Consider the following 72,089-nt stretch of genomic DNA (forward strand, 5'->3'; position numbering starts at 1 on the left):
CAGTCATCAGACTAGGCTTTGCAAATCCAGCTAATGGAGTAGTTGTTGGTTTGAACACAACTTGAGCTTTGTCAGAGGTTGTATCTTTCTTTGCATCCTTATTAACTTGAGCTATGTCAGAGGTTAATCTTTCTTTTTGAGGTTCTGCAACATGAGCTTTGTGAGAGATTGCAGCTTCTGTTTTCTTTTCCTTTACAACTTGATCTTTGTCAGAGGTTGTAAACTTCTTCTTATCCCAGCCTTTCTCAAGGTGTTCATCTACTTTGCTTTTTCCCTTGGATGTGAACTCATCTTCAGAGTATACCTTTTTGATTGGTAAACTCTGATCAGCAACAGTAGCCTCCTTGATTAATATCCCCTTTTCTTTTGGCTTGATAGTTGAATCTGCAGACTTTTGGATCTTTCCAGAGTTTATGGCTTCAATATGTTCCTTTTTCAGCTCAGCTTCTTCTGCAGCAATCAACTCCAAATCTAATTTGGCTTCTGGATTTTCTTGTTCAAAAACCAATCTAGCAAGCTCTTCATCAGTCATGGGTTTATCTGATCCAGTCACTGGTCTTTGCTTAGATCCAGATGTGATGTTATGAGTTGGAGCAGACTTTGTGCTTTGCTTAGATTGTTTTTGACTGTCAGAGTTTGAAACTCTTCCACCAGTCCCTGCTTGAAATCTCTTGTGCTTTGTGAAGTCATCTACATCATCATCATCATCCTTTTTCTTTCTTTTCAGAGTTTGAGTAGTAGATTTGCATTTGACTTTAGCTACTCTCTCCCCCTTTTTGACATCACCCTCATCAGGAATCAGAATTGATGTGATCAGAGAAAGTGAAGATTGGATGGCTTCAAGCTGCTTGGACATCTTTTCTTGAGTTGATTCAATCATGGTAATTCTTTTGTCCAGAGATTCATTTGCAGTCACCAGCTTCTGTACATTTTCTTTCAGAGGTAGCATGGTCCTTTTCTTTTCCATGTCATTTGTCTCCTTGATATTGGCTACCTCTGTTCTTAGACCATCTATTGATTTAGATGTCTGGGCATGAGCAGGATGAAATGTCTTCAGATAGAGAATTGTGCCTTTGAGGCTTGACATAACATCAGAGTTTGAAATTTTATTCTCTGCCATAGATAGAAAATCTTCAGCTTTTGCTGGCTCCAGAGAATGTTGGTGGCTCAACCAGAGTTTATCCCAGACTTCATTTGGTGGATCAACCTGAAGATCCCTGGGAAGTGGCTCAGAGTCTGTGTTCAGAGTTTGTAGCCTGGCATTGTACTGGCTAGTAGACTCCCATTTGTGTTGTTGATGTGACAAATGAGCTTCATTATCATTGTCATCATTGTCATCATCTGAACTGTCATCATCCTCATCATTAGGTTGTGTAGATTTCTCAGCATCTTGAACAGGATCAGGAACAGACTTTGCTTTATCTGACTCAGCAACAGAGTTTGGCTTAATAGATTCTGCACCAGTCATTGCAAGGGACTGTAGTGCCTCCAATATTGCAACCTTGTCAGAATCTTCAACTACAGTGTCTGACCTGTAGTTTTCAGGAGCTGTATCATGAACAATGGCATCCTCAGGAATCTTCATTGGGGATTGAGGAATTGGAGTTGGGGTTCCATGATCAGATATGGGAGTTTTGGGATCAGACACTGTTGTTTCAGTTTCAGCTGTGGTTTGCTCCTTGCAAACAATTTCTTCATCTACTTCAGATGAAGTTGAAGATGCTGTAGGAGATGTCAGAGGAACAGCTTGGATAGGAAGCACCATCAGAGCTTGAGAATTTTCAGCAACTGGAGTTGATGGTGTTTGCTCTTCCTCAACTGTGAAGTCTGTTATTTCAGTGATTGGAACTTTTGCCCTCGCAGGCTTTTGAGCCCTTCTTTTGAATCTGGCTGGCTTTTGTTGAGGACTGGTTTGTACAGGTTCAGAGATTGTTGCAGGAGTAGGTTCCAAGTCATCATATTCATATGCTGCAACAAGCCTCCTTCTTTTCTGCTTTGGAGGAGAAGCAGCTTCAGAGTGGACTGGAGTCTCAGAGTTTGCTTGAGGCTCAGAGTTTAAATGAGCCTCAGAGTTTACTGGCTCATCAGCGTTTGTCGGCACATCAGAGTTTGATTTCAGAACATGTGTAGCAACAGAGGTTCTAGTTCTTGTGGCAGTGGAGGGGGCTGCATCAGACTTTGCAGCCCTCTTGGACTTGGATGCAGATGTTCTGGGTTGTTTGGGGATTGTAGAAGAGACTGGAGGTTGAGGCTGTTGTGGTTGTTGTACTGGAGGCATATCCATCCTAGCTCTAACTTGAGCTGGAATTAAAAGAGGTCTCTGAATTGGATACTTCTCATCCTTGGAGATGAGGTCCTTAAACACTCTTTTATGAAGCCTGAATGGCTTGATCTCATCATCAACATCAAAATCTACCTCACCAACAGTAGCATTAAACAATAATTGACAGAATCTTGAGAAATATATGACTTGACTATTCTCATGCATTCTTTCACCAATATTTCTAAGAACTAATCTACCAAAATCAAAATTAGTAGAGTAGATCAGAGAATACCCAATCTGCAGCATGTCCATTGGTATGGCATCCCAATTTGTAGACTTCTTTTGAAAAGCCCTGGTGATGCAGTCGAAGAAGAAACTCCATTCTCTTCTGAGCCCTGGGCGCTTCAGTTGCCCCAATTTTTCGAGTGATTCACTGTAGCCCAAGTCAGTCATCATTGTTCTCAGATTTGCATCTCCATTAGTGATATAGGCAGTGTCAAGCTCTGGCAGGTTAAATGCTGTTCTGACTGTGGCTGGAGTAACAAAATATTCCTCCCCTTCATATGAAAACACAATCGATGGTGATCCATCTTCACCACCATTGTCATATTTTCCCGTGCGCCAGAAATTGATGATCTGGCTTCCTGAGAGTCTGGCAGGAGCGGTGAGAGCGGTAGCAATGGCACTTTGCGCCAGAAATTTCTGCATGGGATGATAATCCCTTGGAGCATCGGCAGTGTTTAGAATAGCGGCATGGTTATTGGTAAGAAATTCAACACCTGCAAAGATGAATGCTGTAGTGGCCATTAGAACAGAGTTTATGAAAGAAGGTGTTTGAGGAAGTGTGTGAGAGAAGATTTGGAATTCCAGAGAGACGAGAGTAAGAGTTTGTGAAGAGAGTGTGTGTAAGGATTAAGTGTATAAGTGAATGATAAGCAATAAAATCTGATGTGTTAAACCCTTCAGATTTTGTGTAGCTGTACACGCATGGCTCTTTGTTCACTTGGACACCTGTCAGATTTTAACTTGTAGATGAGCGTTAGTGGCATGGAGAAAAGAAAGTAATCATTATAAGCGCAGTAAAACAGTGCAGTTATAAATGCTGATTACACGTTCTCCTATTAAAATGTTTTTCATGTAAACCCACTAACAATACACCCGTTTGAAATACTCCCTTCATATTCTCTGAAAATTTGAACTCCTGAAATGTATAAGAGTTTAGAAAATCAAGATCAAATCCCTCAAATTTTAAACTCTGAGATTTACATTAAATAGAATAAATTCTAAATACCTCAGAATAAAGACATGATTTTTAGAAAATTCATCAAAAAAAATCAGAGTTTGTCATAAAATCCATAGCTCAATAATATGCTTGTGAAATAATGTGTGTGATTTATCATATGAGGTCAGAGACTGAAGAATTTCACAATTTCGTAATTATAAGGTAGACAAGAATAATTTATTTAAACTCTCAGGACATAGACAATAGGCATACTCTGATGGATAAATATATAAAATAAACTAACCCCCTTTTTTTTTTTTTTTTTCTTCAAGGACGCTTTTCAGTGTAAATGAATCACGACCTTTAAATATTTTTTGCAACAGTATTTCTCCAGTAATCAGAGATTGTGACTGGTCACCATAGATGATAAAATCTTGGCAATTACTTAATACCAGTAAGTGTTTGGGTCTTCCCAGTCACTGTCATATAGACATCTAAGATCTCAAAGGATTACTATGCTTATTTGCAGGGGTATGTGTATAACATCAGAGTTTATAATCACTGTCTAATTTATTGAGAGAAAATACAAATTAGTCAGTCTCACTTATAATTAAGATATGTGAAGTAATAGAGTCTCAATGATATCAATATGCATATAGTGTAGACTAGTAGCACAAAATTGAGATCAGGATTAAAGAACTGAACTGAGATTCATGATTACTAATTCAGATCAAGCTTCATAATATCTTCACAGGTTTTGGTCTCAGAGAAATAAAAATGAGATCATTAATCAAGATTCAGAGTTTACAAAGATCAGAGAATATCGTCAGAGAATGACGATCAGAGAATATCATCAGAGTATATCATGGCAAATTTGTGAGCAATACATATGGTAATTTGACAGTTGAAATTTGAAAGATCTGACCAGTATGTTTACTCAGTTCCTGATATCATTCCTAGCTCATTCACCAGCCTAGTAAAGGTTGCTTCACTTAGTGGTTTGGTGAATATATCTGCTAGTTGCTGTTCAGTAGGAATAAAGTTAAGTTCAATGGTTCCTTCCTCCACATGCTCCCTTATAAAATGATATCTTATACTGATGTGCTTTGTCAGAGAATGTTGAACTGGGTTTCCTGTCATAGCAATAGCACTTTGGTTATCACAATAAATAGGAATTTTAGAAAAGGATAACCCATAGTCCAACAGTTGATTCTTCATCCAAAGAATCTGAGCACAGCAGCTGCCTGTAGCTATATACTCTGACTCTGCTGTTGATGTTGAAATGGACTTCTGCTTCTTACTGTACCAAGAAACTAGTCTTCCACCTAGAAATTGACAACTCCCACTTGTGCTTTTTCTGTCAATTTTGCAACCTGCAAAATCTGCATCAGAGTATCCAATTAGACTAAAATCTGATTCTCTAGGATACCATAATCCCAATGATGTGGTTCCCTTGAGATATCTGAATATCCTCTTTACTGCAATCAGATGAGGCTCTCTTGGATCTGCCTGAAATCTTGCACATAGACATGTGGCATACATGATGTCTGGTCTACTTGCAGTCAGATAAAGCAAAGATCCAATCATTCCTCTATAGTTTGTGATATCCACTGATGCACCAGTATCTTTGTCTAGTTTTGTTGTTGTTGCCATAGGAGTAGTTGCAGCTGAACTGTCTTGCATACCAAATTTCTTCAAAAGATTTCTGGTATACTTGGCTTGATTTATAAAGATCCCATCTTCAGTCTGTTTAACTTGTAAACCCAGAAAATAACTGAGTTCCCCCATCATGCTCATTTGGTACCTGGACTGCATGAGCTTGGCAAATCTTTGACAGAGTTTAGCATTAGTGGAGCCAAAAATAATGTCATCAACATAGATTTGAACTAAAAGCAGATCATTACCATGATTCAAATAAAACAAGGTTTTATCTATGGTACCTCTAGTAAATCCATTCTCAAGAAGAAATTGAGCCAGAGTTTCATACCATGCCCTTGGAGCCTGCTTTAGTCCATAAAGTGCCTTGTCCAATCTATAGACATAGTCTGGATGCTTTGGATCCACAAAGCCTGGAGGTTGTTCAACATATACCTCTTCATCCAGTTTCCCATTTAGAAAAGCACTTTTGACATCCATCTGAAATACCTTGAATTTCTTGTGAGCAGCATAGGCCAGAAAGATTCTGATTGCCTCCAATCTTGCAACTGGAGCAAATGTCTCATCATAATCAATACCTTCCTGTTGTGAATACCCTTTTGCCACAAGCCTTGCTTTATTCCTTGTAATGACACCCTCACTGTCAGTTTTGTTTCTGAACACCCATTTTGTACCAACTATAAATCTGTCTTTAGGTCTTGGTACTAGGGTCCATACTTTGTTTCTCTCAAACTCATTTAGCTCCTCTTGCATTGCTTGAATCCAGTCAGCATCTTGAAGAGCTTCCTCCACTTTCTTTGGTTCAGTTTGTGACAGAAAGCAATGATGTAAACACTCATTTGCTGTAGCTGTCCTTGTTTGCACACCTGCTTCTGGATTGCCAATTATTAAATCAGGTGTGTGAGATTTTGTCCACTTCCTAGCATGTGGAAGTTGACCATTTTCATCATTGGATCCTCCCCCTTGATCCATGCTCTCCTGATTCTGTTGATCATTCTCTTTTGTCATCAAATGACACATGTATGGATTCCATGATCACCTTCGTTCTCAGATTATAGACTCTGAAGGCCTTTGTTATCAGAGGATAACCTACAAAAATACCTTCATCAGCTTTTAAATCAAACTTGGTAAGCTGTTCTGGATGAGTCTTCAATACAAAGCATTTGCACCCAAATATATGAAAATACTTCAGATTTGGCTTCTTTTTCTTCACCATCTCATATGGGGTCTTGCCATGCTTATTAATTAAGGTTGCATTTTGAGTGAAACAGGCTGTTTGAACAGCTTCTGCCTAGAAATAAGTAGGCAATTTAGCCTCATCAAGCATAGTTCTGGCAGCTTCTATAAGAGTCCTGTTTTTCCTTTCAACTACACCATTTTGCTGTGGTGTACCAGGTGCAGAGAATTGTTGCACTACACCTCTTTCTTTGCAGAACTCTTCCATTGTTGAATTTCTGAACTCAGTTCCATTATCACTTCTAATGATCTTCACTTTGTCTTCAGATCCATGATCCAGTTGTTTCACATGATCCATCAGATGCAAGGCTGTTTCATCTTTTGAGTGAAGAAAATATATCCAAGTGTATCTGGTATACTCATCAACAATGACAAGAGCATATTTCTTCCTTGCAATGGATGGTACATTGACTGGTCCAAATAGATCAACATGTAGAAGATGATATGGTTTGTTTATTGAGAATTCAGTCTTACTCTTGAAAGATGTCTTTCTCTGCTTGGCTTTTTGACATGAATCACATAATCCATCAGATGTAAGTAGTGATTCAGGGAGTCCTCTCACAAGCTTTTTCTTTATAAGCTCATTTATGGAGTTGAAATTCAGGTGTGAGAGCTTCTTGTGCCATTTCCAACTTTCTTCTGCAGAGATCCTTGTAGACAAGCAAAATGCTTTTCCTTCAGAGTTTGTAGGCAAGTGGATTTCATAAATATTCCCATGTCTGTGAGCAGTCACTGCCACTTTGCATGTTGACTTGTTTACTATCTCACTGTGTTCTTCATAGAAATCAACATGATATCCTCTGTCACAGATCTGACTGACAGAGAGTAGATTGTGTTTCAGCCCTTGAACAAGAGCTACATTTGATATGATGACATTTCCAAGATTGATGTTGCCATATCCCAGAGTCCTTCCTATGTTGCCATCTCCATAAGAAACACTTGGGCCAGCCTTCTCCACAAACTCTGATAGCAGGGCCTTATTTCCAGTCATGTGTCCTGAACATCCACTGTCCAAGACTAGAATGTTCTTCCTGTTGCCCTGCAATCACAAAGACCACTAATTGTTAGTTTTAAGGACCCAGACTTGCTTGGATCCCTTGGCCTTATTAAGTTTGTTAGCTTTTGCAGCGGTATTATTATCAGAGTTTGAGCTAACAGACTTTGCAACAGAGTTTGTACTAGAAACAGAGTTTGTACTTGTAGAGTTTTTATTAACCTTTAAAGAAGGTTTCAATTGATAATAATCATAATACAAACTATGATATTCTTTGCAAGTATAAATAGAATGCCATAAACTACCACAATGAAAACATGGATCTTGTGGTTTATATCTAATACTACTTTTTCTAACTCCAGACTTTGTAGGTAAAGAGTTAATGTCCTTGTTCTTCCTGCAAAAATTAGCAAGATGATTAGTATTACCACAGTTATGGCATGTCTTCCTAGGTGCATTTGGAACAGGCATGTAGTTATTACTCTTGACTATACCAATCTTGCCATTTCTATTTTTCCTAGGCTCCTTGTTTTTGTCATCAGACTTTACTTCTTTAAGCTTATGTTTAAGCTGTTTCTGAGTCATCAGTCCTATGTTAACCTGTTTGGGCTTATCAGATTTTAAATTGTTGTTAATCTCTGATTTTGGTCTACTCTGTTTAGACTTAGAGGATTCAACAACAAATTTGATAGGTTTAACCTTAGGTTTTTGAGTTTTAACAAACTCTGTTTTTGATGACTCAGCTTCAGAGTTATCAGTGTAACCTAGTCCCTTCTTCCAGTTTCCACTACCTAAGATATCCTGAGTGGTTTTGCCTGAATTAGTCCATGTCTTAATGATCTCCCTTTCCTTAGCAAGTTCTGATTGAAGAGATGCATACCTCTTTGATAATTCATCTTTGACAATGACAGCATCATCTCTTTCTTTTTGAACTTCCAACATCTGAACTAATTCTTTTTCTAGAAAATTATTCCTTTTCTTTACACTCAGAGTTTCAGATTTTAATCTTTCATTTTCTAAAGTCTGATCTCTAAAGCTGATATGTAAAGTTTTAAGAAACAATCTTAACTCAGTTATATCTTCAGTATCAAAGGCAAGAGTAGAATGAGGTACCTTAGCAGGAGATTCAGAGTTGTTGTCAGTGTTTGCCATCAGAGCATAATTGACTTCTTCTTCTGAATCAGATGTATCTGTCCAGTTTCCTTTCTTGGTGATAAAGGCTTTTTCTTTTTCCTTCTTGGCTTTCTTGCATTCAGATGCAAAGTGTCCCTTTTCACCACAGTTGAAACAGGTATACTTGTCAGCTTTTCCAGCTTTCCCTTCTTTGCCCTCATTCTTCTTGAAGTTCTTCTTGTCATAAACTCTGTCAGAGTTTCTGTCTTTCCTTGAAAAACTTTTGCCTTTGTTGAACTTTCTGTAGGCCAACTTCTTGAAGCTTTTCACCATCAATGCTGCTAACTGCATCATCTCATCATCACTTTCTTCAGAGTCTGAGGGAACATCAGAGTTTGAGTCATCAGAGTTTGATGACTCCATGTCAGACTTTGTGACATGAGCTTTTCCCTTGCTCTTAGCAGCTTCCTCTTGAACTTTCAGAGCAACAGACTTTGATTTTCCTCCATGTCGTTTGCTCCTTTGCTCCATCTCAAGTTCATGAGTCTTCAGTCTTCCATAAACATCATCAAGAGACATTTCTCCAAGATCAAGATTGTCTCTTATTGTAGTGACTTTCAAATCCCATTTTTCAGGAAGAGCTAGAAGGAATTTGAGGTTTGAGTCTTCAAGATCATATTCATTGTCCACCAGAGATAAGTCATTTAACAGTTTGACAAATCTGTCATACAGATCTGTCAGGGACTCACCAGATTTTGAGTCAAAGTGCTCATACTCCTGTGTAAGGATTGTTTTTCTGTTTTTCTTAATGGCCTGAGTTCCTTGACATCTGGTTTCCAGAGCATCCCAGATTTGTTTAGCAGTTTTGCACCCAATCACCCTATTAGACATTGCATTATCAAGGGCACTATGCAACAGATGCTTCACCTTTGCATCTTTACTGATAGATGAGATGTCCTCTGGAGTATAATCTTTCTTTTCTTTTGGAACCATCTTTTGAGGTTCATCTGCAATCCCAACAGAGAGCTTGGTGGGCATATGTGGTCCATCATAAATCCTGTCAAGGTATTCTGGATCAACAGAGTCTAAGAATATGATCATTCTTTCTTTCCAGACTGGATATTCAGATGCCTTAAGGATTGGAACTCTAAAGGATGAAGCTTGTGATTTTTCAGTCATGATTGTGTTTAAGATCTCACTGTAGTAATCTTAATAGAGCTGGCTCTGATACCACTTGTTAGGTCCTATAAACTCACTATATAATATGATATAGTGATCACAATCTGTAACACAGTAAGACAATATGAGAAATTGAAATCAATAAACTCTTATATTCACAAAGCTTTGATGGTTACAAAAACTCTCTCAGTGATTTATATTGTATCACTAAGAGCTGCTAGGGTTCTAAACAATGTACTCGATAACTCAACTCTTTTAGAGTAACCCTAATCTGTGTTTATATATACACAGTTACAAAATCAATCTCTGATTTGATATCCTATAAATCAGCTATGAATTCTATCAATCAAAGATTGCTCCAGTTTTCTGTTTAGTTTCCATAGTCAGCAAATCACTCCTCCGCTTCTATCCTTCCTTGAAGTATATCCGCTTCTGAGCTCTTTCCACGTGCAAACTCTGACGAGTCTTGACTATGTAAACTCTGATCAGACTTTATCAAACTCTGTCAGACTTTACTAAACTCTGATCAGCTTCCCGATTAAACTCTGATGATTCCTGTTCTAAAACAGACTTTAAGAATATTAGTAATCATCAATTATATCTAACAATCTCCCCCAACTTGTGCATAAATATGTTATGTGCAAGTTAACAGATAATTGATGATGTCAAAACAGTTAAGTCAAATGCAACAGAGTTTAACTATATAACAGAAAACTTTTAAAACTTACAGAAACTTTACTCCCTAACTTCATAGACACCATGAGCAGTCTTTAAGTATCCTCTGAGGAGTTCTTTTTCTGCTTCTTCAAGAGCTGCTACCATCTGTCTCTTTACATCTCTTAGTTCTGGATTTGAAACTCCAGTTTGATAAATTGCAGCTCTGAGATCATAGATCTTGTTCTTCTTCATTAGGTCCTTATTCAGCATAATGTGGCCTTTGTCATATTCTTCATTGAAACTCAGAGCACTGACTCCAGCTAATGTCTCTATTTTGGCTGAATTTTTCTTCATCTCAACCAGCTGTCCTTGACTGTTGAAGTATTTTGGAGTAAAAGGTCCAGCATTTTTATTTCCTGTAATCCCCATCTTTCTTCTGATTTGATCTTTAAGCAGGTTGGAGATGTGTTGACATGATTTGTTTTTCACTTGAAATATGTGTGATACATATCTCAATTCCTCCCAGTGTTTAGCATAGAGATCTGCTTCAAGTACTGCAAGAACTATATTTAATTTTAGAGAAATATATTGATTATTTAATTTTAATTATATTTTTAATAAATTAAGTATAATTTTAAAATACTGCAAGAACTAAAAGATATAAAAAAGGTTGTGTGTATGTTAACGCTAGTTTCAGAAAACAGTCCAACACTCTTAATGCTAGTTTTGAAAAGGAGTCCAACACTTTTAATTCCTCATCACTCAATCGGCCCCGCAAGGACAGTTGTAAGACGGTTTTAAGTTGGATCAGCGCGGGATCTCAAGACAACAACTAAAATTCAGAAGCATATTTATGTGTTTTATATATGTATAGATGGAGAATTGGTAGTGATATAAAGATATGGATCAAATTTAGAGAATGTTTTTGTTATACAATGAAAAATTATGTAACATGCCTATTTATGTGTTTTATGTATGTATATGTTCAGAATTGTAGTATAGATTGACTGTTTGTGTGTGCTTGAATTGAGTATATATAGAAGGATTAAGCAGTAAAAAATTACAACAGTTACAATCAGCTTGTTTGCAAACTATGTAGCCATGGTTGCGAAGTTGCAACCATTATTTAAATACATCAATATTAGTTGTAATTACTAATTGACAAGTTATAAATTAATGTTAATGTTATATTTGGTTGTAGAAAATGGTAAACATGTTTTTATACTACAACGCGGTGGATAATGGGATGAAAACAAAAATTATATCAATTTTAAGGTATATGGGTTGTTTATTCCCAACCATTGTAACTATAATAACTTGGTCGCAACGATATACATCGAACTTTAGAAACTATTCTACTTAAGAATAAAATAAAGTATTAAGCAAGAGATGGATCCCTTCTTTCAAAATAGTTGATGATAGTCAATTCATGTTCTATATGTAGCTGAAGAAAAAGATATCTAATTACACAAAGTTTTTTTTTTGCTTGATAAATGAAATGAAAAGTTCTAACTCTTTTGCCACGACACGCTACTTGTTGTGTTTTCAGCCTACACAATCAAAATATGGTGCATCAAATGTCGTTTATAAGTAGTCTGTTGGCACTATTTCAAAAATATGACAACATTTATCTTGCTACTTAAATATTCTTGCTTTAACTATTTTTATCAATTACAATTATTGCTGCAAAAGTTGCCAACATGTTTGTTGTAGTTGCAACCATGGTTGCAACCTTTGTCATTCTAATGGAACAACAATAAATATAACACTTCTGTTTAAACTTGTTATGCTGACAACAAATCTATTATCAATTTGGTGACCAAAAATTGTAAATCCGAAAGGTGATTCATGATATTGCTTCAATAAAATATCACAAATACATGTTCTCCGCATATCTTTATACGATATATATTTTGTTGTAAAACAGGTTTCAGAAAACCTACTTGTCCAAATATAATTGATGTTTTGTAGAAAATAAATAATAATCCTTATGATTATTGTTCATCATATCATATTACACAAAACCAACAACGATTGTTGCTCATATAGAATTAGCATATTAATTCAGTTGGCAATAAAGACACATAAAAAGTACCAGAATATCAAAGCGAGGAAAATATACCCATAAAGACAGGATCATAATAGGAAGACCAAAAAAGAGAAGGTACAAAGTTGCCTGAAAGACGAATATGCCAACTCAACAAGTCAATTGTGGGGATACGGTTAATGCAGACATTATAGAAGAACTTGTAGAAACCCATCATCTAAATAAATAATTTAGTTATTTACAAATTAAGATGTAAACTGTAAATTGCTAAGTTGATTAAGTTTGAAGTAGTAATGGAATTGATATGTCATGTGTTTTTAAATTTCCAAGTTCTTTTTATTACGAGGAAAATTACTGGCCGAGGGATGATAAAAATTCTCAAAAAACATTCTATAATGCAAAAAATGCAGCAACAATGATTGCAATAAAGTCGGCATTGAGAGTCACCACGACAGTCAATCATTCCAAAACGAGTGCAGTCTAGTATAGTAGTGTGAAGAATGTGAAGAATACATACCAAAAAAATCTGATCATTACATAAACGATAATACTATACACTCCAGCTTTATGGTATTTCTGTCAATACCTTTCCAGAGAAAAGAACATGGACTTACTTAACATATATATATGATACACATGAAAAAATTGAATTTATCTGGGAAGGTCAAAGCCAGTGCAAAGGCATATTGCAAGGCCGAGTACATTCCTCTGGCTCTTTTTATATAAAAGGCTGTGGGTTTAAAATCCATAACTGGCTGCTTGACGAAACCATTTTCATGGTAAGATGCAAAGACTAATTATAAGATAGTTTTGCAACAGCTAATTTCTCATGTCTTCATCATTGCTCTACTCCCTAAAATCCCCTCCTCTCCTCTAATGTCATTGCAGGGATAAAAAATATAGGTGTGTGTATATATAAGAATCACAAACTGAATTACAATACCAACAATTGTTTGGTATCGTAATTGCACAAATTTTTATAATGCTAGGTCATTTTCAGAAAAGCCACCCCGGATATATCATAATCCTTATTCTATTATTTTATTTCATTGATATTTATTTAATTTATAATTGCTTTCCAAATGTATTTTATGTGTGTATACGAAATGAAATAAACTAATAGATTGCAACATTAATAAAGTCGTGCCTATAAGTAAAAGTGTATATCAGGAAAAACATCAGGAATAAATATTTGAAAATGATTTATTTGAAATGGATAGTTTATCAGAGTACATGGCTAGCCGATCTCTTTACTGCAGAACAACACTACACATATATAATAGAATTAAAACATCAGACTTGTGTAGAAAGGGCAAGAACAAGTGTAACAATACTTGAGGCTTTCATCTGAGCGTCAATCCGTCCTCCCATAACATTACCTGCAGCATGTGCAAATTGAACATGAAAACAACTAATAATGTCTCTAGAAGCAGCATTCAAACAACTGTAAGTCCCAGAAAACGAAATCATCTGGAAGCTTGTAGAAACACATGGCGGACGGATTGCACCTCGTGGATACGCAACAACAACATCAGAAATGAGTCCCTGTAAGCACAGTTACAGAAACCCCGAAATGCAATGCAAATTGCACCACACAACTTATGACATCAAATCCATTAGGGGTTTCAAGAAAGACTGTTTCCATTACAGAATGTTTGTTGATGGCATTCATTGACACACCGTTGGTGGTTAAAGACCCATGAGAATTGAACGAATATTGAGGAGCTCCTCCATGCCTCCCTGGAGCTTGAGAGGAGGATCTACCCAAGTTTTTTGAATTACTCATCACTATGAAAATGTTATTGCTGTGAACTAAACAATGAAAGAGAAAAGTATATATAGGGTGTTGTATTAGGAGGCGAGCAATTTATAGATGTTCATGATAAGCCTCCTTGGTAGCATATATGAGCTGTAATTTATGATTTTCATTGTTAATATGAGTTTAAAAAGATAATAAGGTATATGAGATTTCACCGTTATTGAATAAAACAGCCGTGTTCATGGAATTTATAGCTAGGGACAGTCTTTTGCACATTTTCTTTTCATACATATAATCTTTCCAATCATTGATAGAAGAGATATATATGTGGAATTCATAATAAACAATTTATGAATTTTTATAAAATATAAGATTTTGATTCTATGCAAAATCACGCCGGGTATTCAATTGAGATTTTAATGGATGGTTTTTAATATATTTAATTTAATAGATTGTATGTGATTTTGATTTTATGGGGATTCTTCATAAAATGTCATAGAGTTGATATAGATTCTTTAGGATTCGCTTCTTTTAATATATTTAATTTAATAGATTGTATGCGATTTTGATTTTATGGGGATTCTTGATAAAATGTCATAGAGTTGATATAGATTCTTTAGGATTCGCTTCAAAATCTTATTTATTTTGGTAGAATTTAAAAAAACTAAAATACACTTACCAATCCCACAAAATCCATAATTTCATGAAATCCAAAAAAATGAATTAACATTCAGATTTTAATAGATTTTAAACAATCTCAATTGAATACCATAGGATATTTAAGTATAATTTGAAATCCCAATTGAATACCATCAGATTTTGTAGAATAATTTATAATCTCAATTGAATATCTAAGATTTTAAATGAATGGAAAAAATACTTTAAAATCTCAATCGAATACACCCCCTTAAAGTATAATACTCATCCAAAAATATTCAAGTATACTCTATCAAAATCTCGTAGATTATGTTTGAAAAAGAAAAATAATAATGAGGAAAATCATATATTTGATACCCACCCAAAGAATTCAAGTATACTCTATCAAAATCTCAGAGATTATACTCGATAAAGGAAAAATAAATATGGAGATGTAACAACCCTAAATTTTCAAACACAAAATATTATTTAATAACTTTAATTGTACAAAAAATTACTATTTACTAATAGGCGCGTGTAATGGTTAAATTAAGATTATTACCCTTTGATTAAAGTTATATTGACACAATAAAGATTTAATTATTTATTTTAGATAGCGTGACGAGGAAATAATACGTGCACGTGATAATATTTTTTTTTATTGATGAGATTACAAGATACTCAATAATATATATATTGAGTGTAGCTAACTGGATTATTTCTAAATTAATAATGGTAGCAACAAATCTAAATATTTAGATAGTCGCACGCATAAATTATTTGCTTTATTTTCTCGATAGAGCCACTATAGATTGTCATTAAAATTATTTACTAGCTACAACTATTAAGTAGTAAAAATAAAAAGTTAAGAGTGAGTAAATAAATAATAGACATTGGAAAGGAAAGAATTTTGTTAGATAACCATATAATCATAAAAGAATTTTTATTTTCCTTTGCTAATGCTAGTTTCAAGGAGTGCTTAATACATAACAATTCCACATCATTTTGCAGGACCTAATTTTGTACATGTATTAGTGGGGAGATCAGCACAATATTGGGTACACAAAATGATTTGACATTAACATTAATAAAGATTGTTCGTGTTTACTCAACTATCACTCAACAACTACGTTCTACTATATTTTAAATAGCAACATGGCACATCACTCTGTGAAACAGTTTTGTGCTAATAACATTACTCTTTAATATTTTGAACGATAAGAAGATAACAGTGTGATTTCGCTATGTATTATAATAATAAAATATAGTTAATCACTAAAGGAAAAATGAATCACAATATTGATTAAAGGTTTGAGCCGTTAACTTTTTTTTTTAATTTTTTGCGAAACATGGATATTTCATCAAGAAAATAAAAATACACCACAGGCCATAGCCCTAACCAGCCATCATACAAGCATAACATGTGAAACGGGCATGCCTTCTTAACAGAAGCTAACACTGGAAATTACCTAGAAAAACAAACAACATTAATTGTCATATTATTTTAACGGTAGATATCGTAGTCTCTAAGGACTCCAAAGTTTTTGATCTCTATTGAGCCTAACTATATATATATATATATATATATATATATATATATATATATATATATATATATATATATATATATATATATATATAGGCCATTGCTCAAAACAGAACACTGTTAAAAAAAGAACAACACAGTATACTTTAGAATCAAATATAGAATCTCATCCAAAACTTGAATTAAATTCAAAATTTAAGCTGAACAACGTTTTATTATGAATGATAATAGTATCCACCATGTTTAATAATAAATATTTATTAAAAATAACATGATTCTATGTAAAATAATCGTGCAAAAAATATATTTATATGATTCTATTCTAGATTCTGTTCTAGATTCTATAATATTTCATATCAATATCAATAATATGGATGAGTTTGGATGTTAGATTTCATATATTAAGTTTAATTAGTGTTAGCTATGTAGTTATAACCTTAACAAATAATTATTTGTAAAAAATAAGTGTTATGACAGTGTTCTGTGTTCTTTTTTTTTTAAAGTGTTCTGTGGAGTGCAACCCTATATATATATATATATATATATATATATATATATATATATATATATATATATATATATATATATATATATATAGGGTGTGGTTCATTGAGAAACCAATATTATTGAGTAACCTAGGAACTAAATCTCAGTGGTGCACGTGTCTGTAACATAACTGCTTGTTCTCACCCAATGTGTTCAGAACACACGCATCACTATTAATTTATTAGCAAAAGAACAAAACTGATTATATGTACTAATGTACATAACATGATTTACATTAATTTAATAATAAATTTCTTTTAGTATGTTACGTATAATAGAATTTAATTTGCCAAATACATTTTTGCTATAAAAAATATTACTATTAATAAATTTATATTACATACTAAATACTCTAAAACATATAAATTTTCTAATTTTCTATATTATACAATTTCATCATAATTTTTAACTTTTTGTATATTATAATTTTTATTTTGCGTTCTACAATTTTCTTTTTGTGTTCTGAAATTCTAAGGTTATGTATTTTTCGGTGTTTTATATATAAGTTATTCTTTGTGTATTTTTTTTAATGTAATGTGTTTTTTGGTACAATTTTATATTTTTTCTTATGATCTATAATTTTGTTTTTTATTTTATAATTATATATTATTTAAAATTTTTGGTGTTCTATTTTTTTGGTGTTATGTGTTCTTCCCTCATCGATCTGTGTTGTGTTCTCTAATATGTGATGATATAAGAATTTAGTTTTGTCTAATTTATTTCTATTACAAAACATTATTATCATAAATTATTTTGAATATTATATTTCAATTTTTTGTATCATACTATTTCTTGAAAAATTTAACTTTATTTTAACCTTTTAATAATCTATAACATTTATTGTGCTTTTGATAATTTTTGTTTTGTGTTCTGTAATTTTTTGTGTTCTGTAGCATTCAAAAGATTTTGTGTTCTGTATTTCTTGTCATTCTTTAAATTTTTTATGTTATGTATTTCTTTTTGCGTTTTATATATATTTTGTGATTCTATTATTGTTATTTGTAATTATAATCTTTTCTGTGTTTTATAATTTCAGTTTGAGTATTTTTAGTTAGTTTACATTTTGAAATTATTGTGTTCTGTATTTGTTTTGTTGTATGTTCTTTTTTTTTAACATATTTATATCTCTTCTTATTTAAAATATATATTTTTTTTGTTCTGTATTTTCTTGTACATAATTACTTTTACATAACATATAATAAATTTTATTTTATTTACAAATCATAAATGTGTTATGTGTTTTTAAACCCATCAATTTTTTAATAGTTTTCACTTTTGTAATAAACATATTTTTGTATTATATTTATAACTAATTTATATACAGCTATAACTACAGAACATAAAATACTATTACAGAACATAGATACAACTAAACACCTCATACACGTTCTTCCTAATTGCTAGGGTTTGGATGCTTGTACGTGTGTCTCCTATATTTATGCCGTGTCTCTTTTCAATTTTTAATCTTGACCATCTTTTTCTTTCATATCAATGCAAATCAATGGCTCTTGATAAAAGTTACTAAGTTACTATTTCTGCAGGATCTTCAAGCAGAAGCCCCCTATATATATATATATATATATATATATATATATATATATAAAACTCAAAATCTGGTGGTGTATTCCGTTGAGATTTTAATGTATTGTTTTTAATATATGTATTAATGGATTGCATGTGATTTTGATTTTATGCACATTGTTGATAAAATGTTATAGAATAGAGTTGATATAGATACTTAGGATTCAAGCACAATACTTCAAAATCTCATTGATTTTTTGGTGGTATTTTAAAAAACTTAAAATACACAAAGCAATCCCCACAAAATCCATAATTTTATGAAATCCAAAAAATCCATTACCATTCAGATTTTAATAGATTTCAATTCCAATTGAACACCATGGGATTTTTAAGCTTAATTTGAAATCCTAATTGAATAACCACCAGATTTTGTAGAATAATTTAAAATCTCAATTGAATATCCTAAGATTTTAAAACATTTTAAATAATCTCAATTGAATACTCTCGAATTTCATTAATGAAAAGAAATCCTTTAAAATCTCAATTGAATACATACTCAAGTATAATGAATTTTAATGCATGTAATGTTAAAAATGTACAATCAGTCAGCCTTCTTTCAAGATTTATGCACACTTCTCCCGAAAGACAATAATGAGGAACCCAAGTCCAAGGATACAAGCTCACCATCTGCAGCTCACCATCTGCAGCTCCCCGGGGAGACATGGAGGAGCTCCTCAATATTCATTCAATTCTGATGGGTCTTTAACGACCAACGGTGCGTCAATGAATGTCATCAGTTACAGTTACAGTAACCCAGAAATGCTGTGCAAGTTGCACCACACAACTTCTGACATCAAATCCATTAGGGATATCAAGAATGACTGGTTTGCTGATGCCATTCACTGACTCACTGTTGGTCGTTAAAGACCCATGAGGATTGAACGAATAATGAGGAGCTCCTCCATGCCTCCCTGGAGCTGTAGGTATTGGGCTTGTTAACCCTTGTTGGTCTGGTAAGCTTTCAGCCTCAGACTTAGGTTCCTCATGATTTTCTCCCAAGCTGGGAAGTGTCCATGAGGATCCACCGATTTTTTTTGAATTACTCATCATTGCAAAAATGTTATTATTGTGAACTAAACAAAGAAAGAGATAAGTATATATAGGATGTTGCACTAGGAGGCGAGCAATTTATAGATGTTCACGATAAACATCTCTGACAGCATATATGAGCTGTAATTTGTGATTTTTATTGTTTATATGAGTTTAAAAAGATAATAAGGAAACAGCCGAGTTCATGGAATTTATAGACGGGGAAAATCTTTTGCATATTTTTTTCACACAAATAATCATTTCACCTGATTGATAAAATATATATGCTTGCGCTCAAATGAGAACCCACTTTATGAGAACTGAGAACTAATCTCAGCCACACATTTTTTAAGCCTCAATTAAATCACAACCACACATTATCAATTTTTATTTTATGCTTCATATACTTCATATCTTTCATCCCCCCTATGCTCAATCCCCCCCCCCCCCCGCGACTAAACACCACCACCACCACTCATCAGTCGCGGCCACTCCGCCCACCATCTCCGGTAAGGACAGATCTCTTTCGTGCCCTCTCTCTTTCTCCCTCTCCCCTATATAAATCTGTTTGTTTATGTATACAGGCAAATGAGAGCATTCAAGCGCCGGATGAAACTCAACGACATCAACTACAACGACGCACTCCAATTCAACCAACCACACGAAAACGGCGCCTTTTCCAAGATATTATCCGATTTACACATAGGTGACCTGGTGGCTACTATTCCTAAACAGAGTTGCCTAACTATGAAAACCTCAGGTGCTAGGCACTTGTTCGAAGATTCTGGTCTTGACGGTTATTTCGGCCTTTCCGTAGCCTTAATGTATGAAAAGAGCTTGGGCAATCATTAATTTCAATCAATATGAATGTTCTCCGACGAACTTCGTTGACCGAAGTCAGATCTGAAACTACTAGCTCAGTCTGATGTTTTCCATGTTTTTGTTAAATTTATGGTGATTCTTCCTGAATTTTGGTGATTCTATATACAATGATGTTAAATTTTTTCAATATTTTTAGTTTTAATTTGGTGATTCCATGGTGGTTGTAGTTTAAATTTCAGTGATTTTATCTTATATTCGGTGGTGGTTGTAATAATGTGGCGGTGATGTGGTTCTAATTTCGATGATATGGTTGATTTTAGTGGCGATTGTGTTTTTGGTGATTGCAAAAATTAGTGGTCACTTAGTGATTTCAGTCATTAATTTCAATCGATTTGAATATTCTCTGATGAACTTCGTTGATCGAAGTCACATCTGAAACTACTAGCTCTGTCTGATTTTTTTAGAATTTTTGTTAATTTTTTGGTGATTCTGCTTGAATTTTGATGATTTTGTATACGATGATGTTAAACTTTTATAATATTTTTAGTTTTAATTTGGTGATTTCTTGGTGGTTGTAGTTTAAATTTAAGTCATTTTATTTTAGATTCGGCGGTGGTTGTAATAACGTGGTGGTAATGTGGTTCTAATTGCGATGATACTAATTTTGGTGATTCTGATAATAATTTGGTGAATCTGATGGTGGTTGTATGGTAGTGGCAGTGGTGGTAAGATGCAATCAGGTAAAGAAAAAAGTACTACGGTGGTGACGGATGGATATATCTTTATTTTTGTATTAAAATAAATTTAGTGATTCTGCTTTAATTTTGGTGATTATGACAGAGTTCTCAGTTCTCATTAATTATAAGAGAGTTCTCACTGGATATGTCGATGTTTATAAATGTATTTATTTGGGTGATCTTGATTAATGTGTTTGTTCAGGGAGACATGTCAACTATCTTCTTCGATTTCAAGGCAATTAAGATCTTTGTGGTGACGAATGGAGCTGGGCAACTTGAGATGGCATGTCCACACTTGGCACAGGAGCAGCAGGGCCAAGGACAACAAGGCGGTGGTGAGGGCCAATGACAACAAGGCCACGGAGGCTCCAACAAGAAAAAAAATTCATCTAGAGGAGAGGATTATCAGAGTGATGGAAGTGATGAAGATTAAGTTGAAATACTTTATTATTTTTCTCAATTTTTTGAATGAAGGCTCTGTAATATCATTAAGAAATTATAGTGTGGTTTTCTAAGACTCTGTAAAGATAATATTTAATGATAATGTCAAGATTTAGTCATTATTTTTAGTTTAGCAATATTTTTAATTTTAGTGATTTGTGTACATTTTTTAGTGTTTTGTGTTTATATATTTTGGTGCTTTGTATAAAAACTAGAAACCAGTTTTCCTACCACTATTTATAACTACGGGTATCACTAATTTATACTGCACCAATCACTGTTTTTATACAGTATGTAAACAACGATTTTTATTATCAAAATTGAGAAAATCTACTTATCTAAATTATTGATAATCGATTATAGATGATTAATTTCATCCGTAGGAAGGTTCTTGGTGGTAGGAAACCGCAAGAGAAGTTGTATGATGATGGTAAGTAGTCGTTAGTTTTGTAAGTTATGACGAAAAGTGTATGTGACTATTGGTGATGATAGACAATGGTGGCAAGTCATAGAAACGTTTAGTAATGGTGGTAAGAGGTCCATGGTCATATACGTTAAATATATGTGTATATATATATTTATATTGACGAGATATGCTATATATAAATTCATGTTCTATATGTAGCTGAAGAAAAAGGTATCTAATTAATTACACAAAGTTTTTTTTTTTGCTTGATAAATGAAATGAAAAGCTCTAACTCTTTTGCCACCACACGCTATTTGTTGTGTTTTCAGCCTACACAATCAAAATATGGTGCATCAAATGTCGTTCATAAGTAGTCTGTTGGCACTATTTCAAAAATATGACAACATTTACTTAAATATTCTTGCTTTAACTATTTTTATCAATTACAATTATTGCTGCAAAAGTTGCAAACATGTTTGTTGTAGTTGCAACAACGGTTGCAACCTTTGTCATTCTAATGGAACATCAATAAATATAACACTTTTGTTTAAACTAATGTTAAATCAACTGCTCAATCCATCAAATGACTCGGTGTTCAAAATTTTTGTAATGCTGACAACAAATCTTTTATCAACTTGGTGACCAAAAATTGTAAATCCGAAAGGTGATTCATGATATTGCTTCAATAAAATATCACAAATACATGTTCTCCGCATATCTTTATACGATATATATTTTGTTGTAAAACAGGTTTCAGAAAACCTACTTGTCCAAATATAATTGCTGTTTTGTAGAAAATAAATAATAATCCTTATGATTATTGTTCATCATATTACACAAAACCAACAACGATTGTTGCTTATATAGAATTAGCATATTAATTCAGTTGACAATAAACACACATAAAAAGTACCAGAATATCAAAGCGAGGAAAATATATCCCCAAAGACAGGATCATAATAGGAAGACCAAAAAAGAGAAGGTACAAAGTTGCCTGAAAGACGAATATGTCAACTCAACAAGTCAATTGTGGGGATACGGTTAATGCAGACATTATAGAAGAACTTGTAGAAACCCATCATCAAAATAAATAATTTAGTTATTTACAAATTAAGATGTAAATTGTAAATTGATAAGTTGATTAAGTTTGAAGTAGTAATGGAATTGATATGGCACGTGTTTTTAAATTTCTAAGTTCTTTTTATTACGAGGAAAATTACTGGCCAAGAGATGATAAAAATTCTCAAAAAACATTCCATAATGCAAAAAATGCAGCAACAATGATTGCAATAAAGTCGGCATTGAGAGTCACCACGACAGTCATCATTCCAAAACGAGTGCAGTCTAGTATAGTAGTGTGAAGAACGTGAAGAATACATACCAAAAGAATCTGATCATTACATAAACGATAATACTATACACTCCAGCTTTATGGTATTTTTGTCAATACCTTTCCAGAGAAAAGAACATGGACTTACTTAACATATATATATGGTACACATGAGAAAATTGAATTTATCTGGGAAGGTTAAAGCCAGTGCAAAGGCATATTGCAAGGCCGAGTACATTCCTCTGGCTCTTTTTATATAAAAGGCTGTGCGTTTAACATCCATAACTGGCTGCTTGATGTAACCATTTTCATGTTAAGATGCAAAGATTAATTATAAGATACTTTTGCAACAGCTAATTTCTCATGTCTTCATCATTGCTCTACTCCCTAAAATCCCCTCCTCTCCTCTAATTTCGTTACAGGGACAAAAAATATAGGTGTGTGTATATATAAGAATCACAAACTGAATTACAATACCAACAATTGTTTGGTATTGTAATTGCACAAATTTTTATAATGCCAGGTCATTTTCAGAAAAGCCACCCCGGATATATGATACTCTTTATTCTCTTATTTTATTTCATTGATATTTATTTAATTTATAATTGCTTTCCAAATGTATTTTATGTGTGTATATGAAATGAAATAAACTAATAGATTGCAACAATAAAGTTGTGCCTATAAGTAAAAGTGTATATCAGGAAAAACATCAGGAATAAATATTTGAAAATGATTTATTTGAACTGGATAGTTTATCAGAGTACATGGCTAGCCGATCGCTTTACTGCAGAACAACACTACAGATATATAATAGAATTAAAACATCAGACTTGTGTAGAAACGGCAAGAACAAGCGTAATAATACTTGCGGCTTTCATCTGAGAGTGAATCCGTCCTCCAATAACATTACCTGCTGCATCTGCAAATTGAACATGAAAACAACTAATAATGTCTCTAGAAGCAGCATTCAAACAACTGTAAGTCCCAGAAAAAGAAATCATCGTAGAAACGTATGGCGGACGGATTACACCTCGTGGATACACAACAACATCAGAAATGAGTCCTTGGCCAGTAAGCACAGTTACAGAAACCCCAAAATGCTGTGCAAATTGCACCACACAACTTATCACATCAAATCCATTAGGGATTTTAAGAAAGACGGTTTCCATTACAGAATGTTTGTTGATGGCATTCATTGACACATCGTTGGTGGTTAAAGACATATGAGAATTGAACGAATAATGAGGAGCTCCTCCATGCCTCCCTGGAGCTTGAGATGAGGATCCACCCAAGTTTTTTGAATTACTCATCACTATGAAAATGTTATTGCTGTGAACTAAACAATGAAAGAGAAAAGTATATATAGGGTGTTGCACTAGGAAGCTAGCAATTAATAGATGTTCATGATAAGCCTCCCTGATAGCATATATGAGCTGTAATTTGTGATTTTCATTGTTTATATGAGTTTAAAAAGATAATAAGGCATATGAGATTTCACCGTTATTGAATAAAACAGTCGTGTTCATGGAATTTATAGCTAGGGACAGTCTTTTGCATATTTTTTCTTCATACATATAATCTTTCCAATCACTGATAGAAGAGATATATATATTTGGAATTCATAATAAAAAATTTATGAATTTTTATAAAATATAAGATTTTGATTCTATGAAAAATCATGCCGGGTATTCAATTGAGATTTTAGTGGATTGTTTTTAATATATTTAATTTAATAGATTGTATGTGATTTTGATTTTATGGGGATTCTTCATAAAATGTCATTCTTTAGGATTCGCTTCTTTTAATATATTTAATTTAATAGATTGCATGCGATTTTGATTTTATGGGGATTCTTGATAAAATGTCAATTCTTTAGGTTTTGCTTCAAAATCTTATTTATTTTGGTAGAATTTAAAAAAACTAAAATACACTTACCAATCCCACAAAATCCATAATTTTATGAAATCCAAAAAAATCTATTAAAATTCAAATTTTAATAGATTTTAAACAATCTCAATTGAATACCATAGGATTTTTAAGTATAATTTGAAATCCCAATTGAATACCATCAGATTTTGTAGAATAATTTATAATCTCAATTGAATATCTAAGATTTTAAATGAATGGAAAAAATCCTTTAAAATCTCAATCGAATACACCCCGTTAAAGTATAATACTCAGCCTAAAATATATTCAAGTATACTCTATCAAAATCTCGTAGATTATGTTCTGAAAAAGAAAAATATTAATGAGGAAAATCATATATTTGATACCCACCCAAAAAATTCAAGTATACTCTATCAAAATCTCATAGATTATACTTGATAAAGGAAAAATAAATATGGAGATGTAACAACCCCAAATTCTCAAACACGTAAATATTATTTAATAACTTTAATTGTACAAAAAAACGTACTATTTACAAATAGGCGCGTGTTATGGTTAAATCAAGATTATTACCTTTTGATTAAAGTTATATTGACACAATAAAGATTTAATTATTTATTTTAAATAGCGTGACGAGGAAATAATACGTGCATGTGATAATATTTTTTTTATTATTGATGAGATTACAAGATACTCAATAATATATATATTGAGGGTAGATAACTGGATTATTTCTAAATTAATAATGGTAGCAACAAATCTAAATATTTAGATAGTCGCACGCATAAATTATTTGCTTTATTTTCTCGATAGAGCCACTATAGATTGTCATTAAAATTATTTACTAGCTAAACTATTAAGTAGTAAAAATAAAAAGTTAAAAGTGAGTACGTATTATTATAAATAAATAATAGACATTGGAAAGGAAAGAATTTTTTTAGATAACCATATAATCATAAAAGATTTTTTATTTCCCTTTGCTAATGCTAGTTTCAAGGAGTGATTAATGCTTAACAATTCCACATCATTTTGCAGGACCTAATTTTGTACATGTATTAGTGGGGAGATCAGCACAATATTGGGTACACAAAATGATTTGACATTAACATTAATAAAGATTGTTCGTGTTTACTCAGCTATCACTCAACAACTACGTTCTACTATATTTTAAATAGCAACATGGCACATCACTCTGTGAAACAGTTTTGTGCTAATAACATTACTCTTTAATATTTTGAACGATAAGAAGATAAAAGGGTGATTTCGCTATGTATTATAATAATAAAATATAGTTAATCACTAAAGGAAAAATGAATCACAATATTGATTAAAGGTTAGAGCGGTTATCTTTTTCTAATTTTTTGCTAAACATGGATATTTCATCAACAAAATAAAAATTCACCACAGGCCATAGGCCTAACCAGCCATCATACAAGCATAACATGTGAAACGGGCATGCCTTCTTAACAGAAGCTAACACGGGAAATTACCTAGAAAAAAAAACAACATTAATTGTCATATTATTTTAAAGGTAGATATTGTAGTCTCGAAGGACTCCAAAGTTTTTGGTCTCCATTGAGCACAACTATGAGTCCCACTCTATGGAGACCTACTTTATATAGAGTACATGGAGACCCTCAATCTAACCCTTAAATTCAAAGCTTATCCAACAACTGTGATTTAATTAAATAAAACAGTTGAGAAACAACAGCTGTTATCCTGTTACGCACACTACACGCACTTGCATAGATAGAGAGAGGGAGCGAGAGAATGGAAGAGAGCGAACCAGAGAGGTTATCCTAAGCATAGTTTATCAGATTTGAACTTTTTTTCGTGGATTATCCCGAGCATTGAGCCGGACATGTTCGGAAGAGGTATTAATTATCATCGATTCTTTCATATCTGACTTGTTTTTCATGAAAAATTGTGGAAGATATGTGCGTGTGTATGTTTCTTTGTAGGTTAGGTATGATTCTACATGCATATGTGTTTATAAGATTGAATTAATTTCATAGTTCTGATTCTATGTACAAATTAGCTTATTAATTTGATTTTTATGTGTATTATTTAAAAGTTTAGGGTTCGAACCATATTTTTTTTTGTAAAATTCTGATTCTAGAGTGGAAGAGCATTGTTGTGGTTTTGTGAATATTTTGGTTTTAAAATAATATTCTGTAATGGAATCAAAATTTGTGAAGTTGTGCTTCTACAATAGAAGTAAATGTATATCATGTCTTTATTAACTAGTTGATGCTGAGGTTAACGGAGTTTGTGTATAAATTTAAGGTATAAATTATGATTCTGTAATAGAACCAAATTTTGTAGAATTGTGATTTTGTAGTAAGAGGTATTTTAAAATTAAGATTATGTAATAGAACCAAAATTTATGGAGCAGTAGATAAATTATGATTCTGTAACAGAACCAAATTTTGCATCTTGCTATCTTTTAAGCACTTTTGATACTTGATATTTCCTATACGTCAATTGATTTGTGTTATTGTATTTATAAGTATTCTGTTTTTTCCTGTTGATGTTTTTTTTTGCTAAATTTTTTTTTCTTGTTGATGTTAGTGGATATCCATATTTTTAATCTCTTATGTAAAATAGCCAGAGCAACTATTTCTCATAGGTAACATTGTTCGTTTTATTCAGTTCTCAACTGTTAAGTTGCTACGTAACATCCGCTATAATTACCTTTGTTACAAAACTCATCTGAACCATGTAATGGGGATAATATGTAGTTTATACAACCTGTTCAACAAGAAATTTTCATATATGGTTGTTTCTTCCCCCCAAGAGGAGTCCACTCCGGATTGATGGTGTTGTCAAATGACACACCACCCTCACAATCAAATGCAACTAAGATCTCCTACCATTCAAAACTGAATCCATAAATGTACAGAAGACTCTGTTTTTAAGCAGAGCGAATAAAAATATAGTACTTCACATTTTATCTCTGATTTTATCTTGTCTCTTTGGTGTTATACTTCTGGTCAGGAAATTAGCAGGACAATTAGTCAATCCTGACAGGCCGGAAGATTTTAATCAGGCTCTTATGAAACTTGGTGCCACAGTATGCATTCTACATAATCCAAGCTGCTCCACATGCCCGGTCTCAGGTCAATGTCGTGCGCTGCCAGTATCAAGACATGATAGATCAGTATCTGTCAAGGATTATCCACCAAAAGTTTTCAAGGCTAAGGGCATGAATTTTCTGCCGTCACTGTTGTGAAAATAATAGAAGATGAAGCCCTGATGGATCAACCACAATGTAATAGTATATTCCTTCTTATAAAGAGACCATATAAAGGTTTACTTGGCCTTGGTAGTTTCCATCTGTTCCACTAATTGGCAAGGCAGACTTGGTCACAAAGAAAGATGCAATCGACCAATATTTGAAGTCATTTGATCTCGAATCTGGAAGTACCTGTGAAGTAATTTTTAGAAAAGATGTAGGAGAATATATACATGTGTTCAGTCACATATGTCTCAAGATGTATATAGAGTTGCTGGTTCTACATCTAAAAAGGTTCTACCCAAAGGTAAACTACTCAACACAGACATACAAGCACATTCATTTGACTTTGATTTCTAGCTAATTATATTGTTTCTTTTGGAATTAAGGCACGAAGTGTGTGAATCTGGAAAAAGAGAACATGGAAAAAAAGTATGTTAATAGCAAGGACGTCGCAAGCCTAGGACTAACATCTGGAGTGAGGAAGGTATGATATGATCTGCTTAGAAATTCATAAATTTTAACAGTATTAAAGATATATCCTGTCTTTCAATTCAAAATATCTTATTGATGACTCTTTGACAGATGAGTGAACCTACAATACTGTAACAGTTCTAATTCTACAGTATTGAGGTCGAAGTAGAAACTATAATATATTGCTATTACCAAAAACTAATTTTCTTAAATGTGGAAGTGATGTTAATAATATAGTAGAATACTGAAGAAATTTCAATTTTAATAAAATAGTAGAATAGTGTTGATATGAATGTGAAAATGAGTTCCTAATATATCAGCGTTAGCAAAATCTGTTCAATATAAGATTTTCAGAAATCTTTGACATGGTTAAGGGAGTTTGTGTATTTCATGTATATGTGTATGTATTGTTGTTTTTGATGCTACAGTAGAAGCACTATTTTTATTTTTCATTATTGTCTTACTATAGAAGCATATATGTTGTCTTAAAAGCATAAATTTATGTGTGTAGATTTTGATTCCGTAGAAGCATTTTTTTTTTGTACTCTTTTATTGTTGTGTGTAGATTGTGATTCTAGTATAGAAGAATAATTTCATGTGTGTAGATTTTGATTCTATTGTGGAAGCAGATTTATAATGCTTTTGTAGTATAATCATATATTTATATTTTTTTAGAATTATTAAGAATATTTATACAGAGTTATGTAATGGTTCTATAGTAATATAAATATGATTCTACAATAGTCTAGAAATTATTTTCTATAATGTAAATTTAGTGCTAAAGTTCAAGCATGTCTTTGTCTTGAGTACAATGTTGAGTTCCAAATTATTATCTCACTTTATTCACTTTTGTTTTTATATGCAAATCATAGCTAGACTTGCTTCATTACTATTTTAAAATTATTGAATAATGCACGTGGCTAACCTACAACAATTTAAAGTACAAGACAGAAAGATGGAAGGAAGCCTAGCATTTGGGACACTTATGCTCATTTTGGTCTGTGATTTTATTTATTTATTTGTCCTACTTCTGTTCACCTTTGGTAATTTAGTGATTTCTATTCTTTTTTGTTATAGCTGATCTATAGATAAGCATTTTCAGTCTTCTAGTTATTAGTGCTTAGTGTTTTTTTTACTCCCAATAGAATGTCTTGAGGTTCAGTTGATACTTTCAGGATACACAAATGGAGCTATGGAGATATTGCATGTGATGAGTATCACAAACACAAGGTCTGTACCATCATTCAAGAAAGACCTTATCTTTGTTTTTATCGTATTTATATGCTCCCTATTGGGTAATCTTTGGAGCTCTGCGAATTAAGTTCCCTGCCCGTTACCTCAAAGAAGTGATGTCAGTAGAATGAACTATCTCTGGATGATTTAAGAATGTGTTAGTTAGTATAAATTTTTATATTTTCTTTTATGGACATGTCTTAACGACAAGCAGTTCTACTGCATGAAAATCTCAATTTTAAGTACTCATCTTTGTCGTGTTAAATTTTGTGTACATTAATATTGTTGCAAGGTTAGCACTTACAAAAGCAGTATAGCCTTATATTAATATTACCCAAAAACAAATTTTGCATGTTGACATACCCTGATTCTTTTAAAATTTTCCCTCTTCTTTTCTGGCAGGAAGATGTCCATCTGATGGCAGAGACAGGCCTAGGGGCATATAGGTTCTCTATTTCATGGTCAAGACTTTATTCCGAGTATGCACACCTATCATCATATTTACTTAATTCTGGTATCATCTTTCTTGTTATTTATCAGTTTATAGATGATGACTTGATAAATAGTTCCAAGTTCTTGCACTACTGTATATTTCCGGGGTATATCTTTTTAGTCCAACTTTTGTATCACTCAGTTTAAGTACTTTTTTAGGCAGGCATGCAGTGGCAGAACTAGACGGGAGTGCACAATACAAGTTTTCGAGTCAAGAATGACAAACTAGTGCCTTTTAGGATCCGAACCCCACTACATTGTATAAATTTTTCTATAAATAATCTCAATTCTGCCCACATGCTCAACATCTGGAACTAATTATAAAATCAAGGGGTGCCCTCATTTTACCCCTGCATGGCTTTATTTCCTTCCTAAGATACTAGCTCAATGTTACAATGCCTGCACAGATGATTCTACACAAATTTTGAATTATTCTACATATATATAGCCCAATGCTTTGGTTGAATGTGTTAGATAGGCATCTGAATATCTTATATGTTATCCAGGTATAGATCAGTAAAAAGTGCATATTACCGCGAAGCAGTGGGAGCAATGGTAGTATATGACATGACAAAGCGGCAGTCATTTGATCACATACCTGGATGGCTCGACGAAGGGTGCATGCTGACAAGAATATTGTAATTATGCTCATTGGCAACAAATCTGACTTGGGAAGTCTTAGAGCAATACCAACTGAGGATGATCAGCAGCTCGCAGAGAAGGAAAAACTATGCTCTGTGGAGACATCATCCTGTGGGGCAACTAACGTCGAGACTGCCTTTCTGACGGTTTTAACATAAATATATAATATAACAGGCAAAAAGACCCTCACTGCTAGTGATGTGGATTATGCAAAGTCTTCAACTCTCAAGGGAACCAGTATAGTCATTCGTGGCCAGGAGCGGAATACTACTGCAAGTAGTGGTGGCTGTAGCACATAAATCTTTATCTTTTTCCTTTAAGGTCATGTTTTTTACTTAGGAATATAAGTATGTTAGGTTAGGATATTACTGTTCAAACAAAAATTTTAAAATTTTCAGCCAAAAAGATTTTCTGCAATGTAGCCAAGCCAGGCTCAAAGTAAGTCTTTTTTGTTTGTACAAGATCATTAGTATATAGTGTATGGTTTCTTTCATAAATAGAAGATCTTTGCAGTATTGCAATAACTTCTTAAACATGGTTCTATTACAGAATCAATTAAACATCAGTATCTCATTCCTGTGTCAGGACTCAATACATGTGAACATCTATAATTGCTTCGAATTGAAAAACTAATTCAACAATATCAAGTATATATTAATCATTCTAAAACCCAAACATAAATCCCAAAATATTAACGAGTGTTACTTTATTTCACTACACTAGTTCATAAAACTAGAAAACGCCAGTTGGTGTAGCTTTTTCGTTTTCAATAAAATGGAAAATTTTACACGATGTAGAATGGCTGAGCATTCGGTCGGTTCGGTTCGAAACCGATCCGAACCGAAAAAACCGAAAACCGAATTAAGCTTTTTTCGGAAACCGAACCGAACCGAATTATCATTTTAAACCGAACCGAACCAACCGAATTATTTCGGTTCGGTTTCGGTTTCGGTTTAAAAAAACCGAAATTTTTAAACACAAAATTGTAAAGAAGAAGGTTCATATCATATTACACTCAGCAGCTACAAAACTTCCAATAAGAAACTAAAATTAGTAACCAAAAAAGAAGGTTCATATCGGGACCTGTTCTAAAGAATCTGCAGAAACTATTAGCATCCACATTATCCCCATTTCAAGCAGCATACACTTAGAAATACGCTTTCACCATTAACAGAAAAATTGAAAATTCTATTCGTTGTCAATTACTAAAATACTTCAGGCTCCAAGGAGGTGGTCATATACTGTAGTACTGTTTGTTAGGCCATGAATACAAATGGTATCAAAAGCATCATTAAACATAACATACAGAAAATGCAGAGTAGTAGAGAAGTGTTATGATGAAGATTAGAAGATTCGTGTTACGATGTAGAATGAATCGGATTATCGGAGTCGGAGAGCCCAGAGAGTCGCGCCGCGCAGTGAAATTAGGACATTGGATTCTAATCTCTAGGGTTATCTGTATGACTATATGTAAGTATTTATTTTATATGTATTAAAAACTTCGGTTATTTCGGTTTAAACCGAAATACTATATTGAAAACCGAACAAAACCGAAATTCTTTTCGGTTCAAACCGAAAAACCGAATTAACCGAAATTTTCAGAAAAATGAAACCAAACCGAACCGAAATTTTATGGTTCGGTTCGGTTTTTCGGGTTCGGTTCGGTTTTGCTCACCCCTAATGTAGATGTTTGTGTGGGTTGGCTTGCTTAATTGCTACAAGTGTTCCGTCTTCTATCTACCCTTTGTAAACCTTACCAAATCCTCCTCCAATTATTAACCTGTCTTTGAAATTGTTAGTAGCAGCGTTAAGCTCTGCTAATGTAAAGCGTCTACCCTTTACATTCACCCTATTCAATATGATTCACCCTGTATTCAGTGTACTCCAGTAATCATCATTATACTTCATCAAATAAACTTATAGTATGCACTAAGCAGATATTTCACTAGTAACTGATTATGTTGTAATTTATAGGCACCTCAACCATTTTATCAACCCACAAATGATTGTTTAGTGTGCAAGGATCCAATTTGCGCCTCTCCGCACCTTGATTACTGCAGATGTGATGACCCTGATGAATGTAACTAAGAATGCACTTATGATGCCGAATTTTATGTGAAGCAATGCCAGAGTCTCACCATCCATGCTAGAATTCAACTCAGGTCGTTTGACACAACACCACATATCTGCCTGAAACTCAAAATATAGTAAGATGCAAAGTTAAACATATACACAAATTTAATAGATTCTATAATAGAATGAAAATTTTATAGTAGAACCAACTAAGAAATATATGAATCAAATATCTACAGTAGAATCAACACTACAGTACACAATTCTATAACATAATTAATCATTTAATAAATTGATTGTTTTGATTCTATAATAGAAGCAAAAAAAACTAAAATTGCAAGCAGAATATTTATAACAAAATTGATTAGATAGAATTCAACAAGAACAATAACAAATGCAAAACTAGTATACATGAGCCGTAAATTGCAAATAAACCAAGATTAATCTATACGAAATCAAATCTCGATATGTAAAGACATATATATGGATTAGTGTAACTAGAAGCAGCCGACTCCTAATCTCTCTTGAACTAAATTGTCGACTAGAATTTACTGTAACTAGAAGCAGCCGACTCCTAATCTCTCTTGAACTAGAGAATAAAATAACAGCAGCTACCAGATCCAAATAGACTTATTGCAAAATATTGTGCTAACATTTCATCAACAAACCCACCATTTCAAATGTGTGATTAAACTAAAAATGTAACAAGAACAAAACACAAACAGACCTTCTGGCGGAGCTCGCTTCGATATTTGCAAAGCTGGCTCTAGTGTCTTACTAAACCAATCAAGTTCCAAGATTCATTCTGAACCTGTTTTCTTAAAATGTAGAGCTTTCAAAACCTGTAACAGATATTCCAAACTTAAGAAGTAAATAGAAAATTAAAACTACACACTATAATACTAAGGGAGAATACAAATTAAAAAATTAGTAAGGAACTACTAATAATACTACTTATTTAGCTCAGAACTCTTAGTCATGCCAATTTATTTTTACGGACTAAACAAATACTTCGGCCACTTTTTATAACCGGTAACCGCTAAAATTAGCTGATCTATCTTGATTCTATTGTAGAACCAAGGAAAAAAAATATCATCTAATAAAATACATACTTTAAAAGCAAAACTTATAGATTTGGAACTAAATTGTAAAACATTATATGGTTCTACAGTGGAACCAAAAGTGTAACACAAAGTTACATAATAAAACTAGATATTTCAGGAAATTATCATTTCGACTCTACAATAGAACCAACAAACATACATAATTTTGACTATAAATAACAAAATTGTCGCAATCGAAAAGGAAACTAGAAATAACAAATCAAGTTGCAAAACTACATACGACTCAACAACAAACAGCTACAATTAACCGTAAATTAACTACACAAAGATTCTATTGTAGAACCAAACCTACAATATAGAACTATGCATAAATAGTTATCAGTCAGACATACTGGTTCTACTTAGAACTATGTTACAAAAGATTCTATTGTAGAACCAAACCTATAATATAGAACTATGCAGAAATTAAAATTTTAATAAATTTACTTTCTTGATTTTGCAACAGAACCAAAATTCAAAAAATAATTTCAAACTGCATTATTCACAAAAACATTCCAGTAGAACCAAAGCAACATTACTGCTAAAAACTAAAAATTTGAACAAACTGATTTGATAAGTCAACATTTAACAAATCAAAATCAACATAGCGAGAGAGAAATAAGGAGCAGTATAACTAAAATTTAAAAGTAAATCGAATTGATTTGATTCTACAACGGAACCAGGCCACATTAATACGAATTGAAACTAAAACATATCAGAGAAACAATGAAAATTAAAATTCAACATATAACAAATCAAAATTAACAGAGAGATAAAGAGATAACTGCAAGTGTACCAAAATCAAAATCAAGAGAGATAATGAACCTGATGAATAGGTTAAATCGACATTATCATGAATCTGAGCTTGATTTGCGGATAACTGAGCTTGATTTGTTGAAAGACGTCATGTAGCAGTAATGTAAACTAAAGAAAGATCAGAGCACCGGCCTCCAGAGAGATAGCACGCGAGAGAGACGAGCTAGCGAGCTGCAGCAAGACAGAGAAGAGAGAGGAGAGAGAAAGAGATAATATTATGTAATAATATTTTAATTTTCTAATTGAACATTGTTTATGAATCGCCGTTAGATTTGATTCAGATCTAACGGACCAGATTAATAGAGAGGGTTCTCCATGAGACTCCATATAAGATGGTTCTCCATAGAACAAAGGCCTATATATATATATATATATATATATATATATATATATATATATATATATATATATATATATATATATATATATATATATATATATATATATATATAACAGATTTTGATTCTATGCAAAATCTGTTGGTCTATTCGATTGAGATTTTAATGTATTGTTTTTAATATATGTATTAATGGATTGCATGTGATTTTGATTTTATGCGCATTCTTGATAAAATGTTATAGAATAGAGTTGATATAGATACTTAGGATTGAAGCACAATGCTTCAAAATCTCATTGATTTTTTGGTGGGATTTTAAAAAACTTAAAAATACACAAAGCAATCCCCACAAAATCCATAATTTTATAAAATCCAAATAATCCATTACCATTCAGATTTTAATAGATTTTAATTCCAATTGAACACCATGGGATTTTTAAGCTTAATTTTAAATCCAAATTGAATACCACCAGATTTTGTAGAATAATTTAAAATCTTAGTGAATATCCTAAGATTTTAAAACATTTTAAATAATCTCAATTGAATACTCTCGGATTTCATTAATGAAAAAAAATCTTTTAAAATCTCAATTGAATACACCCCTTAAAGTATAATACTCAAGTATAATGAATTTTAATACATGTAATGTTAAAAATGTACAATCAGTCAGCCTTCTTTCAAGATTTATGCACACTTCTCCCCGAAGAAAATAATGAGGAACCCAAGTCCAAGGATACAAGCTCACCATCTGTAGCTCCCTAGGGAGACATGGAGGAGCTCCTCAATATTCGTTCAATTCTGATGGGTCTTTAACGACCAACGCTGCGTCAATGAATGTCATCAGTTACAGTTACAGTAACCCAGAAATGCTGTGCAAGTTGTACCACACAACTTCTTACATCACATCCATTAGGGATTTCAAGAATGACTGGTTTGCTGATGCCATTCACTGACTCACTGTTGGTCGTTAAAGACCCATGAGAATTGAACGGATAATGAGGAGCTCCTCCATGCCTCCCTGGAGCTGTAGGTATTGGGGTTGTTAAACCTTGTTGATCTGGTAAGCTTTCAGCCTCAGAATTAGGTTCCTCATGATTTTCTCCCAAGCTGGGAAGTGTCCATGAGGATCCACTGATTTTTTTTTGAATTACTCATCATTGCAAATATGTTATTGTTGTGAACTAAACAATGAAAGAGATAAGTATATATAGGGTGTTGCCCTAGGAGGCCATCAATTTATAGATGTTCATGATAAACATCTCTTATGAGCTGTAATTTGTGATTTTTATTGTTTATATGAGTTTAAAACGATAATAAGGCATATGAGATTTCACGGTTAATGAATAAAACAGCCGTGTTCATGGAATTTATAGATGGGGACAATCTTTTGCATATTTTTTTCACACAAATAATCATTTCAACTGATTGATAAAAGATATATATATATATATATATATATATATATATATATATATATATATATATATATATATATATATATATATATATATATATATATATATGCTTGCGCTCAAATGAGAACTGAGAACTAATCTCAGCCACACATTTTTTAAGCCTCAATTAAATCACAACCACACATTATCAATTTTTATTTTATACTTCATATCTTTCATCCCCCCTCTACTCAATCCCCCCCCCCTCCACGACTAAACACCACCACCACCACTCATCAGTCGCGGCCACTCCGCCCACCATCTCCGGTAAGGACAGATCTCTTTCGTGCGCTCTCTCTTTCTCCCTCTTCCCTGTATAAATCTGTTAGTTTATGTATACAGGCAAATGAGAGCATTCAAGCGCCGGATGAAACTCAATGACATCAACTACAACGACGCACTCCAATTCAACCAACCACACGAAAACAGCGCCTTTTCCAAGATATTTTCCGATTTACACATAGGTGACCTGGTGGCTACTATTCCTAAACAGAGTTGCCTAACTATGAAAACCTCAGGTGCTAGGCACGTGTTCGAAGATTCTGGTGTTGACGGTTATTTCGGCCTTTCCATAGCCTTAATGTATGAAAAGAGCTTGGGCAATCATTAATTTCAATCAATTTGAATGTTCTCTGACGAACTTCGTTGACCGAAGTCAGATCTGAAACTACTAGCTCAGTCTGATTTTTTCCATGTTTTTGTTAAATTTTTGGTGATTCTGCCTGAATTTTGGTGATTCTATATACAATGATGTTAAATTTTTTCAATATTTTTAGTTTTAATTTGGTGATTCCATGGTGGTTGTAGTTTAAATTTGAGTGATTTTATCTTAGATTCGGTGGTGGTTGTAATAATGTGGCGGTGATGTGGTTCTAATTTCGAAGATATGGTTGATTTTAGTGGCGATGGTGTTTTTGGTGATTGCAAAAATTAGTGGTCACTTAGTGATTTCAGTCATTAATTTCAATCGATTTGAATATTCTCTGATGAACTTCGTTGATCGAAGTCAGATCTGAAACTACAAGCTCGGTCTGATTTTTTTTTAGAATTTTTGTTAATTTTTTGGTGATTCCGCTTGAATTTTGGTGATTCTGTATACGATGATGTTAAACTTTTTCAATATTTTTAGTTTTAATTTGGTGATTTCTTGGTGGTTGTAGTTTAAATTTCAGTCATTTTATTTTAGATTCGGCGGTGGTTGTAATAACGTGGCGGTAATGTGGTTCTAATTGCGATGATACTAATTTTGGTGATTCTGATAATAATTTGGTGATTCTGATGGTGGTTGTATGGTAGTGGCAGTGGTGGTAAGATGCAATCAGGTAAAGAAAAAAGTACTACGGTGGTGACGGATGGATATATCTTTATTTTTGTATTAAAATAAATTTAGTGATTCTGCTTTAATTTTGGTGATTATGACAGAGTTCTCAGTTCTCATTAATTATAAGAGAGTTCTCACTGGATATGTCGATGTTTTTAAATGTATTTATTTGGGTGATCTTGATTAATGTGTTTGTTCAGGGAGACATGTCAACTATCTTCTTCGATTTCAAGGCAATTAAGATCTTTGTGGTGACGAATGGAGCTGGGCAACTTGAGATGGCATGTCCACACTTGGCACAGGACCAGCAGGGCCAAGGACAACAAGGCCGTGGTGAGGGCCAATGACAACAAGGCCACGGAGGCTCCAACAAGAAAAAAAATTCATCTAGAGGAGAGGATTATCAAGTGATGGAAGTGATGAAGATTAAGTTGAAATACTTTATTATTTTTCTCAATTTTTTGAATGAAGACACTGTAATATCATTAAGAAATTATAGTGTGGTTTTCTAAGACTCTGTAAAGATAATATTTAATGATAATGTCAAGATTTAGTCATTATTTTTAGTTTAGCAATATTTTTAATTTTAGTGATTTGTGTACATTTTTTAGTGTTTTGTGTGTATATATTTTGGTGCTTTATATATATATATATATATATATATATATATATATATATAGGCTCATGATCAAATAGAAACCACTCTTAAAATAAAAACTAGAAACCACTTTCCCTACCACTATTTATAACTACTGGTATACTAATTTATACTGCACCAAACACTGTTTTTATACAGTATGTAAAGAGCGATTTTTATTATCAAAATTGAGAAAATCTACTTATCTAAATTATTGATAATCGATTATAGATGATTAATTTCATCCGTAGGAAGGTTCTTGGTGGAAGGAAACCGCAAGAGAAGTTGTATGATGATGGTAAGTAGTCGTTAGTTTTGTAAGTTATGATGAAAAGTGTATGTGACTATTGTTGATGATAGACAATGGTGGCAAGTCGTAGAAACGTTTGGTAATGGTGGTAAGAGGTCCATTATTATAATTTGGGTGAAGATGATGATCATATACGTTAAATATATGTGTATATATATATTTATATTCACGAGATATGCTATATATAAATTCATGTTCTATATGTAGCTGAAGAAAAAGGTATCTAATTAATTACACAAAGTTTTTTTTTTGCTTGATAAATGAAACGAAAAGCTCTAACACTTTTGCCACGACACGCTATTTGTTGTGTTTTCAGCCTACACAATCAAAATATGGTGCATCAAATGTCGTTCATAAGTAGTCTGTTGGCACTATTTCAAAAATATGACAACATTTACTTAAATATTCTTGCTTGGCATATTGCAAGGCCGAGTACATTCCTCTGGCTCTTTTTATATAAAAGGCTGTGCGTTTAACATCCATAACTGGCTGCTTGATGTAACCATTTTCATGTTAAGATGCAAAGATTAATTATAAGATACTTTTGCAACAGCTAATTTCTCATGTCTTCATCATTGCTCTACTCCCTAAAATCCCCTCCTCTCCTCTAATTTCGTTACAGGGACAAAAAATATAGGTGTGTGTATATATAAGAATCACAAACTGAATTACAATACCAACAATTGTTTGGTATTGTAATTGCACAAATTTTTATAATGCCAGGTCATTTTCAGAAAAGCCACCCCGGATATATGATACTCTTTATTCTCTTATTTTATTTCATTGATATTTATTTAATTTATAATTGCTTTCCAAATGTATTTTATGTGTGTATATGAAATGAAATAAACTAATAGATTGCAACAATAAAGTTGTGCCTATAAGTAAAAGTGTATATCAGGAAAAACATCAGGAATAAATATTTGAAAATGATTTATTTGAACTGGATAGTTTATCAGAGTACATGGCTAGCCGATCGCTTTACTGCAGAACAACACTACAGATATATAATAGAATTAAAACATCAGACTTGTGTAGAAACGGCAAGAACAAGCGTAATAATACTTGCGGCTTTCATCTGAGAGTGAATCCGTCCTCCAATAACATTACCTGCTGCATCTGCAAATTGAACATGAAAACAACTAATAATGTCTCTAGAAGCAGCATTCAAACAACTGTAAGTCCCAGAAAAAGAAATCATCGTAGAAACGTATGGCGGACGGATTACACCTCGTGGATACACAACAACATCAGAAATGAGTCCTTGGCCAGTAAGCACAGTTACAGAAACCCCAAAATGCTGTGCAAATTGCACCACACAACTTATCACATCAAATCCATTAGGGATTTTAAGAAAGACGGTTTCCATTACAGAATGTTTGTTGATGGCATTCATTGACACATCGTTGGTGGTTAAAGACATATGAGAATTGAACGAATAATGAGGAGCTCCTCCATGCCTCCCTGGAGCTTGAGATGAGGATCCACCCAAGTTTTTTGAATTACTCATCACTATGAAAATGTTATTGCTGTGAACTAAACAATGAAAGAGAAAAGTATATATAGGGTGTTGCACTAGGAAGCTAGCAATTAATAGATGTTCATGATAAGCCTCCCTGATAGCATATATGAGCTGTAATTTGTGATTTTCATTGTTTATATGAGTTTAAAAAGATAATAAGGCATATGAGATTTCACCGTTATTGAATAAAACAGTCGTGTTCATGGAATTTATAGCTAGGGACAGTCTTTTGCATATTTTTTCTTCATACATATAATCTTTCCAATCACTGATAGAAGAGATATATATATTTGGAATTCATAATAAAAAATTTATGAATTTTTTATAAAATATAAGATTTTGATTCTATGAAAAATCATGCCGGGTATTCAATTGAGATTTTAGTGGATTGTTTTTAATATATTTAATTTAATAGATTGTATGTGATTTTGATTTTATGGGGATTCTTCATAAAATGTCATTCTTTAGGATTCGCTTCTTTTAATATATTTAATTTAATAGATTGCATGCGATTTTGATTTTATGGGGATTCTTGATAAAATGTCAATTCTTTAGGTTTTGCTTCAAAATCTTATTTATTTTGGTAGAATTTAAAAAAACTAAAATACACTTACCAATCCCACAAAATCCATAATTTTATGAAATCCAAAAAAATCTATTAAAATTCAAATTTTAATAGATTTTAAACAATCTCAATTAAATACCATAGGATTTTTAAGTATAATTTGAAATCCCAATTGAATACCATCAGATTTTGTAGAATAATTTATAATCTCAATTGAATATCTAAGATTTTAAATGAATGGAAAAAATCCTTTAAAATCTCAATCGAATACACCCCGTTAAAGTATAATACTCAGCCTAAAATATATTCAAGTATACTCTATCAAAATCTCGTAGATTATGTTCTGAAAAAGAAAAATATTAATGAGGAAAATCATATATTTGATACCCACCCAAAAAATTCAAGTATACTCTATCAAAATCTCATAGATTATACTTGATAAAGGAAAAATAAATATGGAGATGTAACAACCCCAAATTCTCAAACACGTAAATATTATTTAATAACTTTAATTGTACAAAAAAACGTACTATTTACAAATAGGCGCGTGTTATGGTTAAATCAAGATTATTACCTTTTGATTAAATTTATATTGACACAATAAAGATTTAATTATTTATTTTAAATAGCGTGACGAGGAAATAATACGTGCATGTGATAATATTTTTTTTTATTATTGATGAGATTACAAGATACTCAATAATATATATATTGAGGGTAGATAACTGGATTATTTCTAAATTAATAATGGTAGCAACAAATCTAAATATTTAGATAGTCGCACGCATAAATTATTTGCTTTATTTTCTCGATAGAGCCACTATAGATTGTCATTAAAATTATTTACTAGCTAAACTATTAAGTAGTAAAAATAAAAAGTTAAAAGTGAGTACGTATTATTATAAATAAATAATAGACATTGGAAAGGAAAGAATTTTTTTAGATAACCATATAATCATAAAAGATTTTTTATTTCCCTTTGCTAATGCTAGTTTCAAGGAGTGATTAATGCTTAACAATTCCACATCATTTTGCAGGACCTAATTTTGTACATGTATTAGTGGGGAGATCAGCACAATATTGGGTACACAAAATGATTTGACATTAACATTAATAAAGATTGTTCGTGTTTACTCAGCTATCACTCAACAACTACGTTCTACTATATTTTAAATAGCAACATGGCACATCACTCTGTGAAACAGTTTTGTGCTAATAACATTACTCTTTAATATTTTGAACGATAAGAAGATAAAAGGGTGATTTCGCTATGTATTATAATAATAAAATATAGTTAATCACTAAAGGAAAAATGAATCACAATATTGATTAAAGGTTAGAGCGGTTATCTTTTTCTAATTTTTTGCTAAACATGGATATTTCATCAACAAAATAAAAATTCACCACAGGCCATAGACCTAACCAGCCATCATACAAGCATAACATGTGAAACGGGCATGCCTTCTTAACAGAAGCTAACACGGGAAATTACCTAGAAAAAAAAACAACATTAATTGTCATATTATTTTAAAGGTAGATATTGTAGTCTCGAAGGACTCCAAAGTTTTTGGTCTCCATTGAGCACAACTATGAGTCCCACTCTATGGAGACCTACTTTATATAGAGTACATGGAGACCCTCAATCTAACCCTTAAATTCAAAGCTTATCCAACAACTGTGATTTAATTAAATAAAACAGTTGAGAAACAACAGCTGTTATCCTGTTACGCACACTACACGCACTTGCATAGATAGAGAGAGGGAGCGAGAGAATGGAAGAGAGCGAACCAGAGAGGTTATCCTAAGCATAGTTTATCAGATTTGAACTTTTTTTCGTGGATTATCCCGAGCATTGAGCCGGACATGTTCCGAAGAGGCATTAATTATCATCGATTCTTTCATATCTGACTTGTTTTTCATGAAAAATTGTGGAAGATATGTGCGTGTGTATGTTTCTTTGTAGGTTAGGTATGATTCTACATGCATATGTGTTTATAAGATTGAATTAATTTCATAGTTCTGATTCTATGTACAAATTAGCTTATTAATTTGATTTTTATGTGTATTATTTAAAAGTTTAGGGTTCGAACCATATTTTTTTTTGTAAAATTCTGATTCTAGAGTGGAAGAGCATTGTTGTGGTTTTGTGAATATTTTGGTTTTAAAATAATATTCTGTAATGGAATCAAAATTTGTGAAGTTGTGCTTCTACAATAGAAGTAAATGTATATCATGTCTTTATTAACTAGTTGATGCTGAGGTTAACGGAGTTTGTGTATAAATTTAAGGTATAAATTATGATTCTGTAATAGAACCAAATTTTGTAGAATTGTGATTTTGTAGTAAGAGGTATTTTAAAATTAAGATTATGTAATAGAACCAAAATTTATGGAGCAGTAGATAAATTATGATTCTGTAACAGAACCAAATTTTGCATCTTGCTATCTTTTAAGCACTTTTGATACTTGATATTTCCTATACGTCAATTGATTTGTGTTATTGTATTTATAAGTATTCTGTTTTTTCCTGTTGATGTTTTTTTTTGCTAAATTTTTTTTTCTTGTTGATGTTAGTGGATATCCATATTTTTAATCTCTTATGTAAAATAGCCAGAGCAACTATTTCTCATAGGTAACATTGTTCGTTTTATTCAGTTCTCAACTGTTAAGTTGCTACGTAACATCCGCTATAATTACCTTTGTTACAAAACTCATCTGAACCATGTAATGGGGATAATATGTAGTTTATACAACCTGTTCAACAAGAAATTTTCATATATGGTTGTTTCTTCCCCCCAAGAGGAGTCCACTCCGGATTGATGGTGTTGTCAAATGACACACCACCCTCACAATCAAATGCAACTAAGATCTCCTACCATTCAAAACTGAATCCATAAATGTACAGAAGACTCTGTTTTTAAGCAGAGCGAATAAAAATATAGTACTTCACATTTTATCTCTGATTTTATCTTGTCTCTTTGGTGTTATACTTCTGGTCAGGAAATTAGCAGGACAATTAGTCAATCCTGACAGGCCGGAAGATTTTAATCAGGCTCTTATGAAACTTGGTGCCACAGTATGCATTCTACATAATCCAAGCTGCTCCACATGCCCGGTCTCAGGTCAATGTCGTGCGCTGCCAGTATCAAGACATGATAGATCAGTATCTGTCAAGGATTATCCACCAAAAGTTTTCAAGGCTAAGGGCATGAATTTTCTGCCGTCACTGTTGTGAAAATAATAGAAGATGAAGCCCTGATGGATCAACCACAATGTAATAGTATATTCCTTCTTATAAAGAGACCATATAAAGGTTTACTTGGCCTTGGTAGTTTCCATCTGTTCCACTAATTGGCAAGGCAGACTTGGTCACAAAGAAAGATGCAATCGACCAATATTTGAAGTCATTTGATCTCGAATCTGGAAGTACCTGTGAAGTAATTTTTAGAAAAGATGTAGGAGAATATATACATGTGTTCAGTCACATATGTCTCAAGATGTATATAGAGTTGCTGGTTCTACATCTAAAAAGGTTCTACCCAAAGGTAAACTACTCAACACAGACATACAAGCACATTCATTTGACTTTGATTTCTAGCTAATTATATTGTTTCTTTTGGAATTAAGGCACGAAGTGTGTGAATCTGGAAAAAGAGAACATGGAAAAAAAGTATGTTAATAGCAAGGACGTCGCAAGCCTAGGACTAACATCTGGAGTGAGGAAGGTATGATATGATCTGCTTAGAAATTCATAAATTTTAACAGTATTAAAGATATATCCTGTCTTTCAATTCAAAATATCTTATTGATGACTCTTTGACAGATGAGTGAACCTACAATACTGTAACAGTTCTAATTCTACAGTATTGAGGTCGAAGTAGAAACTATAATATATTGCTATTACCAAAAACTAATTTTCTTAAATGTGGAAGTGATGTTAATAATATAGTAGAATACTGAAGAAATTTCAATTTTAATAAAATAGTAGAATAGTGTTGATATGAATGTGAAAATGAGTTCCTAATATATCAGCGTTAGCAAAATCTGTTCAATATAAGATTTTCAGAAATCTTTGACATGGTTAAGGGAGTTTGTGTATTTCATGTATATGTGTATGTATTGTTGTTTTTGATGCTACAGTAGAAGCACTATTTTTATTTTTCATTATTGTCTTACTATAGAAGCATATATGTTGTCTTAAAAGCATAAATTTATGTGTGTAGATTTTGATTCCGTAGAAGCATTTTTTTTTTGTACTCTTTTATTGTTGTGTGTAGATTGTGATTCTAGTATAGAAGAATAATTTCATGTGTGTAGATTTTGATTCTATTGTGGAAGCAGATTTATAATGCTTTTGTAGTATAATCATATATTTATATTTTTTTAGAATTATTAAGAATATTTATACAGAGTTATGTAATGGTTCTATAGTAATATAAATATGATTCTACAATAGTCTAGAAATTATTTTCTATAATGTAAATTTAGTGCTAAAGTTCAAGCATGTCTTTGTCTTGAGTACAATGTTGAGTTCCAAATTATTATCTCACTTTATTCACTTTTGTTTTTATATGCAAATCATAGCTAGACTTGCTTCATTACTATTTTAAAATTATTGAATAATGCACGTGGCTAACCTACAACAATTTAAAGTACAAGACAGAAAGATGGAAGGAAGCCTAGCATTTGGGACACTTATGCTCATTTTGGTCTGTGATTTTATTTATTTATTTGTCCTACTTCTGTTCACCTTTGGTAATTTAGTGATTTCTATTCTTTTTTGTTATAGCTGATCTATAGATAAGCATTTTCAGTCTTCTAGTTATTAGTGCTTAGTGTTTTTTTTACTCCCAATAGAATGTCTTGAGGTTCAGTTGATACTTTCAGGATACACAAATGGAGCTATGGAGATATTGCATGTGATGAGTATCACAAACACAAGGTCTGTACCATCATTCAAGAAAGACCTTATCTTTGTTTTTATCGTATTTATATGCTCCCTATTGGGTAATCTTTGGAGCTCTGCGAATTAAGTTCCCTGCCCGTTACCTCAAAGAAGTGATGTCAGTAGAATGAACTATCTCTGGATGATTTAAGAATGTGTTAGTTAGTATAAATTTTTATATTTTCTTTTATGGACATGTCTTAACGACAAGCAGTTCTACTGCATGAAAATCTCAATTTTAAGTACTCATCTTTGTCGTGTTAAATTTTGTGTACATTAATATTGTTGCAAGGTTAGCACTTACAAAAGCAGTATAGCCTTATATTAATATTACCCAAAAACAAATTTTGCATGTTGACATACCCTGATTCTTTTAAAATTTTCCCTCTTCTTTTCTGGCAGGAAGATGTCCATCTGATGGCAGAGACAGGCCTAGGGGCATATAGGTTCTCTATTTCATGGTCAAGACTTTATTCCGAGTATGCACACCTATCATCATATTTACTTAATTCTGGTATCATCTTTCTTGTTATTTATCAGTTTATAGATGATGACTTGATAAATAGTTCCAAGTTCTTGCACTACTGTATATTTCCGGGGTATATCTTTTTAGTCCAACTTTTGTATCACTCAGTTTAAGTACTTTTTTAGGCAGGCATGCAGTGGCAGAACTAGACGGGAGTGCACAATACAAGTTTTCGAGTCAAGAATGACAAACTAGTGCCTTTTAGGATCCGAACCCCACTACATTGTATAAATTTTTCTATAAATAATCTCAATTCTGCCCACATGCTCAACATCTGGAACTAATTATAAAATCAAGGGGTGCCCTCATTTTACCCCTGCATGGCTTTATTTCCTTCCTAAGATACTAGCTCAATGTTACAATGCCTGCACAGATGATTCTACACAAATTTTGAATTATTCTACATATATATAGCCCAATGCTTTGGTTGAATGTGTTAGATAGGCATCTGAATATCTTATATGTTATCCAGGTATAGATCAGTAAAAAGTGCATATTACCGCGAAGCAGTGGGAGCAATGGTAGTATATGACATGACAAAGCGGCAGTCATTTGATCACATACCTGGATGGCTCGACGAAGGGTGCATGCTGACAAGAATATTGTAATTATGCTCATTGGCAACAAATCTGACTTGGGAAGTCTTAGAGCAATACCAACTGAGGATGATCAGCAGCTCGCAGAGAAGGAAAAACTATGCTCTGTGGAGACATCATCCTGTGGGGCAACTAACGTCGAGACTGCCTTTCTGACGGTTTTAACATAAATATATAATATAACAGGCAAAAAGACCCTCACTGCTAGTGATGTGGATTATGCAAAGTCTTCAACTCTCAAGGGAACCAGTATAGTCATTCGTGGCCAGGAGCGGAATACTACTGCAAGTAGTGGTGGCTGTAGCACATAAATCTTTATCTTTTTCCTTTAAGGTCATGTTTTTTACTTAGGAATATAAGTATGTTAGGTTAGGATATTACTGTTCAAACAAAAATTTTAAAATTTTCAGCCAAAAAGATTTTCTGCAATGTAGCCAAGCCAGGCTCAAAGTAAGTCTTTTTTGTTTGTACAAGATCATTAGTATATAGTGTATGGTTTCTTTCATAAATAGAAGATCTTTGCAGTATTGCAATAACTTCTTAAACATGGTTCTATTACAGAATCAATTAAACATCAGTATCTCATTCCTGTGTCAGGACTCAATACATGTGAACATCTATAATTGCTTCGAATTGAAAAACTAATTCAACAATATCAAGTATATATTAATCATTCTAAAACCCAAACATAAATCCCAAAATATTAACGAGTGTTACTTTATTTCACTACACTAGTTCATAAAACTAGAAAACGCCAGTTGGTGTAGCTTTTTCGTTTTCAATAAAATGGAAAATTTTACACGATGTAGAATGGCTGAGCATTCGGTCGGTTCGGTTCGAAACCGATCCGAACCGAAAAAACCGAAAACCGAATTAAGCTTTTTTCGGAAACCGAACCGAACCGAATTATCATTTTAAACCGAACCGAACCAACCGAATTATTTCGGTTCGGTTTCGGTTTCGGTTTAAAAAAACCGAAATTTTTAAACACAAAATTGTAAAGAAGAAGGTTCATATCATATTACACTCAGCAGCTACAAAACTTCCAATAAGAAACTAAAATTAGTAACCAAAAAAGAAGGTTCATATCGGGACCTGTTCTAAAGAATCTGCAGAAACTATTAGCATCCACATTATCCCCATTTCAAGCAGCATACACTTAGAAATACGCTTTCACCATTAACAGAAAAATTGAAAATTCTATTCGTTGTCAATTACTAAAATACTTCAGGCTCCAAGGAGGTGGTCATATACTGTAGTACTGTTTGTTAGGCCATGAATACAAATGGTATCAAAAGCATCATTAAACATAACATACAGAAAATGCAGAGTAGTAGAGAAGTGTTATGATGAAGATTAGAAGATTCGTGTTACGATGTAGAATGAATCGGATTATCGGAGTCGGAGAGCCCAGAGAGTCGCGCCGCGCAGTGAAATTAGGACATTGGATTCTAATCTCTAGGGTTATCTGTATGACTATATGTAAGTATTTATTTTATATGTATTAAAAACTTCGGTTATTTCGGTTTAAACCGAAATACTATATTGAAAACCGAACAAAACCGAAATTCTTTTCGGTTCAAACCGAAAAACCGAATTAACCGAAATTTTCAGAAAAATGAAACCAAACCGAACCGAAATTTTATGGTTCGGTTCGGTTTTTCGGGTTCGGTTCGGTTTTGCTCACCCCTAATGTAGATGTTTGTGTGGGTTGGCTCGCTTAATTGCTACAAGTGTTCCGTCTTCTATCTACCCTTTGTAAACCTTACCAAATCCTCCTCCAATTATTAACCTGTCTTTGAAATTGTTAGTAGCAGCGTTAAGCTCTGCTAATGTAAAGCGTCTACCCTTTACATTCACCCTATTCAATATGATTCACCCTGTATTCAGTGTACTCCAGTAATCATCATTATACTTCATCAAATAAACTTATAGTATGCACTAAGCAGATATTTCACTAGTAACTGATTATGTTGTAATTTATAGGCACCTCAACCATTTTATCAACCCACAAATGATTGTTTAGTGTGCAAGGATCCAATTTGCGCCTCTCCGCACCTTGATTACTGCAGATGTGATGACCCTGATGAATGTAACTAAGAATGCACTTATGATGCCGAATTTTATGTGAAGCAATGCCAGAGTCTCACCATCCATGCTAGAATTCAACTCAGGTCGTTTGACACAACACCACATATCTGCCTGAAACTCAAAATATAGTAAGATGCAAAGTTAAACATATACACAAATTTAATAGATTCTATAATAGAATGAAAATTTTATAGTAGAACCAACTAAGAAATATATGAATCAAATATCTACAGTAGAATCAACACTACAGTACACAATTCTATAACATAATTAATCATTTAATAAATTGATTGTTTTGATTCTATAATAGAAGCAAAAAAAACTAAAATTGCAAGCAGAATATTTATAACAAAATTGATTAGATAGAATTCAACAAGAACAATAACAAATGCAAAACTAGTATACATGAGCCGTAAATTGCAAATAAACCAAGATTAATCTATACGAAATCAAATCTCGATATGTAAAGACATATATATGGATTAGTGTAACTAGAAGCAGCCGACTCCTAATCTCTCTTGAACTAAATTGTCGACTAGAATTTACTGTAACTAGAAGCAGCCGACTCCTAATCTCTCTTGAACTAGAGAATAAAATAACAGCAGCTACCAGATCCAAATAGACTTATTGCAAAATATTGTGCTAACATTTCATCAACAAACCCACCATTTCAAATGTGTGATTAAACTAAAAATGTAACAAGAACAAAACACAAACAGACCTTCTGGCGGAGCTCGCTTCGATATTTGCAAAGCTGGCTCTAGTGTCTTACTAAACCAATCAAGTTCCAAGATTCATTCTGAACCTGTTTTCTTAAAATGTAGAGCTTTCAAAATCTGTAACAGATATTCCAAACTTAAGAAGTAAATAGAAAATTAAAACTACACACTATAATACTAAGGGAGAATACAAATTAAAAAATTAGTAAGGAACTACTAATAATACTACTTATTTAGCTCAGAACTCTTAGTCATGCCAATTTATTTTTACGGACTAAACAAATACTTCGGCCACTTTTTATAACCGGTAACCGCTAAAATTAGCTGATCTATCTTGATTCTATTGTAGAACCAAGGAAAAAAAATATCATCTAATAAAATACATACTTTAAAAGCAAAACTTATAGATTTGGAACTAAATTGTAAAACATTATATGGTTCTACAGTGGAACCAAAAGTGTAACACAAAGTTACATAATAAAACTAGATATTTCAGGAAATTATCATTTCGACTCTACAATAGAACCAACAAACATACATAATTTTGACTATAAATAACAAAATTGTCGCAATCGAAAAGGAAACTAGAAATAACAAATCAAGTTGCAAAACTACATACGACTCAACAACAAACAGCTACAATTAACCGTAAATTAACTACACAAAGATTCTATTGTAGAACCAAACCTACAATATAGAACTATGCATAAATAGTTATCAGTCAGACATACTGGTTCTACTTAGAACTATGTTACAAAAGATTCTATTGTAGAACCAAACCTATAATATAGAACTATGCAGAAATTAAAATTTTAATAAATTTACTTTCTTGATTCTGCAACAGAACCAAAATTCAAAAAATAATTTCAAACTGCATTATTCACAAAAACATTCCAGTAGAACCAAAGCAACATTACTGCTAAAAACTAAAAATTTGAACAAACTGATTTGATAAGTCAACATTTAACAAATCAAAATCAACATAGCGAGAGAGAAATAAGGAGCAGTATAACTAAAATTTAAAAGTAAATCGAATTGATTTGATTCTACAACGGAACCAGGCCACATTAATACGAATTGAAACTAAAACATATCAGAGAAACAATGAAAATTAAAATTCAACATATAACAAATCAAAATTAACAGAGAGATAAAGAGATAACTGCAAGTGTACCAAAATCAAAATCAAGAGAGATAATGAACCTGATGAATAGGTTAAATCGACATTATCATGAATCTGAGCTTGATTTGCGGATAACTGAGCTTGATTTGTTGAAAGACGTCATGTAGCAGTAATGTAAACTAAAGAAAGATCAGAGCACCGGCCTCCAGAGAGATAGCACGCGAGAGAGACGAGCTAGCGAGCTGCAGCAAGACAGAGAAGAGAGAGGAGAGAGAAAGAGATAATATTATGTAATAATATTTTAATTTTCTAATTGAACATTGTTTATGAATCGCCGTTAGATTTGATTCAGATCTAACGGACCAGATTAATAGAGAGGGTTCTCCATGAGACTCCATATAAGATGGTTCTCCATAGAACAAAGGCCTATATATATATATATATATATATATATATATATATAACAGATTTTGATTCTATGCAAAATCTGTTGGTCTATTCGATTGAGATTTTAATGTATTGTTTTTAATATATGTATTAATGGATTGCATGTGATTTTGATTTTATGCGCATTCTTGATAAAATGTTATAGAATAGAGTTGATATAGATACTTAGGATTGAAGCACAATGCTTCAAAATCTCATTGATTTTTTGGTGGGATTTTAAAAAACTTAAAATACACAAAGCAATCCCCACAAAATCCATAATTTTATAAAATCCAAATAATCCATTACCATTCAGATTTTAATAGATTTTAATTCCAATTGAACACCATGGGATTTTTAAGCTTAATTTTAAATCCAAATTGAATACCACCAGATTTTGTAGAATAATTTAAAATCTTAGTGAATATCCTAAGATTTTAAAACATTTTAAATAATCTCAATTGAATACTCTCGGATTTCATTAATGAAAAAAAATCTTTTAAAATCTCAATTGAATACACCCCTTAAAGTATAATACTCAAGTATAATGAATTTTAATACATGTAATGTTAAAAATGTACAATCAGTCAGCCTTCTTTCAAGATTTATGCACACTTCTCCCCGAAGAAAATAATGAGGAACCCAAGTCCAAGGATACAAGCTCACCATCTGTAGCTCCCTAGGGAGACATGGAGGAGCTCCTCAATATTCGTTCAATTCTGATGGGTCTTTAACGACCAACGCTGCGTCAATGAATGTCATCAGTTACAGTTACAGTAACCCAGAAATGCTGTGCAAGTTGTACCACACAACTTCTTACATCACATCCATTAGGGATTTCAAGAATGACTGGTTTGCTGATGCCATTCACTGACTCACTGTTGGTCGTTAAAGACCCATGAGAATTGAACGGATAATGAGGAGCTCCTCCATGCCTCCCTGGAGCTGTAGGTATTGGGGTTGTTAAACCTTGTTGATCTGGTAAGCTTTCAGCCTCAGAATTAGGTTCCTCATGATTTTCTCCCAAGCTGGGAAGTGTCCATGAGGATCCACTGATTTTTTTTTGAATTACTCATCATTGCAAATATGTTATTGTTGTGAACTAAACAATGAAAGAGATAAGTATATATAGGGTGTTGCCCTAGGAGGCCATCAATTTATAGATGTTCATGATAAACATCTCTTATGAGCTGTAATTTGTGATTTTTATTGTTTATATGAGTTTAAAACGATAATAAGGCATATGAGATTTCACGGTTAATGAATAAAACAGCCGTGTTCATGGAATTTATAGATGGGGACAATCTTTTGCATATTTTTTTCACACAAATAATCATTTCAACTGATTGATAAAAGATATATATATATATATATATATATATATATATATATATATATATATATATATATATATATATATGCTTGCGCTCAAATGAGAACTGAGAACTAATCTCAGCCACACATTTTTTAAGCCTCAATTAAATCACAACCACACATTATCAATTTTTATTTTATACTTCATATCTTTCATCCCCCCTCTACTCAATCCCCCCCCCCCCCTCCACGACTAAACACCACCACCACCACTCATCAGTCGCGGCCACTCCGCCCACCATCTCCGGTAAGGACAGATCTCTTTCGTGCGCTCTCTCTTTCTCCCTCTTCCCTGTATAAATCTGTTAGTTTATGTATACAGGCAAATGAGAGCATTCAAGCGCCGGATGAAACTCAATGACATCAACTACAACGACGCACTCCAATTCAACCAACCACACGAAAACAGCGCCTTTTCCAAGATATTTTCTGATTTACACATAGGTGACCTGGTGGCTACTATTCCTAAACAGAGTTGCCTAACTATGAAAACCTCAGGTGCTAGGCACGTGTTCGAAGATTCTGGTGTTGACGGTTATTTCGGCCTTTCCATAGCCTTAATGTATGAAAAGAGCTTGGGCAATCATTAATTTCAATCAATTTGAATGTTCTCTGACGAACTTCGTTGACCGAAGTCAGATCTGAAACTACTAGCTCAGTCTGATTTTTTCCATGTTTTTGTTAAATTTTTGGTGATTCTGCCTGAATTTTGGTGATTCTATATACAATGATGTTAAATTTTTTCAATATTTTTAGTTTTAATTTGGTGATTCCATGGTGGTTGTAGTTTAAATTTGAGTGATTTTATCTTAGATTCGGTGGTGGTTGTAATAATGTGGCGGTGATGTGGTTCTAATTTCGAAGATATGGTTGATTTTAGTGGCGATGGTGTTTTTGGGATTGCAAAAATTAGTGGTCACTTAGTGATTTCAGTCATTAATTTCAATCGATTTGAATATTCTCTGATGAACTTCGTTGATCGAAGTCAGATCTGAAACTACAAGCTCGGTCTGATTTTTTTTTAGAATTTTTGTTAATTTTTTGGTGATTCCGCTTGAATTTTGGTGATTCTGTATACGATGATGTTAAACTTTTTCAATATTTTTAGTTTTAATTTGGTGATTTCTTGGTGGTTGTAGTTTAAATTTCAGTCATTTTATTTTAGATTCGGCGGTGGTTGTAATAACGTGGCGGTAATGTGGTTCTAATTGCGATGATACTAATTTTGGTGATTCTGATAATAATTTGGTGATTCTGATGGTGGTTGTATGGTAGTGGCAGTGGTGGTAAGATGCAATCAGGTAAAGAAAAAAGTACTACGGTGGTGACGGATGGATATATCTTTATTTTTGTATTAAAATAAATTTAGTGATTCTGCTTTAATTTTGGTGATTATGACAGAGTTCTCAGTTCTCATTAATTATAAGAGAGTTCTCACTGGATATGTCGATGTTTTTAAATGTATTTATTTGGGTGATCTTGATTAATGTGTTTGTTCAGGGAGACATGTCAACTATCTTCTTCGATTTCAAGGCAATTAAGATCTTTGTGGTGACGAATGGAGCTGGGCAACTTGAGATGGCATGTCCACACTTGGCACAGGAGCAGCAGGGCCAAGGACAACAAGGCCGTGGTGAGGGCCAATGACAACAAGGCCACGGAGGCTCCAACAAGAAAAAAAATTCATCTAGAGGAGAGGATTATCAAGTGATGGAAGTGATGAAGATTAAGTTGAAATACTTTATTATTTTTCTCAATTTTTTGAATGAAGACACTGTAATATCATTAAGAAATTATAGTGTGGTTTTCTAAGACTCTGTAAAGATAATATTTAATGATAATGTCAAGATTTAGTCATTATTTTTAGTTTAGCAATATTTTTAATTTTAGTGATTTGTGTACATTTTTTAGTGTTTTGTGTGTATATATTTTGGTGCTTTATATATATATATATATATATATATATATATATATATATATAGGCTCATGATCAAATAGAAACCACTCTTAAAATAAAAACTAGAAACCACTTTCCCTACCACTATTTATAACTACTGGTATACTAATTTATACTGCACCAAACACTGTTTTTATACAGTATGTAAAGAGCGATTTTTATTATCAAAATTGAGAAAATCTACTTATCTAAATTATTGATAATCGATTATAGATGATTAATTTCATCCGTAGGAAGGTTCTTGGTGGAAGGAAACCGCAAGAGAAGTTGTATGATGATGGTAAGTAGTCGTTAGTTTTGTAAGTTATGATGAAAAGTGTATGTGACTATTGTTGATGATAGACAATGGTGGCAAGTCGTAGAAACGTTTGGTAATGGTGGTAAGAGGTCCATTATTATAATTTGGGTGAAGATGATGATCATATACGTTAAATATATGTGTATATATATATTTATATTCACGAGATATGCTATATATAAATTCATGTTCTATATGTAGCTGAAGAAAAAGGTATCTAATTAATTACACAAAGTTTTTTTTTTGCTTGATAAATGAAACGAAAAGCTCTAACACTTTTGCCACGACACGCTATTTGTTGTGTTTTCAGCCTACACAATCAAAATATGGTGCATCAAATGTCGTTCATAAGTAGTCTGTTGGCACTATTTCAAAAATATGACAACATTTACTTAAATATTCTTGCTTTAACTATTTTTATCAATTACAATTATTGCTGCAAAAGTTGCAAACATGTTTGTTGTAGTTGCAACAACGGTTGCAACCTTTGTCATTCTAATGGAACATCAATAAATATAACACTTTTGTTTAAACTAATGTTAAATCAACTGCTCAATCCATCAAATGACTCAGTGTTCAAAATTTTTGTAATGCTGACAACAAATCTATTATCAATTTGGTGACCAAAAATTGTAAATCCGAAAGGTGATTCATGATATTGCTTCAATAAAATATTACAAATACATGTTCTCCGCATATCTTTATACGATATATATTTTGTTGTAAAACAGGTTTCAGAAAACCTACTTGTCCAAATATAATTGCTGTTTTGTAGAAAATAAATAATAATCCTTATGATTATTGTTCAACATATTACACAAAACCAACAACGATTGTTGCTTATATAGAATTAACATATTAATTCAGTTGGCAATAAAGACACATAAAAAGTACCAGAATATCAAATCGAGGAAAATATATCCCCAAAGACAGGATCATAATAGGAAGACCAAAAAAGAGAAGGTACAAAGTTGCCTGAAAGACGAATATGTCAACTCAACAAGTCAATTGTGGGGATACGGTTAATGCAGACATTATAGAAGAACTTGTAGAAACCCATCATCAAAATAAATAATTTAGCTATTTACAAATTAAGATGTAAATTGTAAATTGCTAAGTTGATTAAGTTTGAAGTAGTAATGGAATTGATATGGCACGTGTTTTTAAATTTCCAAGTTCTTTTTATTACGAGGAAAATTACTGGCCGAGAGATGATAAAAATTTTCAAAAAACTTTCCATAATGCAAAAAATGCAGCAACAATGATTGCAATAAAGTCGGCATTGAGAGTCACCACGACAGTCATCATTCCAAAACGAGTGCAGTCTAGTATAGTAGTGTGAAGAACGTGAAGAATACATACCAAAAGAATCTGATCATTACATAAACGATAATACTATACACTCCAGCTTTATGGTATTTCTGTCAATACCTTTCCAGAGAAAAGAACATGGACTTACTTAACATATATATATGGTACACATGAGAAAATTGAATTTATCTGGGAAGGTCAAAGCGAGTGCAAAGGCATATTGCAAGGCCGAGTACATTCCTCTGGCTCTTTTTATATAAAAGGCTGTGCGTTTAACATCCATAACTGGCTGCTTGACGTAACCATTTTCATGTTATGATGCAAAGACTAATTATAAGATACTTTTGCAACAGCTAATTTCTCATGTCTTCATCATTGCTCTACTCCCTAAAATCCCCTCCTCTCCTCTAATTTCATTACAGGGACAAAAAATATAGGTGTAATTACAATACAAACAATTGTTTGGTATTGTAATTGCACAAATTTTTATAATGCCAGGTCATTTTCAGAAAAGCCACCCCGGATATATCATAATCTTTATTCTCTTATTTTATTTCATTGATATTTATTTAATTTATAATTGCTTTCCAAATGTATTTTATGTGTGTATACGAAATGAAATAAACTAATAGATTGCAACAATAAAGTTGTGCCTATAAGTAAAAGTGTATATCAGGAAAAACATCAGGAATAAATTTTTGAAAATGATTTATTTGAACTGGATAGTTTATCAGAGTACATGGCTAGCCGATCTCTTTAGTGCAGAACAACACTACAGATCTATAATAGAATTAAAACATCAGACTTGTGTAGAAACGGCAAGAACAAGCGTAACAATACTTGCGGCTTTCATTCGAGAGTGAATCCGTCCTCCAATAACATTACCTGCTGCATCTGCAAATTGAACATGAAAACAACTAATAATGTGTCTAGAAGCAGCATTCAAACAACTGTAAGTCCCAGAAAACGAAATCATCTGGAAGCTTGTAGAAACGTATGGCGGACGGATTACACTCGTGGATACGCAACAACATCAGAAATGAGTCCTTGGCCAGTAAGCACAGTTACAGAAACCCCGAAATGCTGTGCAAATTGCACCACACAACTTGTGACATCAAATCCATTAGGGATTTCAAGAAAGACGGTTTCCATTACAGAATGTTTGTTGATGGCATTCATTGACACACCGTTGGTGGTTAAAGACACATGAGAATTGAACGAATAATGAGGAGCTCCTCCATGCCTCCCTCGAGCTTGAGATGAGGATCCACCCAAGTTTTTTGAATTACTCATCACTATGAAAATGTTATTGCTGTGAACTAAACAATGAAAGAGAAAAGTATATATAGGGTGTTGCACTAGGAGGCTAGCAATTAATAGATGTTCATGATAAGCCTCCCTGATAGCATATATGAGCTGTAATTTGTGATTTTCATTGTTTATATGAGTTTAAAAAGATAATAAGGCATATGAGATTTCACAGTTATTGAATAAAACAGCCGTGTTCATGGAATTTATAGCTAGGGACAGTCTTTTGCATATTTTTTTTCATACATATAATCTTTCCAATCATTGATAGAAGAGATATATATATTTGGAATTCATAATAAAAAATTTATGAATTTTTATAAAATATAAGATTTTGATTCTATGAAAAATCATGCCGGGTATTCAATTGAGATTTTAATGGATTGTTTTTAATATATTTAATTTAATAGATTGTATGTCATTTTGATTTTATGGGGATTCTTCATAAAATGTCATAGAGTTGATATAGATTCTTTAGGATTCGCTTCTTTTAATATATTTAATTTAATAGATTGCATGCGATTTTGATTTTATGGGGATTCTTGATAAAATGTCAATTCTTTAGGATTCGCTTCAAAATCTTATTTATTTTGGTAGAATTTAAAAAAACTAAAATACACTTACCAATCCCACAAAATCCATAATTTTATGAAATCCAAAAAAATCCATTAAAATTCAGATTTTAATAGATTTTAAACAATCTCAATTGAATACCATAGGATATTTAAGTATAATTTGAAATCGCAATTGAATACCATCAGATTTTGTAGAATAATTTATAATCTCAATTGAATATCTAAGATTTTAAATGAATGGAAAAAATCCTTTAAAATCTCAATCGAATACACCCCTTTAAAGTATAATACTCAGCCTAAAATATTCAAGTATACTCTATCAAAATATCGTAGATTATGTTCTGAAAAAGAAAAATAATAATGAGGAAAATCATATATTTGACACCCACCCAAAAAACTCAAGTATACTCTATCAAAATCTCATAGATTATACTCGATAAAGGAAAAATAAATATGGAGATGTAACAACCCCAAATTCTCAAACACGTAAATATTATTTAATAACTTTAATTGTACAAAAAATGTACTATTTACGAATAGGCGCGTGTAATGGTTAAATCAAGATTATTACCTTTTGACTAAAGTTATATTGACACATTAAAGATTTAATTATTTATTTTAAATAGCGTGATGAGGAAATAATACGTGCACGTGATAATATTTTTTTTATTATTGATGAGATTACAAGATACTCAATAATATATATATTGAGGGTAGCTAACTGGATTATTTCTGAATTAATAATGGTAGCAACAAATCTAAATATTTAGATAGTCGCACGCATAAATTATTTGCTTTATTTTCTCGACAGAGCCACTATAGATTGTCATTAAAATTATTTTCTAGCTAAACTATTAAGTAGTAAAAATAAAAAGTTAAAAGTGAGTACGTATTATTATAAATAGAAAATAGACATTGGAAAAGAAAGAATTTTGTTAGATAACCATATAATCATAAAAGAATTTTTATTTTCCTTTGTTAATACTAGTTTCAAGGAGTGATTAATGCTTAACAATTCCACATCATTTTGCAGGACCTAATTTTGTACATGTATTAGTGGGGAGATCAACACAATATTGGGTACACAAAATGATTTGACATTAACATTAATAAAGATTGTTGTGTTTACTCAGCTATCACTCAACAACTATGTTCTACTATATTTTAAATAGCAAAATGGCACATCACTCTGTGAAACAGTTTTGTGCTAATAACATTACTCTTTAATATTTTGAACGATAAGAAGATAACAGGGTGATTTCGCTATGTATTATAATAATAAAATATAGTTAATCACTAAAGGAAAAATGAATCACAATATTGATTAAAGGTTAGAGCCCTTATCTTTTTCTAATTTTTTACTAAACATGGATATTTCATCAAGAAAATAAAAATACACCACAGGCCATAGCCCTAACCAGCCATCATACAAGCATAACATGTGAAACGGGCATGCCTTCTTAACAGAAGCTAACACGAAAATTACCTAGAAAAACAAACAACATTAATTGTCATATTATTTTAACGGTAGATATTGTAGTTTCGAAGGACTCCAAAGTTTTTGGTCTCCATTGAGCACAACTATATATATATATATATGTATGTATGTATGTATATATAAAAATATATATATATATATATATATATATATATAACAAATTTTGATTCTATGCAAAATCTGTTGGTATATTCGATTGAGATTTTAATGTATTGTTTTTAATATATGTATTAATGGATTGCATGTGATTTTAAATTTATGCGCATTCTTGATAAAATGTTATAGAATAGAGTTGATATAGATACTTAGGATTGAAGCACAATGCTTCAAAATCTCATTGATTTTTTGGTGGGATTTTATAAAACTTAAAATACACAAAGCAATCCCCACAAAATCCATAATTATATAAAATCCAAATAATCCATTACCATTCAGATTTTAATAGATTTTAATTCCAATTAAACACCATGGGATTTTAAGCTTAATTTTAAATCCTAATTGAATACCACCAGATTTTGTAGAATAATTTAAAATCTTAGTGAATATCCTAAGATTTTAAAACATTTTAAATAATCTCAATTGAATACTCTCGGATTTCATTAATGAAAAGAAATCTTTTAAAATCTCAATTGAATACAGCTCTTAAAGTATAATACTCAAGTATAATGAATTTTAATGCATGTAATGTTAAAAATGTACAATCAGTCAGCCTTCTTTCAAGATTTATGCACACTTCTCCCGGAAGAAAATAATGAGGAACCCAAGTCCAAGGATACAAGCTCACCATCTGCAGCTCCCTAGGGAGACATGGAGGAGCTCCTCAATATTCGTTCAATTCTGATGGGTCTTTAACGACCAACGGTGCGTCAATGAATGTTATCAGTTACAGCTACAGAAACCCAGAAATGCTGTGCAAGTTGCACCACACAACTTCTGACATCAAATCCATTAGGGATTTCAAGAATGACTGGTTTGCTGATGCCATTTACTAACTCACTGTTGGTCGTTAAAGACCCATGAGAATTGAACGGATAATGAGGAGCTCCTCCATGCCTCCCTGGAGGTGTAGGTATTGGGCTTGTTAAACCTTGTTGGTCTGGTAAGCTTTCAGCCTCAGAATTAGGTTCCTCATGATTTTCTCCCAAGCTGGGAAGTGTCCATGAGGATCCACTGATTTTTTTTAAATTACTCATCATTGCAAATATGTTATTGTTGTGAACTAAACAATGAAAGAGATAAGTATATATAGGATGTTGCCCTAGGAGGCGAGCAATTTATAGATATTCATGATATATATGAGCTGTAATTTGTGATTTTTATTGTTTATATGAGTTTAAAAAGATAATAAGGTATATGAGATTTCACGGTTAATGAATAAAACAGCGGTGTTCATGGAATTTATAGATGGGGACAATCTTTTGCATATTTTTTTCACACAAATAATCATTTCAACTGATTGATAAAAGATATATATATATATATATATATATATATATATATATATATATATATATATATAGGGGCTTACTCCACTAGAAACTAAATTAGCCTAGAAACTAGAAACTAGTATCTGACCAATTTTTTATCACTATTTTTAACTGCAAATATCACTCGTTTGTACATCACAAATCACTATTTCCTATACAAGAAATCTCAGAAATATAGATATATAAATATACATATATACAACATATATCATCATCATCTTCACTCATACCACATTGATGAACCTCCGGGCATCATTATTAACCCATTCCACTGCTACCGCGGTCACCTATACTCACGATTGACCTACCACAACTTGTCACCATAACTTGCCATTACTAGTGATTATTTACCACCACCACACACCTCATCTCATAATTTTTTTATCATCATAGACCTCCTACAACTATAATTGATCATCAATAATCGATAACCAATAGCAAACATAAGTAAATCTTCTCAATTATCAACAATAAAAATTGCTAATTTAACTGCATAAAATAGTGATAAATAGCGTATAAACGAGTGATATTAATAGTTATAGACAGTGATAAAGGGAGTGGTTTCTAGTTTCTAGAATAACATTAGTTTCTATTTGATCACTTGCATATATATATATATATATATATATATATATATATATATATATATATATATATGCTTGCGCTCAAATGAGAACTGAGAACTAATCTCAGCCACACATTTTTTAAGCCTCAATTAAATCACAACCACACATTATCAATTTTTATTTTATACTTCATATACTTCATATCTTTCATCCCCCCTCTACTCAATCCCCCCCCCCCACTAAACACCACCACCACCACTCATCAGTCGCGGCCACTCCGCCCACCATCTCCGGTAAGGACAGATCTCATTCGTGCGCTCTCTCTTTCTCCCTCTCCCCTGTATAAATCTGTTAGTTTATGTATACAGGCAAATGAGAGCATTCAAGCGCCGGATGAAACTCAACGACATCAACTACAACGACGCACTCCAATTCAACCAACCACACGAAAACAGCGCCTTTTCCAAGATATTATCCGATTTACACATAGGTGACCTGGTGGCTACTATTCCTAAACAGAGTTGCCTAACTATGAAAACCTCAGGTGCTAGGCACGTGTTCGAAGATTCTGGTCTTGACGGTTATTTCAGCCTTTCCATAGCCTTAATGTATGAAAAGAGCTTGGGCAATCATTAATTTCAATCAATTTGAATGTTCTCCGACGAACTTCGTTGCCCAAAGTCAGATCTGAAACTACTAGCTCAGTCTGATTTTTTCCATGTTTTTGTTAAATTTTTGGTGATTCTGCCTGAATTTTGGTGATTCAGTATACAATGATGTTAAATTTTTTCAATATTTTTAGTTTTAATTTGGTGATTTCATGGTGGTTGTAGTTTAAATTTTAGTGATTTTATTTTAGATTCGGTGGTGGTTGTTATAATGTGGCGGTGATGTGGTTCTAATTGCGATGATATGGTTGATTTTAGTGGCGATGGTGTTTTTGGTGATTGCAAAAATTAGTGGTCACTTAGTGATTTCAGTCATTAATTTCAATCGATTTGAATATTCTCTGATGAACTTCGTTGATCGAAGTCAGATCTGAAACTACTAGCTCGGTCTGATTTTTTTAGAATTTTTGTTAATTTTTTGGTGATTCTGCTTGAATTTTGGTGATTCTGTATACGATGATGTTAAACTTTTTTAATATTTTTAGTTTTAATTTGGTGATTTCATTGTGGTTGTAGTTTAAATTTCAGTCATATTATTTTAGATTTGGCGGTGGTTGTAATAACGTGGCGGTAATGTGGCTAATTGCGATGATACTAATTTTGGTGATTCTGATAATAATTTGGTGATTCTGATGGTGGTTGTATGGTAGTGGCAGTGGTGGTAAGATGCAATCAGGTAAAGAAAAAGGTACTACGGTGGTGACGGATGGATATATCTTTATTTTTGTATTAAAATAAATTTAGTGATTCTGCTTTAATTTTGGTGATTATGACAGAGTTCTCAGTTCTCATTAATTATAAGAGAGTTCTCACTAGATATGTTGATGTTTATAAATGTATTTATTTGAGTGATCTTGATTAATGTGTTTGTTCAGGGAGACATGTCAACTATATTCTTCGATTTCAAGGCAATTAAGATCTTTGTGGTGGAGCACGATTGGATAGCCCAAGTGGCGGGCATATCCTTTGTTGTCCCGGGACACCCGGGTTCGACTCTGGCTCACCCTGAGAATTATTAGAACAGATACTAATTTATAAGGCATATAAGTCAGAGTGATGGAAGTGATGAAGATGGATTTTTATAAGGCATATAAGTCAGAGTGATGGAAGTGATGAAGATGGATTATCAGAGTGATGGAAGTGATGAAGATTAAGTTGAAATACTTTATTACTTTTCTCAATTTTTGAATGAAGACTCTGTAATATCATTAAGAAATTATAGTGTGGTTTTCTAAGACTCTGTAAAGATAATATTTAATGATAATGTCAAGATTTAGTCATTTATTTTTAGTTTAGCAATATTTTTAATTTTAGTGATTTGTGTACATTTTTTAGTGTTTTCTGTGTATATATTTTGGTGCTTTGTATATATATATATAGGCTCATGATCAAATAGAAACCACTCTTAAAATAAAAACTAGAAACCAGTTTCTCTACCACTATTTATAACTATGGGTAGCACTAATTTCTACTACACCAATCACTGTTTTTATACAGTATGTAAACAGCGATTTTTATTATCAAAATTGAGAAAATCTACTTATCTAAATTATTGATAATCGATTATAGATGATTAATTTCATCCGTAGGAAGGTTCTTGGTCGTAGGAAACCGCAAGAGAAGTTGTATGATGATGGTAAGTTGTAGTTAGTTTTGTAAGTTATGATGGAAAGTGTATGTGATTATTGGTGATGATAGACAATGGTGGCAAGTCATATAAACGTTTGGTAATGGTGGTAAGAGGTCCATTATTATGATTTGGGTGAAGATGATGGTCATATACGTTGAATATATGTGTGTGTATATATATATTTATATTCTCGAGATATGCTATATATAAATTGGTCATATGTTATGTACAAATTAGTGATCTTTGTAGTTAAAAATAGTGATAAAAACCGTCCAGAAACGAGTTTTTAGTTTTTAGGCTAATTTGGTTTCCATTGGAGATATTATAGTGCTTTGTATTTTATTTTAAGCTTATGTAAATTTGGTGATTTAATTACATGTTTTGGTGCTTTGAATACATATTTGTTATACATGTCTATGTGTATGTTGATTTTTGAATCGTTATGTTCTTTTATTTTGAATTATTTGGTGTATGTTATGTGTATGTTGATATTTAAGTTCTTTCTTTTCTATTTAGTTTTCCAATTGCTTATGAATTTGTGAATTGTTATTGAATGAATGTAAAAAGGAGTTAAATATTATGGAATGATATATACATGCACAACAAGTAATTAATAAGTTCATTAAAACACTGGTAATGATGGAAACTCAAATATTAACACAAGTGATATATGTTTTTACGACAAATGAAATTCATATACATTAAACTTTCTAGGAGCCGGTACTCATTATGATTCTTCATGTCTTGTTTCAATGTTTGGAAATAGAGCATGTCCATGAATCTCTGTGTTCTTGGGTTTCTTTGAACTTTGATGCAAGGACAATGGACATGAGTGTCTTGTTTGCAATCTTTTTGTAGAAGCTTTTAGCCCGCTTTTTTAAAAATCTCTTTGTATTCATTCAAGTGAGATGTAAGGATTGCATTTGAGTATTTCACCCTTAATCGTTCAAGCTGTGCTCTCTGTCCCATTCGAATCAACCAAAATAGTAGAATCAACCAAAAATAGCAATTTAAGTAGAAAATAAGGGAGGACAACATGACACAAACTTTAGAAGTGCTGCACCTGTTCAGAGCTCTAATTGTAGATACGACCAAAGTGATACCTACTAAGCACAACATATATCTTTTATGTGCTTTGTGCATATTTTATACTTTACTGTATTTTTTATACTTCTAACTGATTTTTATTTATACTTAAGTGCTTTGTGTATACTAGTAAATGCTGTGCATTTAATAAAGGTTTTCAATAGACTATCTCAAGAAGTGGATGAGATATTAAGGGCAAACAAGAAAAAATGGTTCTTTAAGGGTTCTAACCAAGATCAACCTGGCCGCGCCTATGAGTGATCGACAATCTACCAACACTAAGTAAAACACCAAGTAAGATCAAAGAAAGCACCTAAAACAAAAATGGATCATTGAAAATAGTTACATAACCAAATAAACAATTAATATGGGAGGAGAATTTATAAAGTGAGTTAAAATTTACGTACTTGTGAAACGTGCATCCATTCTAGTTTCACCTAAATTAGATGCTCTGCACATGTTAAAACAGTGTAAATAACTTTAAAACCAACAGATGAATTAAATTGAATTAAACTTAATGAAGTAGCTGCAACTAATTTATAATAAATTACTGCGAAATACAAGATTAGTGATATGCATATCTTAGCCTGATTAAATGTATTGATTTGCAAGTGATTTGGTGATAAACACTTCTGAAACACTAACAAAAAAAATACATCTATACTATATATACGACTCACATACCGATTTTTTTAGTGCTCGAGATTTGTTTGTTTGTCTAAGCACGAAATCTGCAAAAAACAAAGAGTCTAAAATCTGTGATTCGTCAAGATGAATTGATTTACATAACTACTCAAATTTCAAAGGGAATCGTTAGAGTAGTGGAAGGAACAATGTCGACGAATACATGTAAGAAGAAATTACAGTGTTTCTACACCAAAACACCGGAATTGAGCAGCGTTTTGAGAGATTTTTGTTGTTTGGGAGTGATTTGCTAGAGAGAGTTTGAGTGGGTAAGGGTTTATGGTTACAGTTAGAATCAATTGCAAATTTTGGATGCTGCCTTTTCTCTAAAGGACATTTACCATGTTTATGTTAATGGGCCTGATTTGGGTCCTCATTTTAAGCCCAGAGTTCTCATCACTTAAAGTTATGACTAGAGTAGCCATATATATATATATGAGTCTCACTCTATGGAGACCCTTCTTATGTGGAGAATCATGGAGACCTCTGATCCAACCATTAATTACAACAATATAATCTAACGGCTGGGGATTTTATTACGAATAGAAAAAAATATACACACACGATAGACACACCGGGGGAAAAAACTATTCTCAAAGAGAGAGAGCACATACAATCTGTGGAGATGAGAGAGAGTGTCCAGAGAATCACAGCGGAGATTAGAGAGAAAGCTTGAAGAATCAAAGCGGAGATCAGTAATCGAGCATTAGAGTATCGAATCTGAGATTTAAACTTCTGATTTGCGTGTATTACATAGGTTATTCTCCACTTTTGACTCGTGATTTGATTTATTTGTGTGTTATATCTAATTCCACATCCATGTGTTCTTGTATTTGATTATACTCATAAAATAACAATAACTGTTAAATCTATGTGTGCTGATTAGTGATTTAAGATTCTGTAACAGAACCAAATGATGTGAAGTAGTGGCTTTGAGTGGAAGCACATGTTTGTTGTTTATTCATGTGTAAAATTGTGGTTTTAGAGTAGAATAATTTTTTATTGTTTATTTAATGACTAATTCTGTATATGAAATCAAGGTTCTATAATAGAACCAAATCATGTGAAGTCCTGATTGGTAATAGAAGCATATATTTGTTGTTAACTTTTGTGTAAAATTGTGGTTCTAGAATAGAATCACATTTGTATTGTCTATTTCATGACTGTTTTTGAATTTAAAAATAATGTTCTATAATAGAACCAAATAATATGGGATAGTGGCTGTATAGTAGAATCTTATATATACATTTGGTTTTGCAATCAATCTCTGTTACTAATTCCTTGGATTCTGGTTCTGTGATAGAATATTTAGTGATTCCTGTAAACTAGTAATTTGTTTAGTTTTGATTCTTTATTAGAATATTTTTAATATTTTCAAGTTCAAATTTGATTCTATAGTCAAATCATATATGTGTTAGTAATATAATGTCTAATTTCTTTTATTAATCTAGGGTTCTTTAATAGAAACAAATATAAAATTTGTGATGCTAGAGTAGTAGAAGCATATATGTTTTAGTTAATTAAAGGACTATATATTTGTATGGATTTAAGGTCCTATAATAGAATCAAAATCTCATTATTAGATTTATTGTATTAGTTATTAGTATAGAAGAACTATTTAAGGTTCTATAAAAATTTACCGTAGACCTGTTTATTAGATTTGTGCAACTAGTACTAAAATGTTATATTAAAATTACATAGTAACTCATATTATTCTATATTGGAATACAGGCCTATATATTGCAGGTAGAAAACAAAGGAGGCCTAAATCTGAAAAATAACAAAAAAAAAGAGTGAAAACACATATATTTTCTCGCATATTGTTGAACTCCCAACATCTTGATCAAAACATTTATCTAATCTGTTTTTAAGAGAAATTTGTAATTTTGGCCTTAATAGTAAGTTTTGCTTCTACTATCACAGGTCAAGCAGTGGGAAGCCACTGAGCTCTTTCTTAAGGTTACTAGCATTAACTTCTTAACACCCCGACTCTGTCCACATCAGCAGTCGATGTAGCAGTAGTACTAAACCATGAATCACCACCTGAAAGGTGGAAACTAAAATTACTATCACATGCTCATCATGCTCATGTACGTGTTGTAAAATGCTAACGGAAGCAACATATTTGGCTTTTCATTGGCTAAGTGCCAAGTATTTTTCTTGCAAAGAATAACATGGGTTTTTGAGTTGAGAGTCTGCATACAGAGTTTTGTGTTTTTGAAGTGCATAAAGTCTAGGATTGAATAAACAATAGTAATCACTTCCAGTGTCATGGACATCACACCATTCTTAGTGTAATATCGCAAAATAGTTGAAAACTTTTTACAAACCACTCTTGAAGTGTCACAGACAACCTTTTGTGGACTATCAAAGAATACTACAGTAACTGCAAAGATACATAACAATTTTGAACGAGTTTAGATAATTTTCAGCTGTACATTGTTTATAATTGCTTTTTTATATTTTTGTGACTAGGTGATCAAAGGTTTGGATCATGGGATACTTGTAGGTGAAGGGGTACCCCTAATGTTTGTTGGTCGGCTCGTGAAGATAATTTTTATAGGATCTAAAGGCTTTCTCTATGTTGTGTTGCGTCTTTCTGTGCGTAATAAGTTCAATTACACAGGTGGAAAGCCTGAACTTTCAGATACCTCTCGAGTTGTCTTATGGACTAGAACCTGCGGGATGTTTTTCTGTTGCCACACTAACTTATTCTAATTTATAGTATAGTTCAAAAGTAAACATACTAGCTTAATACATTGAGTAGACCGAAATTCGTGACTTCTTGTAGCTTAAATATGTGAACTCCTACTGTAGCTATCTTCGATTAACTTTTCGATTCAAGTAAAGTAGCCTTTATAGACAGTGTCAAGTTCTTTTGTAGTGGTCATGAGTAGAAGCATATGTTTGTTGTTAATTCTTGTTTAAAATTGTGATTTTAGAGTAGAATAAGTTTTTATTATTAATTAATGACTATTTCTGCAAAAGAAATTAAGGTTCTAGAATAGAACCAAATCATGTGAAGTCCTTGCGGTGAGTAGAAGCATATATTTATTGGTAATATTTGAGTAAAATTGTGGTTCTAGAATAGAATCACATTTGTATTGTTTATTTTATGACTGTTTTTGTATATGAAAATAATGTGTTCTGTAATAGAATCAAATAATGTAGAGTAGTGGTTGTATAGTAGAATCTTATATATATATTTGGTTCTATAATCAATCTCTGTTACTGATCATATGAGTTTTGGTCTATAGTAGAAGCATATATGTGTTAGAAATATAATGCATATGTGTTTATAAGATTGAATTAATTTCATAGTTCTGATTCTATATACAAATAAGCTAATTAATTTGATTTTTATGTGTGTTGTTTAATAGTTTAGGGTTCGAACCATATTTTATAAAATTCTTGTTCTAGAGTAGAAGCATTGATGTAGTTGTGTGAAATTAGTTTTGTCTGAGTTAGTTAATGCTTATTTTTGTTTTAAAAGTAATATTCTGTAATGAGCTAAATGGCAGCATAGCAAAGGACTTAGGACTTCTCAGCTGCATCACTTGCACCAGGGGAGCCCTTTAAAATGGGTCGATCAAATCCCATGAAAGTTGTTTTTGCAGCTATGAATATGGATTCCGTTGTTTCTTGTTGACGTATTGTATTGTCCTGGTATCCGGATGTCACATTTTGTTAAAAGAGCGTTTTTAAGATCTTATTAATCTCGGTCGGAACTGGTATTTGTATGCTCGTAAATATATGCATTTACTCCATTTGGTCAGGAGAGGATCTGCACCAATTGGTTGTGAAAAACATCAGAGGTGTTGCCAACTCCTAGGAAGGTAAGAGTATTTTCTATTTTCTGTTTGTTCTGGGGGATGGACATAAGTATATTACCAGTTATAGTTCACAATATATTAGTTAGTTGGATTTGATCAAGAATTCAAATTAATGTATATTGTAAGATTTCAGATGTATATCTTACCAGTGGTCATGAGAGCAGATTTTTGCAGCAGGAGACCAAGAAGGGAAAAAGGATTTGATATAGGCAGCTACAGCGGTGGCATGTGGACAAGACATAGAAGTTCCTGATTTAATGTTGTACAATACTCTTCTTTTGTCGCCGTTTATTCCGGAGAGAGGGGCAGCTAGAGACCATGTTGCTTTATATCTGGTCATGCTGTCAGGATTTCTATTTGGTTGGCTTTGATATTGATTTCCTGGAGATTCATGTTGGTTCATAGAGCTGAGAACTTGGTTCATGATAAGGCCTTAAGTTATGTGCTTAAAGCTTGGGTTTGTTTGTTGGTGGGGACTTTGATATTGGTTTGTAAAGAAACTGATTGTTAAGGTTCTAGCTTATTTTTTCATGTGAACCATTGCCTTTTGTTTTGTGTATTTGTAAGTGATTAATTCCATAGTATCTTTAGCTACAGGTTAGAATTTTTTTTTTTTTGCCTAAAGGCCCTAAACCCTCACCCCTAAACCCTAACCTGTCGTTTGTTGTTCATCCGGTTCCTGTCAGTATTTCCAATCCTGATAGTATTTCACTGTTGTAAGTAATTCACATTTAGCATCACAAGTAAAATTGAATTTTAACATATTCAGTATATTCAAGAAACATGATTCTCTTGTAGAATCAAATTAACATCATCAGTATTTGGATCCTGATAGTGCTTCACAGCTGTCAGTAATTCACTTTTAGCATCATAAGTAAATTAAAATTAAACACATTAACTTTACTCATTAAACATGATTCTTTTGTAGAATCAAAATAACATCATCAGTATTTTGATCCGACAGTATTTCATATCTGTCAGGATTTTACATTTAGAAACATCAATAAAAATTCCATATCATGATTGTGTCAGGATTTTACATATCTGTCACTTTACTCATCAAACATGATTCTCTTATAGAATCAAATTTAACATTATCATTTTTGTTTAATCCTAACAGTATTTCACAATAAACATAAAATACATGGTCCTACTATTGAATCAAATTAACATTAGTATTTAGTTCTATAAAAGAATCATAATCAAAAAATGAACCATTACTATAAGTTCTAAGTCATGATTATGTTATAAAATCATCAAAAATATCATTATTTCATAACATTTTATTAAAAATTTTAGTTCTCTTGTAAGAGTTATCATCTTAAGTATTTTATTATTATTTGTTTTATGTTTTATTATATCATACAATCCAATTTTGTATACAGTACGAATCAATTATTCTAAAACCCAAACCTAAACCCTAAATGTTAACGATGGTAAGTTTATTTATTCCGCCTACGTCTCGGCTTCAGGGCCTTCGGCCCTTCAGCCTCGCCTTAATTAGGGTTTAGGCTCGAGGGAGTAGGGCCTACCGGCCCTACACCCTCAATCCTAAACCCTAACCGTCGGCCAATTTAATATACAGAATTAATCATTCTGCAAGCCAAACCGAAACCCTAAATGTTAACGATTGTAAGTTTATTTATTCCGCCTACGTCTCGGCTTCAGGGCCTTCGGCCCTTCAGCCTCGCCTTAATTAGGGTTCTACAATAGAATCAATTCTTTAATTTAATATAAATTATGATTTTGTAACTTACACGTTTATATAATTTATAAAACATGGTTCTAGTATAGAATCAATATTATTATTTCATTCCTGTGTCGGGATTTAATATATCTCATTAATTGGTAGTTTTTTTTGTCATTTTGCTTCTATAGTAAAATCAACATAAAAATAAAAATATTAATTCATTTAAATATTAATCAAGAGTAATGTCTTGATTCTTCGACAGAATCATAAATAGTTATTGGCCAGAATCATTAATAGTTATCAGCCAAACATACTGTTTTCAATTGGGACTTGTTTAGATAGATTCTATTGTAGAACCAAACTTACAAACCTACAATACAGAATTATGAAAACAAAAA

General features: G+C 32.4%; 2 protein-coding genes and 4 long non-coding RNA genes across 8 annotated transcripts; 3 read left to right on the plus strand and 3 right to left on the minus strand.

The window, feature by feature from the left end:
* Positions 1 to 24,024: 24,024 nt before the first annotated feature.
* Positions 24,025 to 24,510, minus strand: LOC108204203 (AT-hook motif nuclear-localized protein 23-like). Its single transcript, XM_017373532.1, has one exon. The coding sequence runs from the start codon at positions 24,508 to 24,510 to the stop codon at positions 24,025 to 24,027; it is 486 nt and encodes a 161-aa protein (XP_017229021.1).
* A 2,172-nt stretch (positions 24,511 to 26,682) lies between these two features.
* On the plus strand, positions 26,683 to 31,693 carry LOC108192728 (uncharacterized). Its single transcript, XR_010287335.1, has 6 exons — positions 26,683 to 26,961; positions 28,085 to 28,629; positions 28,712 to 28,809; positions 29,972 to 30,026; positions 30,432 to 30,508; positions 31,028 to 31,693. It is a non-coding gene; the product is annotated as an uncharacterized LOC108192728 (long non-coding RNA).
* A 1,172-nt stretch (positions 31,694 to 32,865) lies between these two features.
* LOC135149744 (uncharacterized) lies at positions 32,866 to 35,312 on the minus strand. Its single transcript, XR_010287944.1, has 3 exons — positions 35,165 to 35,312; positions 33,964 to 34,078; positions 32,866 to 33,353 (listed from the first exon to the last, which is right to left on the minus strand). It is a non-coding gene; the product is annotated as an uncharacterized LOC135149744 (long non-coding RNA).
* A 4,926-nt stretch (positions 35,313 to 40,238) lies between these two features.
* Positions 40,239 to 40,724, minus strand: LOC135149545 (AT-hook motif nuclear-localized protein 23-like). Its single transcript, XM_064085290.1, has one exon. The coding sequence runs from the start codon at positions 40,722 to 40,724 to the stop codon at positions 40,239 to 40,241; it is 486 nt and encodes a 161-aa protein (XP_063941360.1).
* A 3,136-nt stretch (positions 40,725 to 43,860) lies between these two features.
* LOC135149171 (uncharacterized) lies at positions 43,861 to 47,914 on the plus strand. Its single transcript, XR_010287344.1, has 5 exons — positions 43,861 to 44,845; positions 44,928 to 45,025; positions 46,188 to 46,242; positions 46,648 to 46,724; positions 47,244 to 47,914. It is a non-coding gene; the product is annotated as an uncharacterized LOC135149171 (long non-coding RNA).
* A 20,896-nt stretch (positions 47,915 to 68,810) lies between these two features.
* Positions 68,811 to 70,597, plus strand: LOC135149162 (uncharacterized). 3 transcript variants are annotated; one of them, XR_010287331.1, is made up of 2 exons: positions 68,811 to 70,004; positions 70,135 to 70,597. It is a non-coding gene; the product is annotated as an uncharacterized LOC135149162 (long non-coding RNA). The 3 variants fall into 3 exon arrangements; XR_010287330.1 differs by having other exon boundaries at positions 70,151 to 70,597; XR_010287329.1 differs by having other exon boundaries at positions 70,166 to 70,597.
* Positions 70,598 to 72,089: the final 1,492 nt, after the last annotated feature.

This window comes from Daucus carota, chromosome 9, assembly GCF_001625215.2.
Source record: "Daucus carota subsp. sativus chromosome 9, DH1 v3.0, whole genome shotgun sequence".
In the NCBI taxonomy this organism is placed as follows: Eukaryota; Viridiplantae; Streptophyta; class Magnoliopsida; order Apiales; family Apiaceae; genus Daucus; species Daucus carota.

Coding starts and splice junctions, on each gene's coding strand:
- LOC108204203 (XM_017373532.1), bottom strand. CDS start 24,510: ATGAGTAATTCAAAAAACTTGGGTGGATCCTCATCTCAAGCTCCAGGG.
- LOC135149545 (XM_064085290.1), bottom strand. CDS start 40,724: ATGAGTAATTCAAAAAACTTGGGTGGATCCTCATCTCAAGCTCCAGGG.